Source organism: Lepisosteus platostomus, chromosome 8 (assembly GCF_059453375.1).
Source record: "Lepisosteus platostomus isolate fLepPlt1 chromosome 8, fLepPlt1.hap1, whole genome shotgun sequence".
NCBI lineage: Eukaryota > Metazoa > Chordata > Actinopteri > Semionotiformes > Lepisosteidae > Lepisosteus > Lepisosteus platostomus.
Genome location: NC_142618.1, coordinates 59,378,731 through 59,450,819, shown reverse-complemented (window position 1 = coordinate 59,450,819; position 72,089 = coordinate 59,378,731). Strand labels below are relative to the sequence as shown.

Below are 72,089 nucleotides of genomic sequence, written 5' to 3'. Positions count from 1 at the left end.
CTTTTAAACCACAGACATTTTATCTCTGATGTGTATGTTCTTATTGAAAGCTGCTGAACTTCAGTGTTAAGCAAAGGTTCGGGAAACTGTTTTGAGTGTATAATTTAAAATAATTATTACTCAAGCCAAACTTAATATAAATAGATCAATGTGCAGATCAATATAAACTAGTGAGAAGAGTAGCATATTTTTTTCATAAAAATCATGTGCATTTGATATTTGTCAGAGCAATTGAAAAATCCAAAGTCTCATGCTGAGGCTCTGGGTGTAGGACAACCGTATGGATGAGCCCAGGAAAAAAGGGTGTGAGGTCAGTTTCGTCACGGAAATAAAGCTACTGTCCCTCTTGGCAGGAACTGTGACATCGGGCATCCAGCACGAAGCATCCCTCTCTCCATCTCACATCCACCCCTTCAAACTGGTTTAGCTAAGGAGGAACTCCCGTGTGGACTTTCTTGTCGGAAACTGGAGATGCTAGGGCCAAGTGGGGTCACATTCTGTTCATCAGACCTGTCTATCCTTCTGTCTTGGAAAATCCAAGGACTTAGGTTATCGACCATCAGCTCTGCTGACTCCAACATCTTAGAACTCAGTGACTTCCCTGAATGCGTGGTCAACAAGGTGGTCTAGCTGCAGTCCATGTGACCCATACCACATACAGCTTTTGTGCTTTGTTGCCTGAAGCCCATTTGCACTATCTCCTGAATATAGAGTGTGTTTCCGAAGCGGTGCTGTTTACATTACTGTTAAATGTGTACTGTGTTCTTGGCAACTTTTTTTTTTTCTGCACGTTTCTTCACAGTTTCGCTTGCGCAGCAAGGAGACCTGAGTTGCTCAGGGAGATTGAGGGAGGGCAGATGCCACTCACCCACTCTACCCCACTCGTACCCACTCGCCCACTGAGCCGACGCACTGCAGGCACCACAGTGCACAGCGGGAGGGCTGGTTCTGACTGGAGGAGTGGCGCGTCTCTCGCTGATGCCTGCAGAAGCCCAGGATGTCGCCAAACTTGGAGTTTGCTCTGTCGTTTCACAGCCACTAGCCTGTGTGAAGACTTGTAAATATGTACTTTTGTGAAGGAAACTGCAACAAAAACATAAAATAGTCATATCGTATTCCTCTCGTTTATGTTGCTTTTCAGGAGCATTGTAAGTGTTTTATCTTCAAGTACTGACACAACTCTAGAATATACAGTACATATATATGAAGCTGGAGTAAAGCTGGAAAAACTGTCAAAATAGTTCACATAGTTATGGTGCGTTCACAACTGAAGAACCAGTGATTTAGTGTCTGAAATTCTGAATGAAACTACGCCTTTCTGCCAGAGCAGGGTGATGGAGTACCTCAGAGGAAGAATAGTGCTTTGCCCCGCTGGCTTGTGAAATGTGTGATTACAGTTTGTTATGTTTACCCTTAGATGAACCAAAGCCACTCACCCAGCGGCACGCTTGGAGTGAGACACAGGGTGGGAAGAAAGCAGGTGTTCCAACTGCTTCTCCAGCTGGGAGACTGGAGTCATGTTAGATCCAGGAGCCTTGCTGTTTAGTTATTTCTATTGCTGGATTTGAACCCGGACAGTAAAAGGAGACCGTTCATGAATGCTGGTTGACTCCTAATAGATTTTCTTATGTGCAACATGTCACTGTTTCCCCCCACGCTATTGTAATTTATCTATTATTAGTTGTTCAAGTTGTCATGGGTCACAAGCATGTAGGCTTTCCCGACAACCATCTCCAACTCTCACTGTGTTTATGCAGGATGGGTCTGTCCTGATATCAGATATCAGATTAAACCTAAGATTTTTACAGATGAGTCTTTAGTTCATCAAGGAAGAACAACAGATACGGATAAAAACAGTGACATTTCCATCTTATTAGTCCCTAAATCTTTTTCAAGGAAACAGAGTAATGTGTTTATTGAAACTTGGGCTTAGGTTTAATCGCATTGTGCTTTGTTTTGCGTTCACTATTCTTGGAAGACGAGGGAAACACTGCGTCTTTCATCACACAATCAGCTTTTGCGTTTCTTGGTAATGTAAAATATGACTGATATAAAACGTGCTACTAAGCTTGGCTAGTTCTCAGGCCCACAGACTTGTTTATTTATGACATGATTTGAAGTGCTGACAGCTAGCAAGTCTTGCATTTGCTGTGGCAGTACAGCAATACTAAGATTGAAGATCGGTTTTTGCCATGTGGCTGCCTAGTTCTTTCTGAACTTTTTGTTATTGAGGTGCTGTTAGTTTGATGTTAATTCATAGGGAGGTGTTTTAAATATATTTTGACTTAATTTACTTTATGTTTCAGGTAACTCAGAATGTTTGCGTGAAAAGTTGTTGCATTAACAAGTAAAGTGAAATCGCAGAAATTAGTAATACAATCACAGCAAGTCAGGGAAATAAACTCCTCAGATCAAACTTTATCCCAAAACTAACAAGGAAATGTAAGCTACAAGCTTTTGATAGCCAACAATGGATCATAACCTCTGACCATGTTAATGCAATTGACAGGAATGACCAATCTCATTAAAATACATATAAATATAAAAGATAGGTATAATTTCACGCTGTTGGGGTGGACATAAGCATAACATACCAAGATATAATTTACAATATAATACTGATACATTTCATCCACACATAGAAGATTGTCAGTTGGTATATCTTCAGTTTAAGACATTGCTGTCAATGTACTGAGTTACTGAATAAATATGACAACATGAATTTGCAACATGGTCTGTCTGTTTGAATTTGAATTGTTAACTTATTCATGCACCAAAAGGCTGGGAACTACCTACTTACTTACAATTCCATCTGATATCCAAGTATCGGATCAGAAAGGAACAAAGCCAACAAAGATGTACAGCACTGTCAGCCCCTGAAAGCTGCCAGGATCTTACTATGACAAACTGCAGGGCTGTCTAACAAGGGCATGTGGTGTTGATGGCCACTGTAACATTTCCAGGCACAGGGAGTTCGAGGGATGCAGTGGATTGCCCATCCCTGATAACCATCTGAAGTTAACATCAGCCCCGGGATCACAACTGCCTGGTTTGGGATTCTCAGTTTTAATGAAGCTGCTGCATCTACTGTACGATGAAAGAGCTCGTTTGATTGGCATCAGAAACATGTTGTCGGTCTGCTGCGGTCCCTCAAGCTGATTCTCCATTCTCATTCTGAGCAATGCAAAGTGCCTGTCAGCCTGCGAGTGCAATGGCACGAGCTGTGGCAGGAGCTGCAGGACAGCGCTGATTCATCCTTTGGCCAAGGTGCTGATCAGAAGAGGTCCGGCTCTCTCCGTAACGCCACTGATTTTATCTTCAAGCTAACTGTTACTCGAAACCGTAAACCAACCTCTGCCACCGCTGATAGTGTTGGAAGTGTACTTTTAAAAAAGGTTGTGATATGTATTTAGGTTTGGTGGACAATCCGTATAAGAGACATACGGCATAGTGTCTGGCAAAGCTGGGGTAGTGTTCTGTCTGTCTCAGAAAGTAGTGGCCACAAGGTATAAAAAAAAGTAAGGAATCAATCCTAAATCAGTAAAGTCACGAAGGGTGAGCTAGCCACGGTCAGGAAGCAGGGCTGCTGCCCACTTCTTTGTTTCAGTTCCATCGCTCCTTCTCTTCTCTTCCACAGTTCTCTGGTCAGAGACGCCAAGGGCCGGATGTCCTTCAGAGTGAGTTCGCAGCTGCAAAGTGTGAGATTGAAGGTGAAAAGAGCGGTACCTTTTGCCTTCCGGATCAGAGAGAGAGAGGGGTTGCAGAGCCAGTAAGGTGTTCGTGTTTCCTTTCTCTGTGGCAAATCGCATGTGGCTCGTTGGGTGGGATACTGTACATCATAAGGGGATTTCCTGTTATATACCACTTTACCAATATTGTGACGCAGCAAATAGCAGTTCAAACAACGGGAAAACTGCTCCGTTGTATGATTTGCAGTTTCGTTCCTTTTTTACTTTAAAGCTTCTAACTTGTTCTCCTTAACATGACGAAACTTCATCTTGTGAAAACAAACAAAATAAATTTGAATAGTCCAGGACTCTCTGTCTACATTAAGGGATTGACGCGCCTCACGGACAGCCCAGAAGAAAAGCAGTAAACCAGGAACCCACATGCACTTGGGAAAACTGTGAGCACTTCCTCCACTTGTTTTCTAAAAATGACATCAATTTAATATTAATTGCACATATTTCAAGCAAATCTAATCTTTCAAAAGGAGACTTATTTGAGGGGACAATCAATTGGTCTGAATATTTATCCATTTTTACATTTTTATATGTAAAATCTGTTTATTGCATAGCTCCACTTTATTACAATATTCCATACATTTACTAACAAAAAACATTTTTTGTTAATTTGTTATTGTCCTCAAACTTCCCATCATTTCATACATTGGAGTATTATTATTATTATTAGATATTTGTAAGCGTAGTTCAGGACCCTATGCAGACGGTATAATCCGGAAGTCAGTGGTTTATGAATCAAAGTGCGCGCTTATCAGTGGATACATGAAAAGAGCTACAGCTCATCCTCGATGGGGCGGTCCATAGCCGCGGTGTAACGGGAGCGTAGTTCAGGACCCTATGCAGATGGTATAATCCGGAAGTCAGCGGGGAAGGACGTGTTGACAGACAGGGGGGCGTGATGGCGGTGATCGGCGCTCGAGGGGCGTGGCAAGGGCAGACAGATCCAGACAGTGCAAAGTCCAAAACCGGGTGATCCATCACAGACGAGACAAACACAGTTTAAATCCGGAACGGGGACAGGGAATAAAACAAAGGTAACGAGACCAGGCGCTCTGAGCCCCGGACTCAGATGGTCAGGACGCCGTGTGGAAACCTATGCCGTCAGAAACCTCTCCTGGACCCGCTGGTAGGCAGGCTTGCGGGTTTGCGGGCTTCCCTCTCCCAATGCTAAGTGAGACATGGATGGTGCGCCTGCCTTAAATAAAGACGGGCGAACAGGGGGCAGGTGCACAGAATGGACTAAAATACGAAAGGGTCGGAGCGCCCTTAAGAGGAGGGATTGCAATCGTGACAGTATTAATATCAGAGCGTATTTTTATGAAGTGATGAATTCTCACCTGTTAAAAATGTCTTTGGTTTCAACGAAATATCTAACTTTCTTTTTGTATAGTACACGAACAGAAATGTTTGGTGTCTTCAATTCTCTAATGTATTCAGAAACGTGTTGATACTGTTTTGAGGAAACCTGCACAACAACATCACTGACACAGTACCCTTTTAATACAAAAGCATCTTTGTCTATCTGGTTTTATGTTTTCTGTCTGTTCCAGCACAATAAAATACTTCACCCAAGAAGGAAAAATACAGTAAGTATATTTTACTTCAGCACGGATACAAAAGAATTTCTGTAATCTGAGGTCTGATATTAGTCCTGTACCTTCACAATCTCAATTTCAGATGTTATCAGCTAGAATAAATAAATAATATTCATGAATACTACTTAAGAATAAATACTGTATATTTAACAGCAGTTTGGTGAAACATTTCTGTTTTAATTGTCTTGTTCTGGAGGTTTGTGTCTGACCTGTGTTTTTGCTATTTGTAAGAGTTAGATTTATGTAACTGCAGACATGTGAGGTGGATACAATTTTCTTTCTCTAGAATTGAACACCTTTGTAATAAATCAGTTACGTCGCACTGTGTGATAAAATGTTCTTTTTAAAAAGTATGATAAATACATTCATGTACTCAGTGTCAGATTTCACACTTTATTAACTTAATTTTAAACTCCTTCCTCCTCACTGTCATAATAATCATAAGCATTATAAACTATCAAAATAATCTTGGCACAAACGACTGCCTGTAGCTGTGTTGATAATTATACTTCATAAAAAGCCCGTTAAAATGTTTGTTGTTAACAAACCTCCAGTTATCTGGTCACCAGTGTGAATGGCTCATAGATACAGTTTAAATAAAGTTGATTTTGAAAAGAACTTGTGTGATTATTGCTGATGCTGCTGCAGTTAAAGAAGATCAGCAGTCTGTCATCACCATTTATTACCTGTTTTTTCCCTGCTTTGGTTCCCCCGATGACAGAGAAAGCTCAGGAACGAAAGATACCTCAGTAGGACAGAAGGATAAATACCGGTGCTGTTTGTGTGAAGGGGAAAAAAATGGCAGACGCGCTCCCTCGCTGAATTTATCGACGTTGTGCAGTGTCTGTTTTGGCTGCATGCAGTGGAGGTTACTGGGAGAGTGGGGGGAGGGTGTTGAGTGCTGGGAGGGGGCAGTAGGTGTTTCTTCCTTTCCTGTTCTGCTAGCCCTCTGGCTCAGCCAGCTGGAGCTCTCCAAATGAGTCAAGTGCTTGATGATCATCCCCTTATCCCCTCAGCACCCCCCCCCCACCCACCCCAACACCACTTTTCTCTTTCCCCTCCTATATAGATTTTGCTGCAGGTAAAACACTGAGCAGGCCTTCTGTTACATTGTCTGTGAAGCGCTTGTCCTTTTTTTTCCACTGTGTTATGGCCTGGTAGTGCATAACATCACAGTGTTACGGATAGGGAAGGCCCTCCTTTTCATCTGTTGCCTGTGGTGTTGTACAGAACCTCCCCTCGGTGCAGTTGCTAGCCCGCGTGTAGCGGGTGATCGCGAAGCCGGTTTTTTTCAGCGCCTTGAGCCTGGGGAGGTTTGGGATTTCTCTTCACAGTGGGCCTGAGGGAGGGCCAGTAACTGAGCCACTAGCCGAGGGAGCTGGACCAATTACATTGTTGGGATAAATGTAGCGCTATGCATGGATTGTGGTACTTAACAGGCTGTGTGATAGAAGCTTTCACCAGGGTATTTTAAATGGAAGGGAATTTAAAAACAGATTTATGGGTCAGTTAAATATAGTAGACAACTGATTTTTTCTCACTTTTTTTTTTAGTCTTTCATAAAACAGCATTTCTTCTTAAAGTGGGATGACGTATTTGCTTGTGAAACAGTAGTTTTTAAACCCTAGCTGGAAATGGTGCTCACGTACGATGTTAGATTGTTTTATTTTAAATATCCTGTCAACGAGGCTCACGGACGAAATATTCACGGTACAGATTCACCAGGTTTTTTCAGAGTTAAATGTTTTAACACGTTTTCCCATACCATCTGCTTCATGCAATAACAACAGCAGTATTTTTAGTGTGAGATGAAATAAAAAGCAGAGAAAAAATCTTCTATTTGTAACTATCGTCACTGTTACTCAATTAATATCTGTACAAATAACCAATGTAGGCATATAGCAGCAATACTTCCCAATACTTGTGAGTAATGATTGTACCGTTTTTTACTCTCTGTTTTTCAACCAAATGGTGAATTGCAATTAATAAAACTATAAAAGTGATTTTGTTTTATTTTTATTCTGTCCAAACAGAGATTCCATTTGATTTGACGCATTTACTCAGACCCTTTTGAGATATGCAATTAATCTGATTCCAGTGATCTTCTTTAGTATTTGCAATCAAGGAAGCAGGAAGCACTCAGATGTGTTGGTCCTTGACTAGTGTCAGGTATCCTAACAGCCAGGCGGTCTACATCATTCAATTTTAACTTTATACCTTTCCATGATATCCTGGTGTTTTAATGAAATCATGACCTGAGCTCATTAAATCTGCTAATTAATTAAAATGTAAATAACATGGTGTTATTTTAGACAGTTTGAAATATTTAGAAATATCTTAGAACTATTGTATATACAGTACAGTGTGTGGTGACACTAAATATATTGAGTACAAACTCCTGAAAAAGATTTGAAAAGAACAAAAGAACAGATACATTTTTGTCTTCAGTATTGAATCTTGCAATGGAGGCTTTCTTTTTGTCCAGATGGTATTACTGAGTGTTGAGTGTTGTTATTGTTCAGATTTCATGGGGAGACTAAAAAAGGTTGAGTATTTCCTGTTCCTCAGAAGTCATCTACACAGCGATCCAAAAGTGCCTCAAATGTGCAAGTGCAGCTAAATCTGCCTGAGGAAACGGGTGTTTGAAGATCATAACTTCAGATCCAAAACCAAACTAATGGTCTATTGAGCAGTCATGCTCCCCAGCCTACTCTATGGAGTTGAGCTTTACAGGAGACACCTCAAGGCGCTGGAGCAGCATCATCAATGCTGCCTGCAGAATACCTTTCTAACACAGCCAGAAGAAAAAAGAACCAAAACTAGCATCATCTTGCAAGCAAGCAAACAAATCGAGCATCGAGGCAATGATCAACTGGCTTCCACTTATCTAGGACAGCCAAATCATCTGCACATCCAACTCTAGCTATGAAATGCACCCAAGAGGAGGGAAGGGAAAGAGATTCAAAGGCATCCTCTAGGACTACATGTAAAAACACTATTAGTCTCTTGTGTGTTATTTTGTCTCTCATTCTCCCGTAGCAGCTGATATCTATGAGTTATTCAGTCAAGACATTATTTATTCCTCTTCGACATTGCATTTGGTTTCTGCTGCCCATAATTTGTGAGAATGTATGCAAGCTATTTTCTCCCTTTCTCCTACTAAACAGATATGTGCAGTTTTTCAAATATGTATTTCTATATGGCTGCCTCCTCTTCTGCACATTAGAAAACTAAGTATTCCTTAATTCTATTACGATAGAATTTTAGATTTCTAAATTGAGCTCACGGGGTTATGACTAAGGAAACAAAATTTGAACATTAATATTTCCAGTGCAATTTAACTTGATGATGCTTGGGCCAGCTTCTCTTTAGTCTGGCTAAATCACTGCCATAACCCACTTAGTTTGATGTGATTCTAGATATAGGCAAGTTACGAGTCATGTACTCTACCTGACTGATCGAAGATAAAAGACAGAAATCTACAATATTAAGCACTAGTGACAGTACTTTTGTTTTGGCATGGTATAAATAATGAATATACTGTATTGAACACCTCTGCCAAAGACTTTATGTTTTCGTTAATGTTTGTTTTATGTTTATGTGATATAAATCGCACCCTAGGTATGGTTTTATATATTTGTGCTAACTGATTTATCTTCACATGCAGTGATGTTTTAATACTTCAGCATTACAAAGTGAGATACAGTATATTGGACACAGTTTCAAGCTACATTTAAGGAAATTCTTAATTTTCTCAATGATTTGGTTTATGAACACTGCATTCAAGAGCATCTTTAGGATGGAGACAGGCTTCATAAGACAGTCTTTCTATATTTTGCCTAATTTTGACATAAACAAACATCCTCTTAGTGAAATTACTAGTGAACTCAGTAAGTTACTGAAAGTAAGTGAAATGACTAATTACTTAAATTCCTCTTAGTTAAATGAATTGGACACCATGTGGGCTTTTCTAGAGCGTACACAACATCTCATGTTTTGTGATTCACATTTTAGCACATATTTGTAATGAGTAGGATCTGTGCTGACACAGGACATACAAACTCAGTAGGAGCTGCCTGGCTCATCTTTCTTTTTTTATTTACATTTCTGTTATTCAATGTGTTGCCGCAGTGTTCACAGAGGGATGAGGATGTCTCTACACCCAGTTCATAATCTACTGACTTTCATGGACAGATCAAAGGAACTGGCTTTTTTTGTTGTTGTTGTTGTTTTTCCCATTTGAAGCTTCATATTCAATTTTTTGGTAGATTATTGCCTGGGACTGCCTTGTTCATGAAACACATGGCCAAAACAGATCCTGTCTGTCCAACCTGGCCCCATCAGCCATCTTTGAACCCACATATAAGACTAGAAGAAATGGAAGACCTGTGATGAAGGGATGCAAAGGGAGAAAGATTACTGAATGACTGAAAGGTGTTTAAATCTGTAGCAGAGCAATCAGAGGACATGCTTTTGACCCTTACTGTAAAAAAAACAGCTATGATAAAATCATCTGTTATAATAACAGCTTTTGCTTTGATTTCCCCGCTACTAGGCATAAAATATGAATTTACTAAAAACAATTTAATTTTTTTTTTAACTAGGTCATAAACAGAGTTGTCAAATGTCCAAACTTTTTCTTAAGCAGTCACCAGTTCTTATGCACTGCAACCTGTTCTAACTACTGCAGTGCAAAAAGGCAATCCAGTTTTAAAGTAAACCGTTTAAACATGTGGCACAGTTTGGTGAATTTTCAAGACATCATTTTCAACCATATTCAAATCTTTTCTCTCAGTAACATGCAAGAATACAGTAAATGCTTTCATCTGACAGCACAAAAGCAGATAATTACAAAGAGATTTATGGTTTTGAGTTCATATGTTGGGCCAAATGTTTTATCCTGCTGCCAATATCTAAGCAAGAATTCTGTGTGCTCAGATTCAAACTACATAAGGAGATTCAGGCTTGCTTAATCCAGTTTTGCAGATGAATTCACAGAGCAGAGGTAAATATTTTATGTTACACTTACAATGGGGACTGTAACCTTTAATAAGATGAAGCCAATTCAATCCCTAATCACAAGGCAGGAGACCTGTTCTTATAAAATTTGGTAGACAGTTTTAGCTTTGTTTCACCTCCACAGACATCTTGCATTTTGTTGGCTCCAGCTCTTCTCGTGATCCTTATGAAGATCTATCTATCACATAGGTTGAAATTAAAAATACAGACTCATACAGAGTGTAATGGAGTGTTGACACAAATGAAGAAAAAAAAGAAAAGAAATGACTGTGACCTTAGAAACATTTCCCGCTAACAAATTTATTGAGAGCTCCTCCAGAGAAATGGCTGACAAGTGAACTTGTCCTTGGGGGCATCTTTCTTTCTTCTTTTGTACAGTTGAACAGGTTTCCATGGAAACAAGGTCATAGTTAAAAAATAAGTCATGTTTCCAAAGGGTTACAAAACACAAATGAACAGTTGCCCATCACTGCCCAGACCTTCTTTTTTAAAATGACAAAGAAAATTAATGCAGGTTAATATTTCAGAGGGTCATTTACTGTACCTGAACAGAAATTTAAAATTATACTGTAGAGCAATTCCAAATTGTGTCTTTATAAGAAGACAGCTAATTTTATTTCAATATTCCAGCTAAAATCTAAACACCCCATATTGTATATTTTTTACCATGTTAATTGCTTACACCTTTAAGCACAACATATATATTTCAATCTAAAAGCTGGGATAAGATAAGGAGGCAGGAAAAACTGTGGCAGTGAAAGCAGTCATTAACAGTGAGTGTTGTACCATTAAGTTGTGTGTCTTTTAGAAGACTAAGATAAGTGAGTAGCAGTCTTTTCAACTTCCGTTTGGATAAATGGTATCCAAATGGTATGGTTTTTCTGTTATCACCTTGTTATTAAAACTCTGACATATTGCAGTTTATTTTCCAACATTGTAATAAAATACTATGAAATGTGATCCTTATTTTCGACTTCCGTCTGTCCTCTGCGACTTCAAGGTAACAGCCAAGGGAAGCTAAGATCAGAAAATCTAAAGCTGACCTCTGAACCTATATTCAGTTTGAACCCTGCCTCAAGCAAGATCAAGAAAACATTGATGAAAATTCTATTAATTGGTCATGCAAACCTCTACCAATTGCCCAGAGGTGTTCCATTTTAAATTTCAATGGAAATTCTTGAGAGAAAGATGTGTAATTGAAAATACAACCACAAATACATTTGTACATCAGACCTTTATGTTTAGTTTTGCTCCTGTCAGGTTTTATATATGCAATTTATACAGCTACTGTATGTGCACACTTTTATATACAGTATGAGTGCTTGTGTGTATAAATATGAGTTCTAGTGCCCAGAACTGTGGAACAGAGTTTAATAAATATATGAAAAATGAGGAAGTTATCTATCTGTATTTCATAATAAATTGTATATTGGTTACTTAATAAATACAGTGACACTGCTTTATTGACAATGATCTTTGTATTAAAGACAAGATATATTGTTATCTTTTCATCTTCTTTCTCATGATAAACCCTTTCCATAATATTTCCATCATTGATGTGATAAAACTATAATACATTCCACAAAATAATAGCCATATCCTGAATATAGGTCAATCTCTTACACTACACTCAATACAGTATCTGGGTTCCTGGTCTACAATCTTCTTCAATGAGATTTAAGTGGATCTGGCTTTATGTTGCTCGTATGCAAGTGATAAATTCACATGTGCAGTATGTGCATTTTTGTAATGAGGAGAAATCAGTGGTTACCCACCGAATATTATGGGTAATTACTATGACTTTCTGAGAATTTATGTATGGGAAACAAAGAGGTATACGCAAAATATCAGTGTAAACCCGAGACACAATAATTGTGATTATATGCTGTATAGTATGCTGTATTTTTAGCTTTTTTGTAATGAAGAGCTCAGTGGAACAGTTTATTAACTTCCTACAAATGTCAGTTTTCAGTCAGGTCACAATGTTAGGTATATTTTCATATCAGTCAGATTTTGTGGCTGTTTGTAGTTTTGAAAGACGTATAAACACGCAGAGCTACAGTATAAAACTGGACAATCATAATGAAGTCTACCGATTTTTTTATTTTTCCAATATTTTAGCAGGTAAGTTAATGAAGAACACATTTTTGGTTATAATGGTGACCCAGAGCCTCATTTATCCAGCAGCATGTTCAGTGAAGAACTCTGAGCTGCTGGCCCACAAGTGAAACAGCGTTGTCACAGCTGGGATTTGAACCTGCAGTCCCCAGAGCCTCAAGCACTGCAATACTCTGCTGCCTGATACTGAGAGACATACGACATAATCAGACACCTTCACTGACACAGCACAAGCAAGAGCAGAGAGGGCATACGAATGAATGCAGTTCAGTTAATTGTAGTAGAGGTAATTCAGATTATTAATTATTCAAACAATTGCAATGACCTCAAACTCATTCCTGCAATTCTGTCCACAGAGAAAATGAAGTTGCTCAAAAACCTAGTATCCTTTTACTTTAAATACGTGTATGTTCTATTCATTCTCTTTCTTTCTTTCTTTAGCTCAGTCTATAGTTCCTTCCTGCTTTAAGAAAACCACTGTTGTCCCTGTTCCTAAGAAGCCCAGATTCAGATGCCTGAATGACTACCGCCCCATTGCACTCACATCACTTATCAGTTGACACCCTAGACCCACTGCAATTTGCATATTGCCAGAACAGGTCAACAGAGGATGCTATTGCCACTGCCCTCCATACTGCCCTCTCACACCTGGATAAGAAAGGAACATATGTGAGAATGCTGTTTGTTGATTACAGATCATCATTCAATACCATAGTGCCCTCAAAGCTTGTCATCAAGCTCCAGGACCTGAGACTGAAAACTTCCCTTTGTAACTGGATCCTAGACTTATCGGAATGTCCGCAGGTGGTGAGGGTGGGCACCAACATATCCTCTACCCTGACTCTAAACACTGGAGCCCCCCAAGGCTGTGTGCCTAGCCTTCTCCTCTACTCCTTATTTACCAGTGATTGTGTTGCCAAGCATAACTCACACTCCATCATTAAATTTGATACAGCAGTCATCGGGACACCTACTTACATCAACGTGACTGTAGTGGAGAGGGTCAGCAGTTTTAAGTTCCTGGGAGTTAACATCACAGAGGACTTAGCCTGGACCCACCACACCAACATCGTGGTAAAAACAGCACGGCAGTGTCTATTCTTTCTCCGTAGGCTAAAGAAGTTCGGCATGCCGTCACATATCCAGGCCAGCTTCTACAGGTGCACTGTTCAGAGTATCCCGACTGGTTGCATCACTGCCTGGTATGGGAGCTGCTCCGCCCGGGATCGCAGAGTACTGCAGAGGGTGGTGAAGTCAGCGCAGCTCATTACCAGCTGTGAGCTACCAAACATCCAGGGTACCTACTCAGCTAGATGTCTTAGGAAGGCCATGTCCATTCTCAAGGACCCCAGTCATCCCAATCACAAACTGTTTTCCCTCCTACTGTCTGGTAAACGGTAGCAAATCATTCGGTCCAAGTCCAACAGACTACGGAACAGCTTCTACCTCCAAGGATTAAGACTGCTAAATAGCCAAGCTCTAGTTCCTTCAGCAAATCACCGTAATGGCTACATGGACACACAGTTTTCATTGTATTCAGCATACTGCACTACTTGGACATAATGTGTTGCATACACCCTGGACACATTGCAGCTCTATTTACATTGAGTTTTGTCTGAGTTTATCTTATTCAATTTCTATTGCACTATTATTATGTAACCTTATTTTGTTACTTTAATTTTGTGATTTTTATCCCCAACTCCCCTCCCGGTGAGCTCGTAGAAAAGACATTTCATTGCCAGTGATTAAAACTGAGCATTGATAATAAAAACGTTGATTGATGGATGGATTCTAGCATTGCTATTATAGAACAGAAAATTTAAAAAATCCATGCTTGGGCATAATAGCCTTTAGGAGTACAATGCCTAACATATTAACTACTGTTTCCAGCTGCAATTATCTTCCACAAAAATATGTAGTTCATTAAATTGTTACGATTGGTGTTATCTTCCAACAGAGAACAAAACAAAAGCACATTTGTTGTAAAATCAGGTTGCCAGATGTACTGTTTGTTTGTTTTTTCTAAATCCTTTTGTCCACAGGATATAATTGCAAAGCAGCATCACACTGATATCTAAACCCTTGTCTTGGGAGATCAAAACAACAAGAAGAAATCAAAATCTGAGATCACCCATAACCTGTTAACAAAGCTGCTGCTCAATTAAGCTGATTTATTTTTGATTATTGATACCCCACTGTTCAGAGCCCGAAACAACATACAAGACACATCACTCATTTATAAATAATTCACCAACAGTTGTTTTGGCAGTAGTGTCTTCCATTAATCAACTGATAAATGTACTGCAGATAAGGAGGCTAATTTTATAGCCCCCTGACATTTACCTTTGACATGATTTTCATATTTAATATTGTCAGGCGCTAATGAAATATTTTGACAACCCGATCAATATACCTGAGAAAATAACACACACAGTGGCAAAAAGCTCTGGACTTAAACTGACAGCTGTTACTGATTATTTCAGGAGCCAACTCTAAATTGATTATTTGGATGGTAGATCTGCATTTTGACGAATGGAACAATAAGTACAAATGTGGTTTGTGATACAGGTCCTTCGGCTTTCCTGATTAATCAACACCGCTGCAGTGGAGAATGAGGTCTGACATGCAGAAAAGGTGTTGCGTCCTGCTTTTGTGCTGGAACATGTTGTGATTCCGGGAGAAAAGGATAAAATAAAAGCATTTGGGGGGTTCAGCAACTTTAATCATTCTCTGCATTGCCCTGATAAGAGCGTTAATCTTTTGGTAAAGCAAAACAAAATGTTATAAACAAAAAGGCTCTTAAACTAATTCCTATCAAAGCTGTAGGTGCCAATTGCACAAGAGAGAAATTGTATGCATGTTTTCATAAGCCTGTCTTAATATTTTATTATTGCCTAATTATAACCATACTTGTTTCACACGTGATTTTTTTAAGCAACTGTAGTTTTAATGCAGTAGCTTTAAAATTTGCTAAGTTCAAAGAACCCAGTTTCTGGTAGAGCCCAGGACAAAGACGTTTATGTCTTGCAAAGAAGAAAAGGGTGAGGTTTACTTTATCTTCACCAAAACGCCAATTAGAGTGACTATTTTGAACTACAAGCGCAAAGCTTCTACTGATGCTTTTATTTTCGATCAGGTCACTTTCTTCTCTTCATGGGTCCAGTTTCTCCATCCTTGCCAACATTAGATTTTGCCTGTTATTGTGTAAAAGGTTATCTGAGAAGCAATTTTAAACCTATTTTTGCGTTAAAAGTTCTCATTCTGCCTGCGCTGAGACACCACCATGTCTTTTATCATTAGCCCATGAGTCACTGTTTCTCCCCCTGAGAAGGGGTACGAGCAGCTATTTTTGGAAGGGTGCAGCACCCTGATGCTCCATTCTCCAGTGCGTGGGTAAAAACTGGAGAAATGTGAACACCACTGCAAATGTTGCTGAGGAGCTATTTAAAGTTGGCCTACTTACCCCCTACATGGAGGGGCATTAATTGAGACTGATGAGGAAGATCAGCTCCCCCTCCTCATCAATGACAGGGTGGTGTTGACTCAGTCCCCCCGGACCATGAACTTTAAATGTCACCCATCCGACGAAAATGAAAAGCTTAAAAACATGTCTTTCCCTGAATATGAAGCTCAGCAGGCTTTCGGGAAGTAGAGATACAGAGGTTTCCTCATGTGTCCATGTATCAGATCTATCAAGTGAAGTTTTATAAGCTTTCGGGTGAGGTGGTAAATGGATGCACAGATCTCCCATACAAAGCCATGAAGGCAAAAGGAGATTTATTTAAATATACCTTTGATAAGAATGACTTAGTTGGGGAATGCATGCCTTCAGGTACAGCTCTGAAGGTGCATGAATGTGAGGACCTCCACCTTGCTGGGCGGTCAGTGGGTCCTGCAGAGGACGTAGTGAGCACAGCTGCAATACAAGGGGTCTAGTGGTTCAGTCAATGGCTCAACACAATTCCAAAGTGCTCCTGTTAGGACTGAGGTCCATCTGGACAGTTCAAAGGGCTGTGATGAGGTGGGGAGGCACCACTGCTGAAGGACCTGGGAAATCACATAACTCTCACTGCTCCATTAGAGGAGGAGAACTACTGTAGATAATGAAGCTGACTGCAGGCTTGAGAAAAGTGTGCCATTATCGACAAACATGATGGACACTTATTAGGTCAGTGATTGGAGTTCTTTGAATAGACATTGTACCGCAAGGCTAGAATTGGCATCTTTACAGTTTTCAAGTAGCTTTAAGTGAGAAGATTTTTTGCCCGAACTCATATTGCAAAAGAAGGGGCTGCTAACAGAATTAATTGGGCGATTTGACATAACCGAATCCAAATGGGTGTGGTGTTTTTTTTTTCTTTTGATGATATGTGTATGTGTATGTGTCTCTAATGCACAAAGCACGACTTCTTGCGAATGAAATAGAAACTCAGTCCCAAACTAAAAGTTTGTCTTTGAGGATTTATCATTTGGAGCACTGGTGCTTGTCTGTAAGGCAGGCAGCAAGTCCAAATCTACCCCCTCTTTTTGTCAAACCAGATATGCTTCATAGAAACTTTATTCATTCCGTTCTGTGATTGCCTTTAATTAAGGCACACCTGGAGTTCATTCATGCCCCGAAACAGAATTAACACAGGAAATGCAGTTAAACATTTTTAGTGGTTTGGAATGAAGTGCCCGGTGACTCATCTGTGGCTGTGGCACTCAGAGTGCAGTAAAACCAGCCCCTCTAAAGCTCATCCTAAACAAATCCAGCCCTTAAAATAGAAAAACACAGGGCTTGCCAAACTCCTAAATGTGGAACAACATGAATGCCCGCTGCACACTCTTTTATACACGTGTTTCATGCAGAAGACCCGCTGGTAATTCTGCTGGTTAGGGCACCTGTCGTCATCAAAGGCCAGAGTTCAATACCTGTGAGCACAAGCAAGAGCTCCGAAAATACCCCAGACTCGCATACACATTGATCAACAGTTCCCAGCATTTAGTGGGAACTTGTGTTATTCCTCGGTGGATTTGCTGCGGAAATCAACAGATATCTGCCAGATACAGACCCGTAACCAGAGCTGGCCGCTCAGGAGCGGAGCACCCCAGCCACCCTACCCATGAGCACGCAGCCGGGAGGAGAGGCCAGCCGGCTCAGCCGTCGAGCTGGAGGACAGAAGCAAGGTGGAGGGGGCCTGGCTCTCACAAGACCAGCGCTGGTCCGGGGGGGTGTGTGAACGCATCGCCAGTCTGGGGAGGAGGCCTGTGCTTGCTGCCAGTGCAGTTGCAGGGGGGCATGAGCTCATTGCGAGTCCCCCAGGGGGGGTGTGAACTCATCTCCAGTCAGAGAGGGGAGGGGGCGTTAACTCATTAGTGGTCCCAGGATGGCGGCTTCTCAGACGGAAAGTGTTTTTTTTTTAAAGGGGAAGAATAAAATATGCTGATTTGGAAACGGGGTTGCGTTTTGGAAAAAGAGGAAAACGTGATTGTGCGTCTTTTAACAAACAGCCACCTCCTGCCCCCGTTCCTCCTCAGTTTGAGTTCTGGATACACTGGACTGAAAACCAGTGTTTCCAACTCTTCCTGTACCGTGGTGGGGCAGTAGAAATCCATTAAAAAGCATATGCAGCCACCAACAAAAACTATTTGAATGTGCTTGACGTGCCCTGTAAAAGAAGACGTGTAAGTGTAATTAAGAAGTGTAAAAGATTAATATTCGGCAAAAAGATATCCCCCAAACAAAGAAATAACTCTGACGAACACTTAAGAGGGCACCGTGGAAAAGCATACAAAAATGCATTGTTTTCAACATGACCACCGTGAATAACCTATTCTTTGCAAATACAGCTGCTGACCTTCTCCACAGTAATATGTAGTATTTTATCATAACCCTGCAAAATGTTTTTTAATCACATGTATGATATCTGGTGATGGCGCAGTGCTTGTTCTGGGGTGTCTTAAGGAGAATGCTGAGCAATGTTGTCAACAAATGAGTGCCTGGAGTGTTATTGCCATGAAAACTGTGTACTTATGACAGAAACACTGATGTACAGTACCGAATAGAAACTTAGTCCCTGGATCCTAGAACCAGGTCCATAGTCAAATGTTGTGCATCTCCGAAAACACATTGGTATTAAAATTTGAATGCATCATGAGGTTTCAGAGAATGCTCCAATAAAGGTTTAACAAGCATTCTCTAATATTATAGAAAAAAATAACCTGCCATTCTGAGACACCTTAGGACAAATCAGATCTAGATGTGCACTTATGTTTTCACCGACCACTGATGGAAGAAAGAAAGAGCAAGCAGTATTATTAATTACAAGTATGTTATTACATGTGCTTCTGTTACAAACTGTCAATGAATCACAGCTGGATGGCAGATATGTTGTTTCATAACAACAGCTAATGAAGCCACAGGATGCAATGTGCTGTTTCAAGCTCAAAGGTTACAAGTTCAATAGTATTTGGCAAATAAATAACAGGCGATGGTTTCTATTAGATGGTTTTTATCATCAACATTATCCCAAGATTAAACTTATTTGTTGAATGTTTATTGAAAATCTGCACCATGGAACTAATCTTTTTTTTTTCTTTCTGCTGAGATCTGAACTTACGGCAAAAAAATTCTATTGTTGTTAGGTCAGATAAAAATCAAACCCGAACGGACATTTTAGAGAAAAAATAGACAAAATTAGGGGAGGAAGTGTATCGGTGACACACACACTACAGTAAGAGAGAACATTTTACTTCACCAAAACCTAACATATAGGTAAACAAGAAAAATTCTACATAAAATAAGTAACAAATAAGAAACAAAATAGAGAGATGTGTGGCTGAGTATGGACTATTTATTAACTGTTTCTCCAGGATTCACTTCGTGAACCAATATACAAATAGATTAGAAGAGGTGTATTTATTTTAGAAGAGGTGTATTTATTTTTTGCTTTATATTGAGTTAGATAGTCACCTAAATTAAATAAACATTCACCAATGGTCACCTACTACTGGTGATAGAAAGCATTAAAGTAGAATTTCCAAATTGTATCATTCCATCTAAAAGTAGTTTACTTCTCACTGCCATAAAATAAAACATCAGTATCGAAGTGTACTAATTATGTTCAGAATGATGGCACAACAGAGATAACATGCATTCAAACACACAAAGACTAATTGAGTTTCAAAGACATGCATTAAAGTTTGTGTGTTTCTCCCCCCCCACACACACACACCAGTAACTAGATTGGGTGATTTCATCCAGGCCCTCACAAAGGAAATCCAGAGCTGAACTCAACCATGAACTCAACACAGACGATAAGTCAGTGTTTGAAAAAAAAAAGCTGCAGCATGAGTTACTCTTTGACAAGCCGTACACATAAGCTGAAGCTAAAGCCCATCATTGCCGCTGTGAGGTGTTCTGGAGTGTAAACGCATTGCAGGTGATCCATTTTCAGCCATGGGATAACCATTTCCCATCTCAGCGAAAGAACTGCAAAATTACCTCCAACTTTCAATGCCAATTTCACAGCTGGCTGCTGATTAGTGGCAAGGCTTGGCAGGAAGTTGTCACAGGGGAACGAAAGAGCATTCAGCATCTCTGTAGCAGGCGGCAATCTCTCTGGCGTTAGTAATTTCGGACATCCAATCATAAACTCCTGCTTAACACCGGGAAAAAATAAAGGCTAGGACTGTTAAACAAACGTTTCCACAAACTGTCTTCATCCGTATTCCTGTGGTAAACATTCCATGTGTTTGCAATTAGTCCTAACACGTGGCATAACCAAGAATCTCTGCAAAAGAGAGTGGTGTCTAAACGTGGACAGACATGCTACACGCGCAGGATACCTAGCTGCACTAAAATGGTCGATTTTTCAAAGGTAGTGTGTAGGGTTTATTCCAAACAACAGCGTCGTTTATTTTCTCAGCTACTTAGAAACACAGCGATCCACTGGATAAACGCACTTCGGCAACCGGAGAAAAATCAAAAGGAAGATCCGAGATGAAATAAAACAGGTAGAATAAAGATACTTTTAGGCCCTGAAGCTGTAGTTAAATTGTGATTTGTGCTAGTTAAACAACAGCTGTTCGTGATTTCAGGGGAAATTATGATAAAGATTCCCCTAAGATGCAACCTCTTGAGGTTCTTCTGTTTATCTAAATGCAGCTTTTGGCAAACAATCCAACCAAAGAATCTAGTACAACGTTTTATCACCTGTGTTTTTTGTCTATATAATATTTCAAGTGTATCTCAAGTGTTTTTTTTGCATTCCACGAAGTGTTTGGGAAGCAGCTCATCGCTGCCATGCATTGGAATAATTAGGGCTGTTTTACAATGCCCGTCTGTGAAAGAGCTCCGGATGTTAAAAGAATGCTTGCCGAGATGTATCGGAGAGGCACTTGGGCCCCTGCAGCCACAGAAATGCTAAACTATAAATTGCACAAAATGATGCAATTGAGCAAATTAAAAAGGTTGAAATAATCAAGAAAATTGACATTTAGCAGAGCTGTAAATTCCGTTTAATTTAGATTTTCCAATCCATTTTTCAAATACCAGCTACCATATGCCTACTTCAAGACATCAATGTGTGTCACGTGCTGGATCTGTGCCTGCTAGGGCCGCTGTCAGCAGACTGGGGGGGGGTCACACTGAGGTTTCATTCTTTTTTAAAAAAAGTTTTTTTATCAACAGTACAGCACAAGATGCGGATGTAATGTCTTATAAACCAGGAGAGAGTGACTTGTAAAATAAATGTAAAGTCATTGCAAATAAAAATGTGATGCCTCATGAAAGCGTTTTAAAAATATGTCTTTTGGTGATTCTTATTAAATTAATCTACAGTACATGCTCGTGCATGAGTGCTACAATGGTTGAAATCAATGAAAAGTGATGCAATTTGGTTTTCCATCAAGCACTTGGGACTGATACTATTTTTCTATGCAAGAATACTAAGTAAATTAAAACTAAAAACCAGCAGGCCCAGCATGTGCAGAAGGAAAATGAACTTGAAGAACAGAAAAGCACCAAACTCTGACAGCGTGTATGTGGCTGACATACAATCACTTTGTATAATATTAGTCTTTAAACAGCTGGTTTAATGTGAATCAGTTTACGGAAACTGAGGGCTGAACAGGGCATCATTGCTGCTTCAGAACTACAAAGTGTAGAGCTTGCGTTTCTTGTCTCGTCTGCAGGAAGACACAACAGGATATTCAGTCACTCACTCAAGGTGACACACGGTGAGTCAGTGGTTCAGTCAGGGCCCGGATATCAAGCTTCTCAGTTAAGACCTTCTCCTGAACCACTGAGTAAACTAGGATCTTGGGATCTCAGTCAATTTATCTTTATAGAGTTTGCTTTCATAATGCCATGTAGAGGGACAGGCCAGCTCTGACAGCGCTGATAAATGACGACTGAGAAGGTCCTTCCCGAAGATAAAGCCCCGGCCATCTATTGGTTTGTGATACATTTTGATCACAGTGATCTTTACCGGCTTGTAAAATGAACACTTAGCCTTTCACATCACGCTTCAGTATTCTGTCAACGGCAAAGAGACAAACCATCTTTCCAGGAGAGAGTACCTGGACTGTTTCATTTAACTTAAGAGCCACAATCAATCAAGATGTGGCCATCTGCTTGCTGAAGAGTCTGGTATTGGCTATGTCTATGTACAGTCATCAATTAACACTAGAGATGTAGAGGTCAGCTAGCATGGAAACTAGTAAACAGTGTTCCTCCAGCACAAGTGTGGGGAATCACTGATCTACAACACCCAGTGGCCACAATATGAGGAACACTGCCATCAACTAGATGGACTCTCTCAGTGGCATGCCATGAGTAAGTGTCACTCATTGTATAGAGCCCACTGTGAAGTAGAATGAGAAGGCTTGAAGCAGATGAAGTGCTGGGCTAGAAGGCAGTACATGGCTGAAGTAACCTGGAGCTGGACACATGAGCAGGAAGACCTCTAGTTACATTTCCATTCTTAATTTCTGTCCTTCTGAACATAAGCCATCTCTTTCTGGACTTGCACCTTGTTTTTACAGTTTCTTTACAAAAGTGGAAAGCAAGCTTAGCTTTGGTGCACATTCCTTTGGGAACCACTCTGTGTCCAAGACTTCCTTATTGGTTTAATAGGAGAACATCGGATTATGACAACAAATAAGTCATCCACTCCCATTGTATAGCCTGACTATGAGTAACAACGTCTAATTGATTTTGTAAAGTACCTTTATAGGATCCAATGGTATGAATCAGCAAATGTCTTTGAGTATGAGTCACATTCTGTTTTGAAGTGTGTTCTTTTGTTTATCACTGGCCTTCCTATGCAACTATGTAACATGTGGGGCAATTAGTGTGACAAAGGTCAGAATCACAGATCTTCACTTTAAAAATAAAGTATATTAGGTAGGTATTTGTGAGTTCTTCATGTCTCACTGCAACTTTTCACAACCTCAGATTCTCAATAACTTGTTTCTACTCCTGGAAAATTTCAGGTTGACTCCCCAGTCCTTCATCAGCTTCAGAAATGTTGTCTGAAGGCCTGAATTCTGTAGTAAGTGATTGAATGTACCGACTGTTTCTTGTGCTCTTCTTCTGTTGTCATGTTTTCATACCTATGGGTTTATTTTTTTCTCCCAAAAAGAACCCACTAGATGTACAGTAACTAGATGACACTTAGGAACTCTTCTCCTCCTCCAAAAGAAGACATTTTTCCACCTTACCTGCAAGACATGCACATGCAAAGAGACATCATGTCTGTTGGTCTCTGGCTGAGACACACAGGGGTCGTCTTGGGAATGAGCAACATCAGAATGGGAAAGACTCATGAGCCAAGTGACTTGGAAAGAAGTACCGCTGTGGAGGCTCGATTAGCAGGGCCATTGCTAGAGAACAGAGGTGAAGAGATATCTTGAGAGTGGCTTTGAACCCTGAGAAGGGACACTATGAGGGAACTGTGTGAGTATAGGGGACTAATAGGGGAAACAGGTTCATACAAGTTGGCAAAGCACATGCAAACAAAATAACTAGATAATAAATGACTGACAATATACTGTGAACCTACACTTGCACTTAGCTTGAGCATGACCTGACAAATGTCGATGTGAAAAACATGAATTATTAAAATTGTATTTAACCATTTCTTTTTCAGGATGTCAAAACTGAGTCTTCATGTCTTAATTTTTGTCTAAACCCACCGAGGAAAGAAAAGCAGCAGTGATATGCTGGAAGCCTGCAATTTGAATACTGTGATTTATTTACCACTTACTGTATTGCTGCCTATTTAGTGTGTTTTTCAGAAAATGTCTTACCCTTCCACAGCTTTGTGAGGGAAGTGCATGAAACAGGATGCACTAGCATCCAATTCCGGGCTACCACAAAGACTTGCCTAAAACTTTTATAATCCACTAAACTCCGGTTTGAAAGTTTTACAACCCTATATTTGCACCTGCTGTTTACACTACACACGTTATCAAATTACAGCAGTGAAACTGCAAGTTAGCTATGGTCCCATGTGCACTAACCACATGGTATTAAAGTTTTATATTGAGTGCATTTTGCTTTGCTTAATCTGTGGAGTGCCCAAGCCGCTAACCATAACTGGGAATTAAATATCTAGATATTAAGCACTGAAACTGGTTGCACGTTCAGTCTTGGAAATAGAAGTTGTATTGCCTTTTGTGCATTTCACATTGCTCATTTTGTCTTACTTTCTGGATACTGTACTTGATGTGATTTTCAGCAGAACAATTCTACATATGTTACAGTGGCATTTATGCAAGAGGCTAAAAATGACGATTATGAATCAGATGTCCTACTTGCTAGACCTGAGCTCCACTGCACACCTGGTCGATGACCGGGGATGAGAAGTGGCATTTAGGGCACAGAAAGCAGGGAACAAAATGTGCATTTCCGGGTATTGAGGAGGAATGGGACAAAATCCCAAAACCCTTCATCTGCAACGTGATGCAAAGCATATGTCACAGCTTGTATAACTTTCCACATGGGCCACACATCTTACATCTGTGACTTTCACTGTAGATGCCTGTTGATCAGTTTGAAGAGAAATCTTGAGCAGTGTAATGAATTTGCCCTGTGTCAAATGTGTTCCATAAACCTCAGTTCACCTGCAGAAATGTATCGGTTTGCTAATAATAAGTGTTGTGTTATTATCCAACTTTGTTGCCTCATAAGCCTGAAGGCTTATTTCTAATAAATACTATCCTGAAGATCCTGTGGTATTTTTAACTCTATTGTTTTCCTTTCAGTACTTTAGCATAGTGTTTCGTTATCACCTTTCAAAATTCCAGATTCGTGCTCTGTTTCAAAGATGGATGAAACACAGAGGTTAAAGGCTTATCGATAATTTGGCTTTATCATCTTTAAGTTCAGGAGAAAATGTCTTCAAGCTGAAGAGATTTATGTCTTTTAAGAACATGTCATCTTTTTTGTGCAATAGTATCCAGAATATGAGTTTCACATCTCTTCATTACAAGTGTTATCAAAAAGGATAGTCATAGGTTTTGGAGTATCAGTATATTAAACTTCTGTAAAGTTATATTTCATTGTAACAACGCTTTCCCTATTATTATTCACAAGAACTTGTCTTACGATTGAGTATTGATATACTCCTGACCCCATTCTTAACAAATGTTGAAATACTGAGAAGAGGAAAAAATTGGGGGGAGGGTTCTTTCACTTTTTCAGCGACACCAGCTTCTTTATGAATTTGTAATCACATTGCTTATTGAAGGCGAGAGCCACAACCAATCCAGAGGGGAGATTTTACAATCCCGATGGAAATTAAAATAATAACTACAAATCACTTCACCAGGTCAGTCAAGGGGGACCTCTGGAGAGGTCAGACTGTACAAGCCCAGGCCCTGAGTGACGTGTTGCCAGGACGCCAGTTTCAACTTCTCTGCTCTTTTGAACAGCATTGTGGGACCTTTAATGATCAGTCATCAGGACCCTAGTTCAATGTGTTATCCGAACGGCAACACTTCCTGTGATTCAGTACGCCTGGTCACTATACTGGGGCATTGGCTTGGACAAGAGGAGGGAAGAGCACCACCTACTGATCCACCAACACTTTTTAGAAACCATATCCTTAGAGGTCTCCCATCCCAGTACAGATCAGGTCCAGACTTCTTCAGTTTCTGATATCCAATGAGATCAGGCTATAAGGTAAAAACACTGCTGTGGTATGATAGACTATAATGCAATATTTAAAACATTTTTGAACAAAGAAAAGGTTTAAAACAGTAAGTGCAGAATAATTACAAAGTGATGTTAGTAGTCACATTGAATCATATTAAGTCATATTAAGTATAGATTGCCTAAGCTTCAACCAAACCAAGAAAGTTTGAAGAGATATGAACACAGACTGCAAGCAGATATATTGATACTTGACTGATCACATATGAGAATATAAAACCAGAGACTGGCAATCTTACCACATCTGATCAGTTGTATAAAAGAATAGCCACTAACAAAGAATGAAGAGCATGATATTTATCATAATCACTCGTGCTACCACCTGTATCTGTAAATTTATTCACCTTTCTGAGGAAAGGAAAGGTACCTAAGCCTATGACAATTTCTATCATATTTCATTTGTTATTGCAGTCTCACTCGTATTTACTAGGATTTTTTTTAGCTTTAGCGATAAACAACGCTTGTATCATCAGCACTTTTCATCCCAGAAGATCCCACCATTTTCCACGCATAGAAGAGGGAAGTTAAGTTCTGGCAGAGAAGTGGGGCATTATTGTACCTCTTGAACCAAGCAGGCAAGAGCAGATTTAATCCAAGACACTGGAGTTAACACTCCTACTCTTATTATTATTATTATTATTATTATTATTATTATTACGAGCAATGCCCTGGGATCTTTAATGAGCAAAACTCATTGTGACCTTCGTTTAAACTCCCAGCCCAAGGACATTACCCCCAACAGCCCCGTGTCACCATTCTGGGGCATCGCCTTGAAGGTTCTGGGCCTGGCAGAAGTGCGCCACCTACTGGTCCACCAGCCCCACTTAAAAACAGCCACCTGCTTTTCCCTGGATGTCTCCCACCCCGGCAGTGGCCAGGCCCAGCCCAGCCTTGGAGAGCTTCTGAGACCAGAGGAGGCCAGCCCGTGAGGGGGTGCTTCTGCATGCACGTTTATATGTGTCAGTCTGGGGCTCTTCTTCTTATCCTTATCCAGTGCAGTTGTAGGAATAAGACTGGTCGCGTCGGCAGTGGCAGTATGTACAGCAGCAGATATACCAGGCCCGGCTGTTTCTTTCACATTCGAAGGGCTAGTTTCCAACGCCACGCGGGGGTCGGGGTGGCACTGAAATTCCAGGCAAGGATTCTGGGATGCGAATGGCGGCCCTGAGACACCGCGCAGGTGTTCCTTCTTCCCAGGCTGACAGTTTCCTCCGGCAGGGGCCAGCCAGCAGGTGTGCGAAGACAGAACACCTGCACGCACTCGACACCTTTCGGGGGGCACGTTGTGCTGCTCCCGAGAGATAACGTCAATCCATCATCCCAAGCCGCATTAAATTTTTACTCTGGTTACTGAGTGTGGCCATTCAAACTTTTATCTAAAACCTTCTTTATCATCTTTTCATTAAGTTCTCAAGCGCTAATAGCTTCTGAGTTCCCCGGGTAAGGATGATGTTCTGAATAATGAAAGCTCATTATTTCTCCACAGAATGCTTGTTAATTCAAATGATGATATTAAAACTATAGTAGCCTTTAGCAGTAGGGTGATTTCTAGCATACTTTATCATGTATCAATATATACTCTGTTTGTCAAAACTGCCCAAGGCTTGGACTGACATTCTCTCCAGAGGAGCCTAGTGCTTCAAGAGACACAGAATACTCCGAGGTGACAACTTGCAGAGTTTGCACCCCTAGGAAATGGGTAGATGAAACTTGAAGTGCCATTTCCCCACCCCTTACCCCCAGCCCCTACAGCCCCCCCCCATACCAGCACTAGACACAAAGACGCTCTCTCAGACCCAAACAGGCATTCTTCATCTCCCCGATTCGCAAAGAGGGAGGAAGTCCTTCGCTACAGGCACAGCAGGTCTTCGCAGTCCTACATCTGCCGGAAGATCACCTTTCCTTGCTGTGCGCTCCTGGCCTCTACAACACCACTTACATTTTTGCTGTGTTGATATGTACCAGCTTATAATATGAATGAAAAATCATGAAATGTTTTTTTTTTGTTTGTTTTTTTTAAGCCGGTTCAAAAACACAAAGCCACATTCAGCCACGACAAACCAGTATCATCCTGCAGTTTGCAGCCCAGGTCAGAAGGACAATTGTTGTGTTGTTGCTAAACATTTTGGCTGCTCATGTATTTGTGAGGTTCACCAAAGCAGTGGAAGAATTTTCTTCACAGGTACACATAGTATTATATGTCATAACACTTTACGTCTGTATACACAGATTCAAAAATTCCCTTTTTGTCATTTATATTGTTTATTTTTTCAATGTTTTCAATGTTATCCTCTGCATATTAAAGTAGATCCATGATTTGTGGGCACCTGAGATTTAAAAATGTGTTTCACCAAATTCTGTCTGCAGCAACTGCAGTTTCTGAGCTCTCGTGGTGCTAAGAATTAATGTCTCTGAAATTAAATGATGTTCATCTGTTCCATATTTTTCAAAGAAAAAAAACCTTGTAAAAGATGTGCAACAGGCCGCTATTTTATTAAATGTAGTTTGAAATTCTGAATTACTATAAAAACAGCTGTACAACCTTGTGTGTATGAATGTCCTCATAAAGTCTCCCTTAGCGTTAATCAAAATAATCGTAGTTCCTTGTAAAGACAGAACTTTACTTTGAAGGGAATATACAAGAGTATATACTGTAAATTGTATGAATAATACCTTTAACTCTGGTAAAAAAAACCTAATGTAGTTAAGAAGGGTGTCCTACATCTTGATAGAGATGACACAGTTTGATAGGGTTGTTATCCACGCCTTGCTGACAAAAAACAGTTTCATGGAGGTGTGGATACGTCACTGATCTCTTCTGAGCGCCAGGCTTCGGCTTTCTAACACGATGTTCCAGCGGAACTGGTTTTACACACCCAGAGAGCTTCCCGTTTCAAAGCTGCTCCACTCGTAAAGAGAAGTGGGACTTTGCAGGCCCCAACCTGTCTCTCTGAAAATGCCTGTGCAGTCAGTATGGCCGGGATCACTGGGAAACATTATCAGCTTTTAAAGCAGCTCGCTGTAAAGTGGCTTAACAGTGTTTATAATCCAAACAGGTCACAGGTGGCGATTTAAGGTTCCCTCTATTTAAAAGTTAATGAGCGCTCTGCCCTGTTTTCCTTTTGTTTATTCTCTCTTCTCCCCTTATTTTCTTTAAAAGCTTTCAAAAAATAGGCTGAATAATCTGAAAATGGCATGAGGCCAGCTGATTGTGCCTTGGGGCACAGCAGCTCACTATATTGGCTGGAAGTGGCATTTGAAATTGCACCCAGTGCATGCTAACTAAGCATGTTGAAAACTGAACACTACTGGAGCGGTAGTTAAACAGCAATGCCCTCATGAATCTACATGTTTCACATCCACAACAGGGACAGAGAGATGTATTTTTCTACCACTTTACTGTGTGGGAAAAAGAGCATGTTTCGTCTGACTAAGAAATTGCTGCCTCCGCATGTTCCGCAGATCAAACATGTCACTTTTATTACAACTCAGGTGGGTTTTGTTTGTTAGATTAAAAATGCTGTTATTTTATTGCTCAATCAACTTAGACTTGTAGATTTCTGGAGCTTCCTCCTCAGGTAAATGAATCAGCAAGTAAAATAGATCGAGTAATAAAACCTGTGAGAAACGCACCGAATTAACTAAGCATTGCTTTTAAGGGATCACTGCTAGGCTCTTCGAAGAGAGGCAGATCAAAAGAATGTTTTCAAGAAGAACGTTCCCAATATGTTTTGTTATTAGTCGCTGGAATAGTTCTTACTATAATGAGTGCAATTTTATTATAGTTTTTCAACATAATCAAAAACTTAAAGCCCTAATCAGATAGCAAAACATTCAGGGCCCTAAATTCAAAAAACGTACTTGTTTGAATCCGTCAAGGAAGAGATTTAAGTACCCAGCATTTTGAATACTTGGTAAGCATAATGCTTATGGTTAGCCAAGTAGAAAGATTCCATTTTGTCTTCCTTACATTCATGATGAATAACAATATTTGCTTTCAATAAAGGGATAAAGGAAACCAAATGACAGCTTAATTAACAATTAACAGTTAATTAACAATTTTAACATGTACACTGGACTCAATTAATAAAGACATATCTTTTCTGAGTTTTATTCCAAAAGAGTTTTAAGGCTTTTTTCCAAGGAGCTTCTTGATTTTAACAAAAGAAAGGTAAGGCCATATCAAAATCTGACACATCCTGTTCCAACTCATTTTTGAGGTCAAGTAATGATATAGAAGATCAATTGCTAAAACAAGGCTTAATATTCACTGAAAAGAGTGGAAATATTTCCTTACTGACATTATTAAAGACTACATGCAGATTTGTAAGTATTAATTGTCTTAGTTTCCTTTAAGTGATTGAAGCCAAAATGCCAGTAGTGTTCCATTTGCTTGTAATAAATTAAAAGATGTAACCAATGTGTTTCATGTGTGAAATCATGTTATATTTGTACGAGTTTAACTAATGAAAGTGAAGACAGTGCATAAGCTTCAGTTTAAAAACTGCCCTGAAACTATGTAGGTGAAAGAACAGAAAAGGTTACCTTTGGTCTATGTTGTAGAGGACACTGTTGAAAATTCATTTTAAAGACACATTTCTACATTTCTTTTTGGATGTTTTGCATACCTCCTACAAAAATACACATTTTATGCCTGTGATGCAGAGCGTATCCTTTGAACACTGCAGAAAAGGAAATGGCATGATACATTCCACCTATCATACAGAACCAATGATCAGGTAGAATAAGAAATAACATTGTTTTGTTGTTAGTATTGTACGTATACATATATATACTGTACATCTGTTTAAGAGGGTGATATTTGAAAAGAGGAAAGATCAAACAAACTGTGATGACTAAATTCTGAGGGATCACTTTACAGATTCACACGGTTGGAGAAACAGGTTATGGCATTAAGGGGTGTGGAAGCATGGTGGTGATTCATTGTGGGGATTCAATAGATTTCTGGACACAGCAGGAAATTAGTTTTACTGGTTAGGTTCTTACTTTGGCAGAGATTCCACAGGCCTTGCTTACTGAGCAGCACAAAAACAGTTTCTTCTTTGAAACTGTTAGTATGACGATCCTTTTTGCTGTTTAGCTCCTGAGCCACAACTAAGTGAATGAGAGCCCCCCAGATTCAGTGCAGATGCAGCGCTGCAGTCATTGTTGTACCTGGTGTTGGATTTGAGGGATGCCCTCAAGGCATTTTCATTGGCGGATACTGAATAAGATTTGGAAGGATCAATGGAGGGAGAAAGAAAGAATCCTGTGGCATCTCTCATTTGTGAGCCACGAAGTACGGAGCTCCCAAAGTAATCTCTTGTTAAAATACAAGGCTCTGGTAATGTTTCCCCGTCAGAAAGTGGATTAGGAAAAGGAACTGCAATTTACGTCGGCCTCACTGTTATGTGTCACTCAGCTTAAAAGTTAATAGCATTTACTGAACAATATCCAGTCACATCATTTCAATCTGGGTCTCTCAGATCCACAAGTGAAGTGCGGTATAATGGAACAGATCTGGTGAAACAATGGGAGGCTTGCTATGTACTTGGTGAGATAATTAGAATCTTCCTTCCTATCTCCCTACCACACATGTCCATGATGGCTCTTACTATACACGTCAAGGTCCTTTTATAGAAGCAAACCACCAGCGTCTTGTGAAGTATCGCCAATAATCCTATATTACGCACGTATCTTTGTGAAGGGCGCTTTAATCTGGTCCCCTGAGTGACATGACCAGACTAACGTTTTGTTCAATATTGGTTTTACATCTCTTTGGTTCCCAGACTGCAGAAGCAAACCTCCATTCACCATTCTCGAAAAAAAAATGTCTGGAGATTAAAACTCATGTTTTAGATCAAGAGATGAGAAAGACACGGTATTTTCAAAATACAGAAAAGTACAGCTTTCATTTTGTCGGGGCAAAGGCAGAGAACGAAAGGTGAAATTAACACGACAGTAATACGAATTGCGCTGAAGATGCATTTCGTTTCAGTTCCTCTTAAAAGTCACGGAGTTCGTGAAAGCAACCCGATCTGTTACCGTAATACCACCTGATTTGCGTTTGATACTTTGAAGACATCAAAAACAAATTTTTGTGGACAGACGTGGGCACAATAGACAGATTTGTGATCTCAACGTCTCAACATTTTATCAAAAGGGGAAAGATATCCTCGGTATTGTTTAATAGAAACTAATATAGTCGATAGTTTCCTTTTACCTGGAGAGAAAAAAAAAAGGGAGAAAAAGTTTGCATTACTTTCAGAGAGCTGTGTGGGAAAGTAGTGTTCAGGCACGTCTGGTTGCGAAAGAACCTGACGCGATTTTCCTGTACGAAGGATGAGAGATGGTATCCTTACACCTGGTTAACCCGATGACGAAAGAGTTCTGTTCTCTGCTATAAAGCAGAAAAAAAACATCTGCTTTCTGCACCTATTCCCTGGAAAATCAGCCTTGACGTTTCTTGAATCATCAAGGAGGTGTTTTCAGAATGGGGCGTTACTGACACCCCAAATCAGGTTGTTTATTGCAACTGAAGGTTGTTTTTCAGTGTCTGTGTATATCTATAAAGATTTTTTTTGTGATGGGTTTAATAAACCCTCTATTTGCATATTGTAGCTTCTGACATGTCTGAGAGTCTGGGAACTAATAATAATCTTAGTAGGTATTGCAAAAGTAAGATCTCCCCTGAATAAGTAAAACTCTATTTCACAGCTGTCAAGACTCCGGCGCTACATTATATATACATACGAGTTTCATTTTTTATTAAGTTGCTTAAGTTTTCTTCCTGAGCCCATTTTGATTAACGCTCGCTGATGTGTCTTTAAAGTCAGGGTGCCACTTTTTTGTTCTGTCGGAGAAGGAGAAAAAAAGAATTCTGCTTAGCAGCCCTCTGGATCCGAATCGTATTTCTTGACGTTATCTACTGTGCATGCTGTAGTACAAAAATAAAATTTGGAAATTAATAAAACTGGACAAAATTAATCAAGGATGCGATCAGACATAAAATGCCTTTTTAGTGGTCACCAAAATAAAGTAGTCCAGGAGATAAACAGAAAATCAACTTAACAATTATTACAGAAATAGTCACCGTGGAAATAGGAGTGGCACAGCACACAGAACTGCTTTGCATAGTAATATTTTAAACGTTATCATGGTCTTCCCGGAAAATACCAAGAGAGCATATTCACCAGAAATACAATAAGAAAACAATGTACGTCGTTCATGGTTTATGTGCTCCTGTGCTGTAGCGTTGTGCCAATATTTACAGCAGGATACGGGTTGAAGACAAAAAGGAGTCCGTTTTGGTGTAATGACTGAATAGAGAAAAGAAGACAAAAGCCTAAAACCTGGGTTAGTGTCGCTCCCGGGATTGTCCCAGACTGAATTAGCACTTGTGTCACTTCTTTTGGATGAAGTCTTACTGTACATGGTAGATGTAAACAAGGCACACTAAAGAAAAATACTTACAGTGTATTTTAGAAAGTTCTGGAGTAATTGAATTTGTCAGGTTTGAAAGTTTCAGGTATCAATATATTATACTGAAACATAATATGACGATATATGAAATCTGTGATACTGTCGATATGCTAGTGTTTTTAGTGAATCTAGACTTTTATCAGTCCTGTTGCTATTGTTAAACGATATTCTTGCTGTTATTGAATTTATTTGGATTGTAAATTTAACAGCAAATTCTTTATAGAATGTTACTTTCAGGTGACTTGTGTGTGTTTCACCTTGGATTAACATTTTTATTAAATTGATCATAAATACTCTCACAAAGTAAACATGTGGTCATGCTGGTTAAATCACCTTAACAAATCTTACATAAATAGTCACTGTGGGAAGAATAGGACTGTCACGTATAATTTAAAATAAAAACAGACTATTTTTTTTCCATTTTAGACTGATCTACATAACATTTGCCTTTTTAAGTCTGTACTTATATTGCGAGTGTAAATATCTATTACTAGTTGTGAAGAGTTTAATATCTCTTTTGATTTAATTTAAAATTTATATTATGATTTTGTTATTGCATCGGGAAATATAAGTTCATATTATATTTTTTTTTTCCATCAAGAAAATATTTTTTTTAAATGTCCAGTATTGAGGAAGAACATCTCTGTATCTGTCATCAAAGTACAGTGAAATTGTGTTTTATCATATTATATAACGTCTGTATCATAAAAGGCAGCTCACTGTTAATATGTGAGGTAGATTATGGTTTTAAAAAATACCTAAGCAGCGTGTAAATATTTTCATTCCTACCAATAAAAGAGTGTTTCAAGCTTCCAGTAACAGGTTGTAACAAGCTTTGTTCTCAATGGGGAGAGAAATCCTTCAGAAAGTGTAGCATTCCAAGACAGCACATTCTTAACCCTTATACCAAGAGCTCTGCTCTTTCCCTCTGTTCTTTATTTCAATGACAGCGTTGGAAACTAGCCAAGTTAAAGCCCTTCCATCCCAACACTGTGAATTACTACCCACATTATTAAAGCTTAACAGCTTTAGTCCACTATTGCTTAAGAGGACAACCTCTCAAAAAGTGTGTTTGGTTTTATAATAGAAAAAAATAAATACATGTGCGTATGAGTTATCCTTAATATGGTTGCATTTTTTACCTGTAACTTGCAACGGATGATGGTACCATGCCTTTGTTACAAACTGTGGCAACAGTGGTGCAAAAGATGAGTTTTTCAGCCAGTCTTTTATTTCTATCCCACTAACACTCGGATCATAATCACAAGCCACCTACTAATCCATGTACTAATCATATACATGTACTGATTTCTATTCCACGAGCCAACAGGTAAAGATTTTTCACAAAACACCCTGCTGTGTTTGTGACCAATTGTTATAATTATAATTGTTTTATATCCTTGACCAAATAATGATCAAGAAACCTATATACAAACTTTATTTGGAATAGTACCTGTCATGGTAAAATGTCTCAATTATTTCAGGCCTTAAATAAACAGAACGATCAGTAGCCTTCTGAATACGTTTCAGCAGCCCTGCATAATTTGTCCATATACAATGGACACAACTAAAATGCGATAGCACCATTTTTCCATTTTTTAAAATCCAGATTTTTTTGTTCCATGTTAGTTAGAGCTATGAAAAATGGTAAAAGTTCAGTCCAAAGGTAACAAACTGCCCTGACCTGATCATTCCTGGATTGGGAAGCAGCAAGTACCTGGTTAAAGCTCTACTACAGACAGGCGCAACAGGGAGATCACTTCAATCTGCTGCCCGGATATCCAACAGCACTGTGGAGTGCGATATCTAGCAACAAACATCTGTTTTAACCCGAGGATGTGGACCTCACAAAAAATCTCTGCCGTAGGGAGGCCATCATTGGCTCACATTGTCAAGTCAAACAAGACTGCCAACACCACCACCAATATTTAAAGATTGGCCCAGCGATCCAGTCTTGTTCCAGTATCGTTAAAAATGCATATCGGGGAAAATGTTGGCCAATGTTGACCTGAATCCATTCTATATTGATGAAATAGTTTTGAATACCATCTCATTTGCCCCACAGCTGCGTTGTTTGACACGGAGAAAGAGTACAGGGAAATACTAATAATTTGATTCGTGCTTCAGTGCTGAATGCTACACATGACCTAAGTTGAAAACCTTCTCACCAACTAGTTTCTTGTCATTCCCAGTGACATGATGGTGAACCAAGTTATGACTCCACGCATTGCACAAAAGTGCTGATGGAGGACGATGTTATTCCAAAGAGAAACAAAAGGATTAGGTCGTTGGACCTTGGTTGCTTTGCAAGATATTTCAGTTTAGGTACGCAATGCAAACTCGATGCAAAGAGAATTTCCATCCAGTTAGTGTGATGAGTGCACCGAGTGAAATGTGAATAAATTATGAACTAATTGTGTAAATACATATATTAATCAATCAGTAGGGTAAAAAAAACCTGTGTTCTGAAATGTATTTTTACTGTATTAGACAATATAAAACCTGGCTCTATATCTTAAACTAATCCCAGGGAGACGGATCACTTCTGTTTATTTTTACAAGCAGCAAATCCCACAACAACTAGATTGCTAAGCATACAATTTAAATAAAGTATTTCACAGCTGTTATAGCTTTCAGTGATGTCCCAAGTGGGCTTTGTGTTGTGATAGGCAAGAAACACGGGCAGAGGAAAAAAAAGCCAGATACCTTAAAGTGAATGGCACATTGTTCATCAAAAACTTAACACTGATTGCTTTGCACATGACATTTTTATTTATTGACAACAATACAATAGCAAATAATGACGCATTTTCTCCAGAGTACAGGACTTCAGATTTGTTTTTCTCAACAGAACAGTTTATACACACAGTCACAGTACATGTAAGGGAATGGGTGCTATTTTTTTACAAAACACGGTATGAATTTAAAACCCTGTTAAACAATTAAACAATTAAAATATTTTATGCAAAAAAAAGAGCAAAATATGAGTATTACACAAGATACTACCCTCTGAACTGCTGCTGGGGGAGACGAAAGACTAGTCGTTTTCAAGCATCGCTGCTTGTAGACGGAGCTGCAAGCAGCTGGGACCTCACGCCTAAGACTCATTGTGCTTTAGCGAGCTTGAAGCCGTGCTCCGGGGAGCCCAGCTAGCAGCTGTATTAACCTGCCGGCAGGAATCTCTAATCTAGGACAAATTCAGCGCAACCAAGTTCACGGATAGGAGCGGGACTGTCTAGACTTGGCACGATTACCTTAGCCACCGTGAACAGGAGGTGAGAGCTTTCACTGGTCCTGTGGCATGCGCAGGAACAAACCCAAGACAACGAGGAGCGATTAAAGACGTACCTTTCGTTGCTAGTGGGTATGTGCTGGCTGCCAGGAGACTTGTGCAAGGTTCACAACAGCCAGAGGCTACCAAATATCACCCGCCTTCAGCACTTAAGTTTCATTTTGGCAGCTGCCAATGGAACCCCAACTGCACTAATCAGCTTCTTTTTGGATTGGGTTTCAGGGAACACAGGGGAAGACAGAAGCCAACCAGAAAACTAACATGGTACAGTATTTGTTTCTTTCACTTTTTTTTGTATTGTTTTTTTTTACTATACCTAACATATCAATTACCTTGCTGGGTGTGCTCTGTTTAGTTTCCCCCTCGCTGCTATGAAGGCTGTGTCTTCACTGCGTTTGTTTCTGAATTTCACTTACAGGTGCAGTTTTTCAGACAACCTTGTTTCCCCTCCCCCACACAGATGCTGCTTCTGCCCATTTTTACACTCAGGTTCAGCAATTTTGGGTGGAGCATAGTAATATAAGCAGAACCGTAATCCAAGAATCATCTAAATGTAATGCCTTTGGCTTTGTGACAGGTTAGCACTTCAAAAACAGAGAACACCCCCCCCCCCCCCCTTAGAAAAAAAAATGTTTTCAACTGAGTTGTGCGTTTCACAGCAAAAAGTCAAACTTCTTCAGAAACAAGTCTCACCACCTCTGGAAATCAGGCTTTTATTACAAAACCATGTGCTAGTACCATCACGTGATTAAGGTATTATTATTAGCCATTCTCATAAGAAAATGTGATTAATTTATAGACTGAAACCCAGTGGCACCCATTTCCACTTCCTGTCGGTAGCTTATATTTCATTTGGGTTAATTATTCTTTTTCCAAACTTTTCTTAAATGCTTTCATTTAGGGATTGATGGTTCTCTTTCCTTGAATGAGCTGCAAAATAAATGACCTTGTCGTGTCCATGCTTGTTCAACGATGGGTGTTAGAGATAGTTGTCAGTAAGCCTGAAGGAAATGATTTTACCTCCTATGAGCCCCAGATGCAGCTAGTAAGTGTTAGTGTGTTCAACTCACATATTGGAACTGGTGACTTAGGAATAGATTTTTATCCAGTCGTCTATAGAAATAAATATGGTTTTAAGAGAGATCAGAATCACATCTGTAAAAACAGAATCCTTAAGGATTTCTGCATTTCTCGAGAGTTTTAAAAGCTGCGTCGTTAAAAAACATCAACTTCCAGATGAACATAGTCAGTTTGCCCTTTGAATTCTGTCTATGCTGCTGAGCGGCCGGATTTATTGAATTCTACACCGACCTGGTGGTAAAATAGAGGCGACGAAAACAGAAGCTCCTTCTTACACAAACTCCTTTCTCCTTTTTTGGTTCCAAAAGACAAGCAGCGATACAAAGAGTATCTTACACATGTTTTTTGCACTTTTTGCTGTTTGGCAGAGAAACTTTGCAAACATATGCCTTTTTCTTAACATGGTTGTCTTATTTTGAATGTCACCTTACAAGCAAAGTGAGCTGCTTACTGAACCTTACTGACCATAGTTAAAGATCAAAGCAGAACTGACAGACATTTTTAAATCAAGTGTATCTGTTTTGTTAAAAACAAGGAAACATCTGCCAAGGCTGTGTGCGAGATATTTCAGTATCAAACTGTAATGATGTTTTGCTGTACATTAGATATGTAATGCATTTAAAACAAAACACTGGAAGTACATCTTTACCCAGAAGTTGTGTGAATATGGAACAAGCTACCCAACTTGTTGTTGAAGATTGTATCTTGACTTATTTCAAGAAACAGCTGGATGAGATCATAAAATCAGTAACTACCAAACACGCTATAAGAGCCAAATGGCCTCTTCTGTTTTGTAACGTTTCTTATCTATATTTACACAACTACTAGTCTGTTTATCCATCTATATCTGTCTACCTATTAAAGTGCAATTTAAAGAACATAGCAAAAATAAACTGGTGAATTCAAATGTTGAATGTCAATAGCAATCAATAGATCATTTTGATTATGTCTTTAATTAAAAATAGGATCACACATTCACAAATGGCAACACATTTGTGTGGATATTAAATATAAGAATGCATTTTTTTTCCTTCAACATGGATTACTTAATCGTGAAGCAGCGAACCCTAAATGCCCATCCACCAAGTTGCTTTTGGACAGTTTCGTATGTCTCTGGTGAGGTCTGACACAGACCATGTGAAAATCCTCTTCAGGTTTTTCAAGATTGCTGTAATAGTTCGGGAGACTGAGGGTGAAACATTTTTAGCAGATCGTAATCTGTTTAGTGCTTTCATATTCAGTATAATAAACTGTCACAGATGTCAGAACATCCATCCCCTGGGGCCTATTCAGGGAGGAACAGGGTATTGTCAAGTAGTGTTAAATGCCCTTTGAAATGAAGGCCATCATTATTTGTTCGGTGTTTATTAACTTCAAATAACTTACATGCCTAGTTCGAAAATGAAGAGAGCTGGGCTTTTAAACTAAACTAACACCAGAAACAGGCCTAAAAACAATGTTGATGCACATAAATTACATTTTAATACTTTAAGTGTGTACTTAGTAAATCAGAAGCAATTGTAAGTACAAAATTGTAAAGTTTGAGTACATCAATAAGAATATATATCCATCAAAGGTGACTTGTTTTTTTTTTAAACAATCTATTTGGTTTCACTTATGTACTCAAATGTGTTTAAATTAATTAGACAGTTACTTGTTATGTGAGGCAAAGCTAACATTATGATAAAATCAAATTCTCATGGTTGATATTTCACAATTATAATGATTCTCATGTTCTGTTTGCAATACATCTGTAAATCAGTGACATTAAAAGATATGATGCGCATTGAAAGAACAGCAGCTCCATTTGAATCTTTTTTTTTTTCATCTGGATTTGTGAAAGGAGAGGACACTTGCTTAACAAATAGCATTCCAGAAAATGGCTGTGAAATCCCGGTCTACTTTCCATAAACTTTATTTCACCATTTCACAGTTGAGTTGTTCTGTCGGATCCTAATTAATGCAACATAGAGAAGGAAGTCCTGGAGGTTTGTTTGGCCGAACTCCTCGTGCTGAGGGAACATGGGGGCAAGGCTGACAGAAACCCTCCTCACCTTCATGAGGAATGAGCCAGGGAGCTGCTGCATGGGTGAAGTTGAGGCGGTGGGTGAGCTGGGAGATAGACGAGGAATAGGTATGGGGGGGGAGGGAGCTGAGCTGCGAGATATTGATACGCAGAAGAGTGAAAGTGGGCGAGATAAGAATTGAACTGCCTCCCGAACTTCTGTTTGAACAAATCTCCATTTGTGTACATCTGCAACATTGACCTGAACCCCACAAGAGTATGTTCACAGTCAGGAATTCTATTGCATTCTTTTGTTCCAGAACCTTAAGAAGAAGCAAAACAAAAACAAAAAATTAAAAAAGGGTAAATAAAACATCTATTAAATAAAAGCGAAACGACATGTTTTATGATAGTGATAGTGCTATATATAGGTATTCTGGGACTCAGAAGCTGTTAATTACAGGTAAGGGTGATTGTTATGTGTAAATGCAGATTGCTAGTTCCTGATATTCTTATTAGTGGTTCTTCTCAGACAGCCATCTTTACTTGGGTATCTTTTTTTATGTTATTTTTTTTTGTAAAAGTCCATTAATTTGATTGATTAAAGTTGAATATTTGATGAAGGCTGTGGAGAGATATTTGTGTAGCTCACGGAGAGGAGTGTGGACATGCAAGGTGAGAAGCAAGCTCTGCTTAACTGAGGGGAAAAGAGTCAATGGTTTATCCTATCAAAAAACATAAGCTCTCCACCAGTCTCAGTGTGGAAACAGATCTTACTGTTTTGTACAATGGTGAATGCTTTCACCTGAGACCCCTGAGGCTGCAAGCTACCACACAGCCCACGTCAGTTAGACTCACTCCGCACTACAATGAAATCATATTAGGGCCATCTATAAATTCACAAACACACATTAAACCGAACCACCAGTCAGCTTAAAATCACAATTATAACAAAATACATTTCTGGAAGATTGAAGTTTGTGGAAAGCTGCATTTGTTGATCTTTCGGAGAGAAAAGAAAAATCAAGAAAAAAGGCAAATCTGTATTTACAGCCAGCCAGATATCCTTGACTTGACAGGTATACAGTCATTATCTGCTTGTCATGTGTCCCCTGCAGCAGCTGCAGAGTAAAAACCTTACGCTCCCATGTATTATAGCAAACCTATTAGCTTACCTGTTTCAAATTCAAAGGCGATCCTGAACCTCAAGACATCAAGAGGACAAAACAAGGTGTCATATTTATGGATCTGTCAGCAGCCCTGAAACCTACCATATACAGTGCTTGGGAAAGGCCTGACAATTTCACTTTGGGGTTAAAGCAAGAGTAGAGCAAAGCGTCATAAAATCAAAAAGTCATGTTACATGAAATCAGATCTCGGCGAGCATTCATGATGATGCATAGCTCGGAGATGCTTTAAACCATAATTATGAGAAACACGACCTGTTGCTTGCAGAGGATCTAAAGTTCACTGCGAGTGTCACTCTCCTGAGGTAGTGCTGGCGACTCACGCTTCTCGGATCACAGAGAGGTGCAGCTTGTGAGCCGCACTGGGGCTCCTGCTCTCCTGGCTGGGCAGCAGGAAAGGCGAGCGTCTTGGCACTGAAATTGTTCGCATGTCTGTTGCTTTTATAAGCACCAGGGGTGTTTGAAAATCAGCACCCATTCCCTGATTGCCTGACTGGTCAATTACTGGTAAAACAAAACAAAACTATCGTTTAAATATTCCTGCTGGCTAATAAGTCTTAATATCACTCTTTTCAATTTCTCCACTTGATGGAACGCGCAACTCCTTGTTCTTGTTTATTCCAGCACAGATATGCCCGATTGCTGCCAAGGCTTCTCATACTGCAGGAGGAGACAGACCCCTTAACAGCAAAGTGCAACACGATGAGAGACCTGCTGGAACTCCTGCAGGTCTGGGGGAGGTCACACATGGGATGAAAACGGTACAACTTCTTACTCTGAACAGTCAATTTGATCTTTATAAGAACCTTTTTCATCCCACTTTACCTTTTTCCTTTTTGTAATAGTTAGGTTGTTGCCCAGGAGACAGAGGAAACAACAAAACTACTGAAAAAGAACTTCCCATACATGGCCCTGAAGGCAGCCTTTAACTTGGGAATCAGTATATAAAACACAGGCAGAAGGAATGATTAATTGACAAAGTTAGCAGAACCCAACACTGATCACATGCGTGTTCTGTATCTCTCTGGCTTTGAAATTTAACTATTATTTAATGAGATTTCACACTTATCCAAAGCAAACAGAACTACAGCTGTGGTATTGTAAATGCATGCCACAAGTTTCAGATTTTTTTATGAATTGCTTTGCAAACATTAAGCTTTTCCAAAGCATTTGTCTTGAGTTTCATGGTGTTAATGACAGCTCAGATAAGCAAACATATGCATCTACTAGCTGGAGTGTCACAGCACTGGTCTCACAGGTTTGGAACCAAATGCGACTAATACTGCCCTCTGCTCAGTGACATTCCTTCTTTACTGTTACTGACTCTTCACATGCTGCTCACAGCTCCTTGCACAGACATTGCCTGCTTACTGATTTATTTTCTCATGATTTGCATTTTTACATTTTGTCTTTGTTCTGTCTGTATTTGAACGATTTTGTTTTTGTATACACTTTATGTCTTATTCTATATTGTGCAACTTGTGATGGGTGGGTGATGTTGGGTGGGTGATGATGCAACCTGGCTGCGACGACCCTCGAGGATGAAATGGTTTTTAGATAATTGTTCAAATTAAAATGAATACTTTTGAGGACATTCATCTATAAAACCTTAAGAAGCAATGAGAAAGTGTCCTTCAGTGCTCCCAGTGAATTTGCCCAAACAAATTCAGACTGTCTTTGGCTAACCAGTTAAAAAATACAGAAGCAGTCACTAAATAAACAGTTTACAGACATTTCATTGAACTGACTATTCTTGAAGAACAGAGAAAAGACGATTTTGACCTGGTGAGAAAGATGAGACCTTTCACTATTCTCTCTTTACGGTCATATTGTATTAACACCTCTGTTAAGAAACTCAGACATGTGTACACTAACTTTTATTCTAATATGTTAATAGGTGAACAAACATTTGCTCACCATGAAAATTCAAATAGAATAAAAGTTTGTGTCAGAGAAAAAAATAATAATAAACCTTATTCTATATTTCATATTATCAAAAGTAATTCAAGACTAAAGTTAACAAAGAGAAGAGGTAATACAATTTTTGTACAATTAAAACCAAGGGTTTGGAATACAGAAGATACAGGGGGCAGAGACAGAGCTGATTCAATAAAAGCCTCTCTGAAGAAGGTTGGAAGGTCACAATCCTCATATTTTGCTTGTTTTTTGCAAACAAAGTGCAACTGGTTTTCCAACAATGTCTTTACAAGTACAGCAAAAATTAAAAGACACAACACAAGCTGAATAATACCCTCTAACACCGGGCCACCCTGTTAAATCCCTCTAGGCTTTTACATGCCTAATTAATGTCATGTATTAAGGAATGTTTGCAAGATACGACAAAAAGAAAGAAGAACATACTAAGATTGTGTTCACATGGTCTGTCACCTCAGATCTTTTTTTTTTAACTTCACTTTGCCTGTTGTGAAATCTTTTCAGTGAGCCATTTTAAAAGTGAAAGCAGAAAAAAAAATCAGTCTCTCCCTCGATGGGCACGCTCAGAAGGTTAGATATTTTACAAAAGTACAAAGCTAATCAGCCCTGCTGCACCCTGAGAGCCGGGAGACTTTCCCCTGGCAGGAAGCAGCCCGGGCCAGTGAGCCGTGTCTCTTTAAGCCCGTGTGAGGCGGCTCGCTGCGTGCTGACCACATGCCGGGGATTGTGGGAGACAGGCAGGTGCCGCGCCGGAGTGGCCACTGTGGCAGAGCGCGCACTGAAAGACAGGCAGCTGGCCTGAGCCGAGCCCAGCTGGAAAGGAGGAGGATGCAGCCGAGCAAGGGGAGGAAATGATGTATGAATGGTGGGAATTAAGGCGCCCCGTACCCAAAAAAAAAAAAGCAGTGCAGGTTGGTTTGTAACATATAATCTTCATCTATCAGGCAGAAGTAGGGTATGAAATATTGTGTGCCACCCTCAGCATCTCCGTCTAAGGCAGGCTAATGACCACTGTGGTCCTGCTAGCAAAACAGGTGATAGAATTTGTGGCTCTTTCCACAGGACTTGGACCCGATCAATACATCAGACATGGACGGCGCTTGCCTTGATTTGACTGCTGCGCATTTAAAGAACATTTATCTTTGCCATGACCTCATTCTCAGTGACAGCACGCCCAGGTGATCTTCAGATCTGATGGACAGATAGACTTTGATATCAATGTTTTTTTTTTTCTACTTGATCTTATTAGTTTTATAGCAAATCCTTTCTTTCCAAACAAAAACAGGATCATAGGAGCTAAAGTGTGCCAGGACATCACCAATTACCCATTTTGTACATGTTGCTGTGTCTAGATCTGGTTTCTGTATTTAAATAAATGCTACTTTGGTGTTTGCACGTAGACTGCAATACTGTTATTTATTTTGAAAGGTGGGTACATTGTATATATATTTTACAAAGGGGGATTTGGGTGGGGTCAGCAGAATCTTTGAGAATCTTATTCCTCATAACAATACCTTGACCTGCACTTAAAGATTGCTTGTTTTCTAAATAAATTGGCAGGGGGAAACGTGGTTATACGGGAATTCTGAATTCTGCGTCGTTCATGGGTCAGGGAGTCAGCTTTGACGTTATCGTCTGTGACCTTCACCTGTGCCAAACAGCACTACAAACGTCTAGAATAAAAGACTTTCCCGCTACACGAAAAGAAAAATATTTTGGGGGGGACCGAAAAAGAGGGTTATTTTTAACGTAATGCTTACGGCTTATTAAACCAGCATCCCGTTACAACACCAATATAGCAACTCGGGATTTACTTTCTAAGATTTTCCTTACGTACAAAAAGATAATTTTCTGGGTCAGCATCATTATATATATATATAATTCTGGTTTTGATTTTTTTTTTTTAAACTGACGGTTGTGAGGAGGATTCTGGGGGGCTCTCAGATCTACCTGTTCAGATTTTTGTGACCTCATCGTTAATGCCGAGTGAGACTCCGCGGTCTGCTGGGCCTGGATCCGGACCCGTGCGCTTGGATACCTTGCTCAGCGCTGAAGCAGGAGTCCCCCAGGGGACGGTACTGCGGGGAGCCTCGCGTCTTTACGCGGGGCGCACAGCGCGCCGTGCCGGGCGGAGAGAGCTCGGCGGGTCCTCCCAGCCCCGGTCCTGCAACAGATGCGGGTGTTCCCATGCGCTGCTTCCACTGGGCGAGCGGCGCAACGGAGCCGGAGCCGAATAAATCACTCGAAACTCGCTGTCATTCCTCTGCCATCCCCTCGGTGAGACACCGCCGGCCGGCCGGCCGACTGACTGACGGGAGCCGGGCTGCCATAATTTTTAAATGAAGGCAGAAGAAGGGAGAGGAGCAGGAGGAGGGGGTGGAAACCGCCATCCACAGCACTTGCCTAATTTTTAGATAACACCTTGGTGGGCTCGGCGCTAGCATCTGGCCAAAGTGTGCTCTCACGCTGGGCACGTTTCTAATAGGCTGCTGCTCTTTCCTGAGCGGCGGAGCAGGGCTGGAGGAGGGGGGGGGAGGAGGAGAGGAAACCGCGTTTGAGACTTGACTGTACGGAGCGGCGATCCGAGAAAATGGAGCCCACTTTCCCAGCTCTTCCGACGGCCGTGGGGACTTTCCTGCCCGGGCGCCGCGCTGGTTGAGGGAAGGAGGGGAGGCGGCAGGGAGAAACGTGTTAACAGGGCCAAGTAATATGCTCCCGTTAACAATTTAATCACCTGCATGTGCAAAACAAGTGCAAAGCAATCATGGTGTAATTAGCACGGCAATTAACACCTCCCCTTGAATAGCACATACACCCCAGAAAGTGTCTTCCGATGCCGGTGCCAGTGAATACTTTTTTTTTCTTGAATGCTATTTCAGTCAAAATATGTGTGTGCGAGTGCGTTGTGCTGTTGTGACTAAGCATGTTCTGAATAAGTAATGTGGGTTTTAGCGGTTACATTAGAGTATTACTAGAGATACTATTTATTATACATATTCCACATGAGCTCGATGCTGTGTTTCTAAATTGACACCTCTCTTTGCTTATAAAGTATTCAGATGTATACAGTTTCAGATGAGTTTGTATAGGTGTTTTGAAAAGGCACATTTTATTGAGCTGAGAAATTACTATATTAATATAGTCAGATATATGCATCTGTATGTGTGGAAATCACTAAGTTTTATTTAGTTTAATTGTAATCAAGATTATTGCTGTTGCATTAGAGGTCCTTAGAGCTGCTGAAATGCAAACAAGAGCTAAAATTCACTTGTATTTTATACAGTAGTTAATAGCATTTAGTGCTGCTTTTTTCCTTCCTTTCCTGTATCTCTCCCTCTGTGGTACTACTATATTATTACAATAAGGATGACTGATTTTAGTAAGTTGTTTGTCATCAGTGCAGTAATGCATACAGAACGCAGACTGATTTCAGTAAAAACAATGCAATTAACCCTGTATGGATATCAGTATGTGCACATGCATGTTTTTGGTACTGTTCTTTTTACCTTTCTTTTCAAAAGGCTAGCTGCAATTAAGTGATTAAAGAAATGCTTCACTAAGCTAATTTGAGGGGGGAAAAACATTAGGCACAAAACAAGCTTTGCGGTATAGAGACCATTCCTAATTAGGAGCACATCCAAAAGTAACTAGTTCTTGACATAATGAATGGCATTACAATTGTCAACATCAGGATATTATTCCAGAAATTGCTTGGAATTATAGTAGTTACCTGTTTTCGAAATCTAATTCCCATTGTCTTTATGACCCTTGTAAATCAATTCTAAGGATTATATAGTCCATTGTTACTTGCTATTAAATATATAACACATGGAAATATGAGTGATCCACTGAATTTCACATACAAAATGTGTTAACTGATAGGGATTATGGATAATACTTTACGATTGGCATATGTGGTAATTGATTAATGACCCGGGAAAATAATTGATTGCAATATTTTGACAGGCTGACAATTTTGTCTAGAAATGCAGGCTCTGCAGTCAGAAATGGATGCTTTCATAATGGCAGAACACTACAAAACAGAGGCAGTCTATTCAGTTCATGCATCAAGGAATTCGGTCAAATCATCTTCACGTCTTATAACCAATTACTATTGATCAGTCTGCTCACTCAGGGTTATGGGTTATTCTCTTTCTAAAGGGATAAAGGGGTGAGTCTGTTTTCATAGTCTGCTTTCCACATGCTGTCTTTCTTGGAGAAAACTGGGTGATGTAACATGTTTATGGAGTGAACTGCACAACCATGCATTTGCTTTCTCAAAGAATAAATAAAGCCGGGCCGTGCTTTATTGTAAATGTGAGAGCCTGTGGTAGCATCTGTTTCAGTTGTTTTCCTTTGTTTTTTCCTCACCTGCTGCACTGTGCTCCTCTACGTAAAAGAACAGAGACTCCAGCTCTGCCCATGTTCAGACGCGGCAGAGACATTGTGATGATGCCTTAGAAGCGTTTTTGTTTTTCTAGAAATTTTCCTTTTGCGTTAAATATTCCGCTGTCAGACCACAGGAAACTTTCATATGTGGTATCTTGCGCTGATATTGGTAACAGCAAATACTTGTGAGCTGCCGGGCACATGCAATTTAATTCATCCCAACTAGCCACATGGTGGCAGCTTTAGAGAACCTCTGGTAACCAGGGCACAGGCAAGTCAGAAGACGGCACAGAATCTCAGAAATGGTGCAATCGACTTCATATGGGCATTGCACTTCGACAGCCAAAGCTGCTTTCTTTTATTCTAACAATTATAATATATATATATATATCGCAAATTCATTGAAGCTGGTGATTTAATTACAAGCCAATGTCTAAATGACAAGCCTCACAACAGAAACAAACAAAATACCGTACCTGCGACAACAGCCACACAATTTCCTGCGTCACTTCAAATCTAAAATCAAGGCATCTGCAGCAGAATTTCTTTTCAGTGCTTTCAACGAGCATTAGATCGTCTTTATTATATTTTGGTATTTGCATGTCTGTTTGACTGAGCAGCAGAACCACTTCCTCCAGAGTGCATACTTTGAAGGACGCATCATAGTTATTTTCAGAACAGAAGATATACTGTGGTCAATCATGTAAATGGGATATTGAAATAGACTACATTCAATAGATAATCATTATGTTAACACCTATTAAAGGTTAAACATGTTGTATGTTTTCTGTGGGCTGAAATGTGCTGCTTCTTCTCCTATATTTGCCTTGCATATTCAGAGGATTTACATGTCATTTTAAGCACAGCTGATAAGAAGCTTTCCTATTTTCATTTTTAGATGCATGTGTTTCTTCTTGGACAAAACCTATTGTAATCATGAGCATAAAAAGAAACAAAACAGATGTAAGAACTTGCACTTCAGCCTGTCTGAGAATCCTCCTATAGGCATCCTCTATAGGTGTTGTAGATATGCTTATGCCTACTGTGAAAAAGGCCTCCAAATACACCCTTAGAGGGAATTTTTACTGTATAATGTTCCAAACAAATATTGTAAAAAACTGTTTTGACTCTGAACTTTGGGTATCTTAAGTTCAGGGGCCCTGTGATCAGATTAAACATTGCAGTATCGTGAACACTGAATGAAAACAGTACTTTGTTTTGAATATGTTATTTAAGCCCCAGATGGTCGAATACCAGTTCGACCACCAAACTTCCCAGAGTAGCATTTTCTGAAGAGGAAAACAAGTGAGTAAGTGTGTTTGTGCCTGTGGACTGTGTATAGATTGAGGTCATGGAGGCAACAACATTTTTGAATCTTTGTGCGAGGCCATTTTATCGGCAGACCCCTGAGAAGACCACAGATTTGCACACTTCTGCGTGAGCAGATTTGGTCTCATGCCCCCTGGCCATGCGTACACACATCAAAGGGCAAGGCTTGTAAATTAAGTATTGCGTAATTTCTGTTTTCAAAGAAAGTTTAGTAGACCTTTATTATCACATGCAAAATGTGTAGTATATGTGGCCCTCTGCAATTAATAAACTTCCTATTCCACATTCATGAGTCTTTTTCATTTGCTGTCACTTAACTTGCATAACACCTCCAGTAGCTGAACAAAGCTGGATGTGTTTTCTGTCCATGGCGTTTAGGTATTTAGTTTAATTTCTATTTATGTGTCTCAATGTTCTTCTAATTTGTTTAGCTACTAAGAAATAAACAAGGGTTTCAAAGAAAAGGGCCGAGCCATAGATAAAAGCAATTGACACGCAGTGTTAGCAGCATTAAATGAAAACAGTGAACATTTCAGGGTGAACGCTGAGTTCTGGAGCTCTTTATTATGGCTTTTTGATATATTGTATCTCTTTTTTAAAACAGTGTTTTTACTTGCACTGTATTGAATTTAGAGCAATTACACATGGGACCATTTTTTTCTTTAATTTGGAGCAAATTTGCACAAGGGAAATTAAACTCTGTGCTGTCGTAACGACAGAAGAGTAAAACTAAAGGCAATTAGTTTACTAGCATCTCGACCAAACAGAGCCTAAGAAATGTGGCTTCAGGAATCAAATATAGGAGTCCCTTTTAGGATTTCAAAAATAAAAACCTTCCCTTTATCATGTCCCAGCACGCCCACACACCTTAATTGCATAACTGAAATTGCAGAGTCAACCTTCAATACTTTACAATGGTAAATTAAATTGGGGCTTTCTTGGATTAACACTCCCTGAATGCAGAATTATGTGGTGCAGTACATGTTGTATATTACATATGGCACCATGTTGGTCACTGTGTTATGTATGGCATTCATTTATGAGGGCAGAAAAAAAGATTTTTTTTCAAATTATAATTATACAGTTGCCATTATGTATTGTCACCATTTAAGAAATTACAAAACTGAGCTTTACTTCAGTATGACTAAACCTTTATGAAAACAAGGTCTGTTTTTATCTCTTGGTTTTCATACAGCAGGACAACATTTCAGGTGGTTCGGCATTCGTAGTGGCAAATACTATTAACTAGAAAATTAATGTATTTTCCTTATAATATCCTGACCTTTTTAGCATGAATGTAGGACAGTACAGCATGTAGATAGTACATTAACTAATGCATTGATTGATTGACTAATCAATCTTACACTTTTAGACAAGGTGACATGCATTCAAATAATGTGGCGTGGATTGTAAATTAAGGATTGCGTAATGAATTAATTGTATAAACCTAACATTGCAAACATAAACAGCATATGGTGGTACATGAAAAGCAAAAAGAAATCTGGTAATACAAAAACTTAATACAATAAAAGTAACAATGCACAAATATATTGATTACCTCTATGTCTAATGCTTTAATTCAAAGGGAACTTTTTCCTGTACTCATATCACAGAAATGTTTCACGAGGAATAATGACACCAAAGATTTAGTGGTGATTTAGGATGTTTACTAAGTGCTTTAGCAATAATGAGAACTGGCTTAACCCGCTTGGCTGAAGGCCAGCCCCTGGCTATAGGACGAGGAGGCAGGGACCCCAAACCAGAATCAGAACTTATAGAAGGGGAAAAGAGAGTTTTACTTATGGAATATAAGCATTAAAAGCAATAGAACTAAGAACCCTTGGGAGAGTATGACGTGGTTGTTGTCATCCCTCTAGAACTTCAGTTATGAACTCATTTTATATTTAAGTGTTTAGACTAAAACAAACTACTGCAGATACAAAAACTTATCTTAAAAAGTAGGACACACTTAAAAACTGTTACACTAGCATGACTGTTACACTTTCATGGTTTAGTAGCACTTTGAGGCTGTGCTATGCATGCAGAATGTGTAAAAATAATGAAAAGTTTGACGATACTGGTGTAAAAAATAAATGTTTCTGAGTCAAATGTCCTGTAGAGAAAAAACTTCCCAGCCAAGGAATTTGATTGAGAGACCGCTTCCAGTCACTACAGTACACATACTGCGTTATTACTCTCACCAAAAAATGTACTTTAAATATCTTTGACCCATTTTTTAATAAGTCTAACGCTGGATAAATGAAAGATTATTTACTGATCTGTTCCTTTGGTCGGCATCTATTTTCCAGTAAGTCCTAATACCCTCAATTCCATTTTTCACAGGCACAATTCACAAAGGCTCTCTCCCACTGACTACGTGCGATAGATGTAGGTTTTAAAATATGAGAAAGGAAAAGTGAACACGTTTTGTTTAGAACTCTTGCTTTATTGCCCATCTTATTCTTTTTTTCACGGTGGTGAATGGTAATTAGAGTCAATAATCTTTTGCTGAGAGAGCACCTTGTCCTCTCAGCATTTATAACATCATCAAAGATCTGCCTTTAGGCTTCAGCTTGTTAATAATTTAAGGTGTGCACAGCCTAGTTATAGCAGGAAGCCTACTTATTGAGTTTGTAAACCAGCTGATGATTTATGGGAACACCTTGCGTGAGTCATGCTCATTAAATAAAATACTTCAGTTTAATCAAGAACATGGAGGTAAACAGCTCTCACTTTTACAGGGTGACCAAGAGGGTGGAAAATTGTTCTGCAACAGAATAGCCTCAGTGCCACTCTGCTTACGCTGTTTAAGATAGCTGGTGACCACTGAACACTCAGGTGGAAAGAAATAGAGGTCTATGTCCCCCAGTACACCACTTTCAAACAAGCTGATAATTTTGCTAGGAGGTGCCAAAAGGTGATTATAATGGCTGTATTTTGGGATAAATGAAAATAGGTTAGTAAGTGAAATGGGTGTCAGGAGAAAAAATGCCAAGTTATTTTTTGATAGTTCTCATGAAGCTCTCAGCAGATGACTTTTCTGTTTTCGTACACAACCTTTCTGTTGTTGCGCACAAAACAGAGAAAAATCTTAAACAATTAAAGTAAGGGCATGTTTAAGAGTAAAGAGGAAACATTTTACTTTAGATTTTGTCCTTTTCCAGCATTCTGAGGGATGTTAACATGTATCAAAGGCATCTTGTAAAGAATTTAAGGCCAGCTAAGATACTGTAAATAAACAGACATAAGGACTGGTCACAAAAGTGTCTTTTCTCCATTTGTCCCAAAACGTTTTGCTCCCTACATCAACCTGTGTCCAACAGAACTACAGGCAATGATGCGTATATTGTAGCTACAGGGGTGTTAAAATACTCCTGAGTCTGAAAGCACCTATGAGGTGCACCATGGATTTTGTAGATGAAAGATATTGCCTTTTTTTTTACTATAATGCATTCGGGAAAACAGTTAATGTTTCAGGGTTTCACAAAGGTGTCTGGGAAGATTAAAATTCCTCTACGGTTACAGGTTCTAGGCATCGTTATACAGTACATGGCTTCAGCATACTGCTGTTATTGTTATTCAGAGGCAGTGCCTAAACTGCTCCAAAATGGAGAGTTGACACTTCAAAAAGAGAAAACAGTAATGACTCAGAAAGAGGCTTAGGTTAGTGCCTGCAGATTCTGTAGGTAAATCACTGACAACACAGGTGATCACAGGCATTACTAAAAATGGGACTCCTGAACACATTTTCAGCCATTTAGACAGATATGAATCCAAATATTAAGTCTGGGTTCAACAGTCATAATTGACTGGGAATTTTTAAAGAGGCTAAACTCTTACTAAAATACAGTTTTGGTCATGTTTGTAAATAAAGAGAAAATGTAATATCTGTCTCAAATAATAATTCACTAAATCAATTTGGACAATCACTATGCAAACATTCAATGAATGATCAGCACACGTTCAAAAAACACTCTGGATCTGATTGCTGAATTACAGCGCTATGTGTTCAGCTGTACTGAAAAGAAAAATACGGAATGCTCCACAGGAAACTGCTACTGGGAAACAAAGAGAGTGGTAATGCAATGTCATCTTCAATCAGTGATATTTCACATTGTTGGTAACACCAGGCTGCAGAAATAAGTAAATCAATAATGTCATTCACAACTGCAGGATCACTCTTTCCTGCAATGACATTGTAAATGTTGATGCAGCACAAAAGAAAAGAAAAACATGCAATTGATCTACTTGAACATACGAACAAAAGAGCTACATAACACAAAAGAATTAAGCTTAAGACTGGAAACAGCTCTACAGGAATCAAATGATATGTTTTAAAGATGTGCAACAGAATGAAATTATGGGATATTTTCAGAACTGTGATGGGTGTGTGCCCATGCACGATGACAAATTTTAGCCTGTAATATCTGGGTTATATTAATTTTTGCCCTTACTCATATGTCTTTCCATTTTGTACACATAGGCACCGACCACAGTAATTTTGTGCTGTAACATCCGTTTGACTGTTTCATAGCTGTGACCTTAGGCCTGTATTTCCCCAATAATGCAACAACATGGGGGTGACCCCATTAGAAAGGAAATGCTGAGCTCTTCAGACCTCTGCATACTTGAAGGGATAGCCATTGTGGGTGCCAGGTATTTAAAACAGTGATAATACAGTGATCATAGCAGCAACATGTAGCAACAGCTAATTGAAGCCATGCAGGCTTGATAATCAGGCTCTTCCAGGAAGCTTCTCATTCATACAGGTAAATACTACAGGGCAGGAAGGAGCTCCTTACCCAACCTGTTTCAGTATCTGGAAGCAGTAGGGGCAGCTGGATATGAATGGCTCTCTGAGGATGGGCCTTAACCCGGTTCAATGTCTCCAGCTTTCCTTTCTCCAGTCGTTTTTCGGGACCGGCTCAGACTGCGTCAATGTTTTCAGCTTGTTTGTGCGGACGCTCCCAGGCGCGGGCTCATTTCGCCCCTGCCGGAGTGGTGGAGGAGACAGAGGCTCTCCGCGCTGCAGGCCCAGGTTTCGGAGAGGGGAGCTGGAAGGAGTCGGGAGGAGGGAAGACGGACAGACTCACAGGAACTCATCCAGACGCGGGGGTCACTCTTGCACAGAAACACCAGGAAACTCCGAGACCTCCCAGCCCCGAGGGCACTGGGCCAGTTGTGCGCCGCCCCCCGGGGACAGTGGCTCACATTCAGCTAATGACACAGCCCAGATTCAAACCAGAGATACCTGGGCTGTAGGGTTCAATCTGCCTCCTGACTTAATGCAATTACTGGCTCATCCATTCAGAGGCCCTTTTAACTCCCCTGATGTTAACAAGTTACAGACTGTTTTTATTAGCTCCAGTTAAAGAAGTAATAATTCCTAAAATAGGCAAAAACTGAGCATTGTGGAACAACCGAGGACTCTAGAACTGTCATCCAAAACATTGAAAATGAGTCAAAAGTGAAGTAAATAAGACAGTGGTTTCATTTCACTAGTAGATCAATCATTCTCAAAGCGATTGCAAGACACACCGAGGTCAGAAATGACAAAATAAAGGAATGTAACTGTCTTATATAAGAGGCAGCTTTTTTTAACCAGAAACTAATAATATATAACTAAAGATTTGAAATAAGTTGGATACTGATTAGGAAGTGTATCAGCTTTCAGCTAATCTTATAACATTAGAATACATAGTGATCACTCCCTTTTGCCTTAAATTGATGTTAATCCACCAACAGTAACCCAGAATAAGAAGGATCCAGATGGGAGGAGACCGTTCAGCCCATGTGTTCTGTTTGATAGTCCGCAGTGACATCCCATGATCTCATACAGCCATTTCTTGAAAGAAGTCAGAGCATCAGCTTTAGCTGCATGGCCGAGTAGCTTGTTCCACAATCTCTTAACGTTTCGGATAAAGAAGTGTCTCCTGTTCTTAGTTTTAAACATACTTTCACATAGTTTCCACTTTTTTTTTCTCTGTGACCCCTCTTGCTCTTGTTTCATGGTTCATTCTCGAGAAGTCCTTTGGGCTGACTCTGTCGATGCCTTTGAGGCTTTTGAGCATTTGTATCGAGTCTCCTCATTGTCTTTTCTGTTCAAGACTAAAAAGGTTAAGTTCCTGCAGCCTACTGGAGCAGGACACTTATTTAAACCCTGGAATGTCTCTCATTGCCTTTCTCCGGATTCATTATAGAGCAACAAGATCTTTTCTATAAATGCGATGGATAAATAAGCTTTTTACAGCTGATTTCATTGCAGTCACCTTCACCAGTCTGCTTCCTAACGTCTGCTCCAGGAATGTCTAACGATCATGGGATTTGAGAAGAACAGAACACTACTGAATAACAGCATCATCTGTTTAGTTAAAGAGCATCAAGTGACCACATATCTCTGATCTTGTGTACTAATGAGCTTCTTTACACTGTAGAAATCACGACACACCACTACATTCCCAATGGCATACCTCGATTTTTGTTTTATTCTATACACTATATGACACAATGCGAGACAAATATTAATGCTGCATACTTCAAGCATTTTGTATTTTTATTTGAAAAGTGTGGTCACTATTTAATCACTTTTTAGTCTCTTCTTTCAGATGTCAAGTAGCACTGATGTACTGTAAGCAATATGAACAGCTTCAGGCCGTGTGGTTGCAATGATGTTTGTCACTTCTGGGTGGGCAGAAGTACGTGTGTGTATTTGAGAATAGACATGGCTATATACTATATGTGTATAAAGTAACAAGTATGAATTAATTCCACAATGGAAATAGCTCATATTAAGCCTATGTAAGGTTGCGACAAATCAAATGCAAATCATTTCTTTTTTCTTAAGCCTATGATTAAAATAGTTGAAGAGAATTTAACCTTGCATTTCTTTTCAAGCTTCCAACAAAAAATGTATGTAAATCACAATAACCGAGTAGCGCAGAGAAATGTTTATTGTCATCATGCCCAACACACCTGTCTGATAACATCTTATTTCATCGTACCATCTTTTGCCTTGAAGGCAACTTGATTTAAATGAGAATAATAATTTTAAAGCAGATTTTAGCGTTACTAAAGGAGAATTCATGCAAATCATGAGAAGGTTTGCTACCTCAATGTGTTTACTGGCACCTTTTCTGTCTTCCTTTTTTCATTGAAGCCAAACCTGTTCTTTCCAGAACTATTTAAAAAGAAAACATCCTCGCTCTGAGTACATGCTCGTGCCCACATGGGACTTCAGAGTATCTCCTGCTACCTGACACCTAGATATTTTAATTAATGTTTGTAATGTTGGGCAAAAGTGTCTAAAATTAGATAACTAATTTTAATATGCATTGCAGTGAGATGGTTACCCTAATTTAATTGATAGCTAAGTAACATACTGGATTGTATAAGAATCAGAGTAACAGGCACTACCGTAGACTTCTAATCTGTTTTGGATTGGTGGGAGAAGCCAGTTTTGGCTTCTCTGATTCCCAGCTATTCAGACTATTTTGTTTTTAGGGTCAATAACATGCATATACAGTATATCACAGTGTGGTTCACACCTGGCCCTGAAGGTCCACACCCGGGTTCATCGGTGATTTATAATCCTCAGTGAGTGAAGACCTGGAAGCCGTGCTGATGCAGACCACTTAAGTGAAAAACTGATTGAGATCAAAAGTCATTAAGAGTGCAAAGTGGAATGAAAACCAGGAGTCACGGTGGACCTTCATGAACCGGAGTGAATATCAATGCCTTATGCAACATTGAAAATTGACTTACATTGTGATTTATGTGCCATAAAATTCAGAGCAACACTCTTTAAGACTTTCTGTAAAACTAAAATTATTTACATGTCACACCGCCACCCTGAATATCTTTGTTTTCTGTATTCAAGCTGCAATTGTTAACTTTTGTTAACTAAATGTGATGACACGTAAAAACATATTTTGCCAAGTATTTTCCCAGGCCACTCCTTGAAAACAGGCGTATTTTTAAAGTACAATATGATCTGTGTTTTTCAGTATATTTTCATTTGCCTCCATTCTATAAAAGGATAATAAAAAGAAAGCCTGACAGATTATGTCAGTGTTTTTCCTTTAATAATTTTACACACTTGTATTAATAGACCGATGGCAGTTTACTTAAGCTATGGTACCATGTCTTGAAGAAATATCTGCTTTTACAGAGGGAACCAAAGGATTTAGGATTATTTCTGCTTGACCCATCCTAAATCTGCCACCAAATATAAGCAAGCATGGTAGTTAATAAAGATTAACAGTGCTAAATCTCTTGAATATGATTTTTTAACTTTAATTGTGCGTCACAACTAATTGCAAAAAAGATTGCTTCCTTTCCTATTATCGAATGTGCTGCAGCACCACATGCCTGGAGGCCAAAGGCGATTTCTTTACTGTGCGTGCAATCAGCTCTGACCAATCAGTAATGAGGGTTAATCAGCTGATCGATTGGCCGCTGAACAGTGCAGGCCTGGCTCCTCTCTGACTGGCTCTAGCCTGGCCCCAGGGCAAGGGGTTGGGAACTTTTAATTATCAGCAGCTACTCCAGTGACTGAATGGTCAATGGGTTTACTACTGAGGCTTCACTGCTTGAATAATAATAGAAAACAATGTGAGCACACAAGAGTGCGAACAGGGCTCCATGACACTGGGATTCGTGTATCATTAGATAAGGAGCAAGTTAATTACTTTACAGGAATAGAATGCCAAGCTTGCCGAGAATAATGGCCATCAGGCTTTCATTGCGGATGCTTTTATGGTTTACTCTTGTAAATTGACTGCTCAGATTGCTTAGCAATTGGCGGCGTGGTAACCATATGGGCTGCAGCACAAAAACACACACCCCAGCCGACACAAACAGAGCGGTTTTGTGTTTCAGAGTGAGGTGGCTAAAGAAAGGCAGCGGGCTTTCTGTGCTTCTGAGGAAAAGGGTGTTTTCTCTAAAAACACACACAACGAGGGAAAGGTAGCCGAAACAGAAGGTTCTCCAGCCGCTGATGGAGTTTAATGGACAGATTTGTTCTAATCCTGCTGAACAATTCTGCGTGTAATAGGAAAGGCTGAAGCACAACACTGATTGTATTAAAATAGACTGCTGTCTATGGCAAATTGCTTTTCTCAGTTTTGCAAGGTGTGATTGAATTAGATCTCAGATGCTGTATTCATAAGCTATTCATTATTACCAATGATCGATATTTATAAATGGAAAGCATGGGTCTTGGACCAGATATTTTAATAAGGTATTTGCTCTGTTATTTCAAATTGTTAACGGACGGCCAAATGTTTAGACAGAATATGCTTTTGCATACTCAATACAACCACACACTCTCCTGAGCTGCCTGTACTACACCCTGCATGCATTATATTTCTAACGAGTGGTTGATTGTCTGTATAATGAAGGGCTGATTGTGGGATAAAATTAAACCTTGCTTAAACCGAACTGTTTTGTTTCTTTGTGAGCTATCAATGAAGCCTAAGATCAGGGGGTGAAGAAAAAAAAAAGGCAAACCAAAAATAGTGATCAATATATTTATAAAATGCCTGGAACCAGAGATCCAGGAAAGTGTCAAGGAGCAGAAATGATGTTATTTAAACCGACACCAACCGAGTCTCATAGACTTTCCTATGATCTCACACACAATATACACTGTGTGCATCATCTTGTGCTGGCTTCATTTACTATTTATATTACCCTATACTGGCTTTGTGCAGTCAATTCATAATTGTCCAGTTTTTCTAATTAATCACAAAAGATTTTTGTTTTGCCTGCAGCTACTTCTGGGGTGACTCACAATGGCAAGCCAGAGCTCATACATCAAACACAGGCCTTCTCTTTCTGCTCCAGTCTTCTGCTGGGGAATGCTGCTCTGCTGCTCCCCGCTGCCGGAGCCCAGGCTGGGCATGCGCAGGCCTCAGGGCAGAGGAGAAGCGCTGAGATCTGTCCTCTGCCGTGTGACTTGTTATTTTTATCTGAAGCGACTTTCCAGGCCCAGACCAGCTCCTGGATTCTTCTTCTTCTTCTTCTGGTTTTTTTTTTTCCATCTCTCTCTCTTTTTTTTTTTTGGCAAAGTTCCTTTAACTCCCTCTGCTCTGAATTAAATTTGTATTTACATCTAACAGCCAGCTGTAAGGAAGAAAGGCTGGAATAAGTTCAGCAGAGGTGAATCTTTGCCTTTTTTCTTTTTTTTTTGCTCATCTTTCAGACGCCTCCTTGATTTTAAAACAATCGATCGAATGCTTTTAAATGGCTCCCTGAAAAGGTGTTTTTATTTCAGAATGAATAGTTTGCTCAGTACAAAGTGTGAAAGATCTCTGACAAAAGCAAAATTGGGCTGATGGTCTAATATTACAATGCAGGACAGTGCCTTCTCTTTCTTTGCTTCATTTTGTCGTACTGTAGGGTTAAATTGTTAATTCTGGTTTGTCTGTGGAAATTTTGAATTGAATTCCATCGCACTTTTGGGAGATTTGACGTGATTCTGTACAACTGTACATCCTTACTACATAATTGTCTGATGCAAAGCAGACTTTGCATTGAATGGTTTTCAGCAAAACTATACATCTGAAGTTGATTTACTCTAAGGACAAAAAATAAGGTGTAGAGAGTCAAACCGAATGGAAGAAATTCAAGGATCTTCAAGTAACTGAATGACAACAGTAAACAGTGCATTAAAAAATGTGGAAGATTATGGAATCTTTGGAATGGAACCATACATGAGGTTACTAATTATGATTCAAATATTCATTTTTAAAGCATGTTTTTTTTAAAGCACTCTGTTAAAATAGACAGTGACCATCGGTTCTGCACAAAACACTCGGCTCACCAATGACTTATTGTTCTTCAGGAACAAATCTCTGTTTTAAGGAATGAGGACAAATGATTTTTTTTTCTCCTCAGGAAGTTGGCCTCCTCTCTTGAAGATAGATGGGAAGGTCACAGGATGTCAAAGGAGAAATACGTATGGAATCAAGAGGAGTTTTTTTTTATGTGGGAAAAGACAGCTTTTCATGCCAACTGATTGAGTGTATAAAAAAGCAATATTTTAAAGCCAGTATAAAAAGCTAAGAAGAAATAGTTTGAAGGAGCAGTTAACCAATGAGCACCTGTTTTAAAATAGGTAACTTTAGTAGAGCAGGAGGAATGACTCATGTCTCTGTAGGCCCTTGTTAATTGTTCAAATTAATAAACAACTTTTAGCATTATAATAAGACCAGCCTCTTCACAAATATTACACGTCTACAGAGACCACGAGAGGAATTTATCATTCTCAGGATCAAATTAGAACAGCATATAAAGCTAAATTTATTTAGACAGAAACACCTCTTGACATTATTATTATTAGTAGTAGCAGCAGTAGCAGCAGGAGTAGTAGGATTTTGCTGCTGTTTTGTTGTTGCTGCTGCTGCTGTTCTGAACACATAGAGGAGGAAGGGTGACCAACTAATATGCTAAACAAGATTAAAAAACAGAACAACAACAGCAAAGGAAAGGCTTTTAACGACTGCATTACCTTTTTAACCATAAACCTGCATTCGTTTGTACAGTTTTATTGAATTTAATTAACTTCGTAATGAAGCCGTTAAATCACCCCTGGGGAAATGGTGCCTGCAGGAACAATCAAGAGAAAAGGTGCTCGGATCCGCCAGTGTCCAGTTCATTGAATTAGGCACCAGAGTTTCCTCTTGTCCAGTCTGCAGGGCTGCAACACATGCAAGGGGCACTGGGTCAGAGAAGCAGGCGATGACACGATCTGAAAAACACTGTTGTTTGTAAAGAATAACGAAAAAGAAAGAGAACAACAACAGGAGGAATTCACATACTGTATACATGCACGGGTTTATCAGACTAGCACCTAGCAGCTCTCTCTTCAGACGCTAACTTTACAGGTCGTGACTTAAATTTTCTGGTGCTTCGTGTTACTTGTCTTCTTGGAAATCAAAGTGACCTGCGGCAGAGAGTGCTGAGGATGGAGAGACAGTTATTCTTCTAATCGTAGATCGAGGCTCTCTCTCTGCTCAGAGAGGGAAGCTGTGTTATGCTAGCCCTGGCTACCGAACAGCCACTTTGGACCTGTGGAAAAGCACCCTGACAGACCGCAATCTGTGACCTTGGGAAAGTGATCCTGTTTTCTCCTGAAGGCTCTGGGATAGCGGCTGCATCTTCACTGGTAGACGGCACTGACAGTGCTAGCTGCTAGCCATTCCACAGGTATCGGACAGCCTGCAGCTCCTGATCACATGTCCTTGAAGGCCAATCCAACAACCAAAGTTTCTGGATTTACTATGTGCACGTTAACGTCACTCTTGTATATCAAGTAGGTATACTGTAGCTGCATCAGCATGTGTAGCTGCTTTTTTCCAGGCTGATGAAAGAAGCAAAGAAACACACCGTTTCGGCTGTGGAGCCTTTTTCGGGTGTGATCTGAAGAAGGCTGTAGGCTCCACAGCCGAAACATTGTGTTTCTTTGCTTCTCTTTTCGGCCTGGAATAAACCTTTATGTGTTCCCATGTCACTCTTGTACTGATACGTTCGGCATTACGGCAGACTTCAGAAGGTGAAGGAACATCTGCAGCTTGAGCTCCGCAACTCTAAGATCCACTGCGTGGGCGTCCTGGTGCCTCACAATGGGCAGTCTCCCCACCACGTCACCCTTGTTCAGCCGATCCAGGCACGTCGCTGAATCAAACACGAGCAGGAGGCACTGCGTTTTCATTTTCGTCGATGAAATCGATCCCCCTGCCTCGAGACGGGGAACAAGAACAGGTCTCAGCAACTCTGGAAAGAATTCAGCGTTTCCATAGAAGGGGACATCTGGTATCTAATTGCTGTGGGGGTCAAGATCTGATGTTTTTTATGATAAATGGCTGGTCACTGCTGCGGTTCCTGCACTCTTATTCTATGTCTGTGGGCAGTTTGCGCCTACACTATGCCCATTTTGTAATTCAGCCAGTGGCCATGTTTTTTTTAAAACCATCCCGTTAGAGACTCAAATCCAGATTTGCTCGGCTTGCTGCTCAACATACTGTGTTACTGAGAACTAAGCAGCTTCACTATCGTACAACCAGCAATGGGGCGCATGGTGGTCATCAACTATACAACAACCAGCAATTTGGTGTTCTGTTTTTAAAGGACCCAACAAGAAGTTGAGTCAAGTACAGTACAGCAGTGGAATATTCCATTCCACTGACACCCAGTACATCTGCCCTGTCAGGCTGTGTCAAGCAAAACACACAAATTCAATTAATTGTCACTTGCTTTTCTCACCTTGCTGCTTCAGATGAAAATGTTTCAGCTATGCCACGTACATCCCTCTGTAAGGGTTGTGTATATTAAGGGTGCACGTTGGATGAAAATGATTATAATCAGGTTTCAGCAAAAGCACAAAAAAAAAGAAGCAGGTGGTTTACGCTTTAATGACAAACATATGTTTAAGAACATTTGCCAAAGGATTACATAAGAACGTCTCTGTAAAGGGGAGGGGGCCAGACTCCAATATTTGAAATTATTTCAGTATCTAGAAGTATGGTTGAGCTGGGAGCAAATAGATCTGTGCAACTGAGATTCGACTGCGTTTAGGAAGCACATTCTTTAAAGTGGAAAAGGAAAAACTAAGGGATTCTGACATCATGAAAGGCGTCATTTCAAAGCCTGCTCGCATGGGGACAACTTTAAAGACGTCCGTTTCCGAATGTGAACGACAAGACATTTACCAGTTGCCACAACTTTATTTTTTTTTGTATGAAGAGGGGAAAGACAGGCAGGGGGGGCAATTCTGTGGTGCTTGTCCCATCGCTCCTCTTCGACAGGCTGTCCTCAACAGTGCTCTGCCAAGCAATATACTGTTACATGAGCAGCAGATCGGTGCGATATACAACGCCAATGACCGAGGAAAGAAGCCTTCTTCTGGGGTATCTAGGCCATGATTTAAAGTGACCACCTATCCGTCACAGGGAAACAAACAATGCATTGTATCTGCCCAGTGGGATGCTGCCCCCTATTAAGGACCCTGATACCCAGCTGCTTGGACATGTCGTCCAGACTATGGCCCATTGTTTTACAGATGCCGGTTTCAGTCACATCACAGCCAGATGTGTCCTCAGCCCTGATGTATGGTTTCTACTTAATCTGCCTACCTCTTCCATCAGCAGTTCTGAGGCTGGTCTCTTTAGAGGGGTGCTCTATCATTGCTTGGCTCACACATTGCTTTTCACTGGGGGTCCCACTAAGCCTAATACAAATGGCTTTTTTTTATTATTTTGCGGTATGTCTAAAGAGTCTGTCATTTTTTGTTTCTGGACAGTTCATAATCACATCTAAGAAAAGCTGGTTCCATAAAGAAACCTCATGTTTAGCATTCCGCTGCAACAGACTGCTTTATGGGAATAAACTGGGTGTTTATAATAGAGCTCAGGATAACTACATATTAACTTTCTGGTCTTCACACAGTGAATGTCCTCATAAGAATTAGAACACCCCACTTTATTTGAAATTCTGTTCAGGTCACTGCTAATTTGTCTGGGTAATGATAGTACTTTGCTCTAGTTTGTTCATCCTTGCGAATTAAATGTGATTTACATCACAGTGTAATCATGAATGTTGGTCCAGCAAAAGTAATACTATAAGAAAAACCTTGTTGTTTTTTTTCAGTTGAGAGACTGTAAATAGGGAGAGTATTACCCAACTACGTCACTGAACGTGTTAGTAGCTAAAGCTCTCTTAAAAAGGGATCGGGCTCATCACATCTGCAGTAGAAGTGGTCACACAATGCTGTAGTTTATCTTTCATGTCAAGCACTCAATAATAATGCCTTCAATAATATCAAAAGACCTTATGCACAAAGGATTTGCCCTGGGGATAGATTTAAACTCCCTTTGTTTTCTCAATATAAAATAAATAGTTTGTATTTGCATATCCTCCTAAAATTGTTCATAATGCTACTTCAGTTCTGCACAAACACAAACAGAGCATACTATGCAATTGTCAAAGCATTGAAAGAGTGACCTTGCTGGTGGTAATACTGCTAACACCCAGCCTTTCCATAACTGAAGATAAAATAATATTTTTTTAATTTTATTTTTGTTAAAGACCAGGCCAGATTTTTCACCACATGATAAACTAAACTTTAAAAAGAAAACATTCCTAACATCTGTGCGCAAGTGAATTTTTTTTTTCTTGTAACAGTATTATTAACAATAACAGTGGGAGATCATATTTATTAATAAGACACATGCACTTACATAGATTCACAGACATGTTTTTTCTTCTATTTATTTTAAATAAAGATATATTTTAGGGTGCCCATTAAGATAAAGTATAAGTCCTGGGTTACACCCCTCCAATCCTAGGGTTCAGGAACAGATACCACACTTGTGCCTCAATTATTGCTTATAAGTAACTTATTTAGTGCTTTCATGAAAGGAAATAGCATCACTTGAAACATGGCTGCCTCAGGGTATTCTCTCTCTCTTTGTCTTGTCATCCTGAATCTTGAAACCTTGAAATATATCTGCTGCTAAACAGAAAACACAGACAACAGGGCAAACAGAAATACAAATAGCAGTACTTAATACAATTGTACTTTACTTGCTATTTTTTGCTATTATTTCAACGAAACCACAGTTTCTTTCTTCTGTCATTGGCAATTACCAGAATATAACTAACAAATGGTCATCAGATCTGAAGAAATGGAAAGAGATTCTGTTGGTACCGACTTACACAGCCTGTTTTGACCTCAGAATAACTTTCACACTTTGATGTGATCGGTTATGCAAAACTTCCATATTGCATACAAAGTGAGAAACACACAACTGTGATCTCTACTGAATTAGCAGATCGAAGCGCAAGCTTATCCAAAACAATTCACGCTACAAATATGATGTTGAAAAGTTCAGCTACAAAAAAAGTTGCTTGATATGTTACTCTTTTGATGTTTTGAAACAATCAATTTGCATTGATATGTGTTACAATAACCATATTTTTCAGAAGAATGACAATATGGTTAAAAGATATATTTTAATACTTTTTAACAATTCAAATTCTAAAATCATTGGCCATTATTCAGAACTGATTATATTCTTCCCTAAACTAAGTTACCTGACCACATACATGTCTCCATCTGTTATCCATCGTCATGCAACTGGATTCTCATACGTTGCTGATTTTGCTGTGAGGCCCTGAGAGGAAAATGTAGGCGATTTCAAATTGATTTTAACTTGCTTCCAGTGTGAGACAGAATTAAGGCATAAATGTATCAAACAGGTCAGCAAATCTTTATTAAACGGGCTGACAATGTAGAAAACAAATCCTGAAACCCATCAACAAACTGTCCCAAAACTTGCATGTCTGTGTAGCTAACGTGTGTGTTCCTTAACCTCAACATTTGTTTATTTCCAAAAAGAAATAATCTTCAGAGAGTCTGCCTTAGCCAGCCCGTTTACACAGTACACTGCATACTTCATAGAGAATCAGCCTTGCCTTATAAAAGGAAAGCAGCAATGAACTAATAATGTATCCCCCTCAGAACGGCTTTAACTTGGTCCATCAATTAATTAAAATATTTCTCAAATATGAGATATTTATTATGACCGTGGATAAACAACCTTTTAAACAAACGTTTTTTTCTACTTTTTATTATTTATTACGTTATACATTTAGTGTATAGTAGTATGTAGCATGTTAAGGTTTTTGTGAAAAACAACTACTCATCTTCAGAATTAATTATTTGCTGATTCATTTAATTTCCAATGTTAATAATTGCAAATAAAAAAGTACATTGTGCTTGTGCAGTTTTAATGCAATGTTTAGCCTACTAATACTACAAACAGAAGATGCTATATTCCATACACCCATTTTGTAACAATTTAGGGTTGTGGGGGAGCCTGAGCCTATCACAGCAAGAGTAAACATTTTTATAGTTTCTAATTCATTTTTTTCTTTCCCAGGAAAGATCCTCTAATTATATTCTCCATATTTCCAAAAGAAAAAAAAAACTTTCCATTTTGTTGTCCCAGAATTGGCACATGATGGCTTAACAAACATTTGTATTGTTGTTTAAAATGTTGTTTTTTTTTATTTCAGGAAAGTGTGACAGTTTAAAACTGCCTGATATCTGACAATTTATAAACTTATACATTTTAACCAAAACATTAATTTCCTAATGTTACTTTTTTACTAAGAACTTGTATTTTATTGAGCCTTAATATTATTTTGATTTTATAGCTGATTGACTTAACACTGAAAATATTTTTTGTGCTTCAATCTAGTAATAAAGACTATAGTATCACAGCAAACTGTGTTATTTCTAAAATTTTTCTTCCAAACAGTATGTTTGGTTTCTTCACACTTAGGTCTGTAATTTAGATGTAGATACTTGCTTTTTATTGAGTTTATATTTCACACAATTCTCTTTTTGAATTATGCTAACATATATTAAGAAAAGGTTTCTCCTTCCAGACCATTGTATGAAATATAGTGTTCAGGGTTAAATGTCCTTCCATGGACAAAGGCGGAATATAATCCGATGATTTTCAGCTTTGCAAAGTCTACAATAACCAGATGCACAGCAATCCCTCTACAGAATAACAATGCAAGTTCCTGCACGTGCAGATAGAAAATATTACCCAGAAATAAAACCTAAATTCGTTCAGAGAGCAGTTTTAGGATTTGCTTCACGCGACCTCTACTGAGACATATAAAGGACTTTACTTAGCCCTTTCTAGGTGACTACAGTCTTCAGTTCTTTCCAGTGTTGGAATGGAGAACCTGTGGACCAGCTGAGCCCTGTTTACTGGAGAGAAGGCAGTTCTGCAGTTGTGCACAGGGTCATGTGGATACAAACACACCTCAGAGCGTCACACTTGACTGATCATCATGGCCACAACTTCTGGCAGGAAATGAAATGGAAGCCAGGAAATCTTACAGTACAATGTCCAGATCCCCGTATTTTTCTTTTTCATTGTATTATTTCAAAACCGTCCCGTCAGGTATAAAGTGTGTCTTTACTGTCACAGTCTGATGGCAACAAACGTTAGTGAAACACCACATAAAGATGAAGAGTTCTCTTGTAGGATCGGTTAAAAAAGTGATCAACTGTGAATTTGTTTATTTAAATTTACAGGACATGTTATACAATGTTGCATGATTCTTTGTAAAATATTAAGGGATTTTCCCGAATTGAGAGTGAAAGACAAACTAAAGGATCCTAAGAAGAGTCGATTTTAAAACTGAGAACAGGAGGCACACTAGGAGACTTGTGGGAGATTAGCCAGCCATGTTGTGGAAACTGATAACCCCGGCTTTATTCAGGAAACAGCCGATTCACTGAAGTGAGGAATTGCTTTTCCAGTTGAACTAAATGGAGAACTTTAGGGAGGTCACATTCTGTGAGCCCAGGGTGGAATTTAGCCTGGACATTGGCGTTACATCATACCCTTCTGAGCAGCTCCATGTGATCAAACAGTCTGAACTTTGATTTAAAGCTTCATCCAAAAAAAACAGCTCCTGGTCCAGAATTCTGGTCCAGAGGGAAGATCACCACCTGCTGGTCCACACACACAACTTACCAGAAGCGACCTGATTTTCCTTAGATATTTTCTTCCCCAGTAGTAACTTCGCCTCATCTTTCTTAAACTTGGACTTTTAGCAAGACCAGGCTAGAACGTGGTTATGTTGCTTTCAAATGAATCTTGAGACCCGTCAATATCAAAAAGTTAAAAACAAAAAAACTGTGAATAAACATCCATCTATTTTCAAAAACATGTTTATTTTTAACAAGGCCACAGCAACCCAGCCTACCTGGAAGTATAAAGCAGGTGGGAGGACTATGTGCTGCATGGGACACTAGGACACACAGAGACACCCATTTTGGAAGGTGAGAGGAAACCAGAGCACCCAGGAAAAACCCATGTGATCACAGCGAGCTCAAGCAAGCTCCATACAGAAGGTACCCATTAGGAGATAAGAGACAGGACCGAAGAGCTGTGAGTCACCAGCACACCTTTTAAGATGTCTGTCTGCTAAACAGTTTCAAAGGAACAATTACAAAAATCAGTATGCGTTTGACATCCCTGCCATTCCTGTGGTAAGCAAAGCCTACGTGTGTAAATCACTGATCAATGAAGAAAAATGACATCTGAATGTAACAGCCCACGCTTCCTGCAGCTTCACAGCAATGGCTGCCCCTGAGTGTTTCCTTTTTCACCATGAGCAGCATTCAGGTAAGAGGACAGTGATCTGGATCTTGTTTAAGGGGGTTTAGGACTGGACACCGTAAAGCTCCCAGGGATTCTAACTTGCTTGAGAAAAAACAAGTCAAAACATAAACCACCAGTTCTGGTGGTAGTGAACTAGGCTGTTACACTACTGTCAAAGCTATATTAGAACTGACTGCTGAAACAACGCAGTTGCAGAATACATTTTAATGACTAATCAGGTGTTGCTTTTCACCTTCAGGGAAGAAAGAGTGAAGGAGAGGTTCAGAAGTATTATAATGTTTTAAAATTACAACTCACCATTCCTTACATTATTTGGAGGGATTACAAGACTGACAACACGTATACCTTTTTCTATTTCTTATTTTATTTTTCCTTCCTTTTTTTTCCTGAAATTGATTTCTGCTTGTTTGGTTTGGCAGTAATAAGATCAGCAGAAGGATTACATTTCAATGGCATAACACCCTCATCCTCAGGCAAATGATTTGTCCAAACTTAATAATAAAATACTTAGGATGTATTGTTTGATGTAAACAGTAGTTCTAATAAAATGGTGCCTGAGGTGGAGTTCTTTAACTTGTAAAACCCTATTTGTGTTGGCCTGTACATGCTGGTTTCGAAACCATTATGATAAAATATATCCTATTTAGCCTGACAAAAAGTCACAATAAAAACCATGCACTAAAAGGGTAAGTACTGAGGAGAGCATGTTTACTCTCTAGAGGGTTAGACAAACACCAACAAAGCCAGTTCATGTAAACAGAGGGAAATTCACGATCAGTTTTAGATGGCAGACACTATCCACACCAGCCGAGCGGGTGGATTTGACTGAAAGTGATTCGATTAGCATCACTACACATCCTTCTGACACGGCAGTGGTACTTTCCCTGCTCCAGCTTTTCCTGTGCCCTGTCCTCCGGCCTCCTGCTGACACGCCGGTGTGCTGTCTCTGCCCACAGTGCCACAGCGCTGGCGCTGGCCTGCTGCCCACTCACTGCAATAATGTGATGACCGCCCAGTGGTCAGGGTCGGCCTACCGCCACCTGCCTTCTTCACCCACAGGAGAGCACAGAGCGGAGGGAAGCTCAGCGGGAGTTTGCGAAGAGCATCAGGTCCAGATTGGTCCAATCGCGTGCCAGCATAATCGTTCAGCACAACTATTTCATCGTTTTCAGCATTTCTGCATCTATGGCTAATCGATTCCAACAGGCCTCTGAGTACAAGACAATATTAAGTGCTTCGCTTTTTGCATCGTTGTCTTTTGCTTGTCTGCATGGGTTTTTTTTCTTATTTCCTCACATGTTTGTTCCTCACTGCAACAAGGGCATTACCTTCAGAGATTTAGGAAAAGGTGTTCCTGATACTGTAAAATAAATGTGAAATACTCATCCTGTTGTAATATACTCGTGGCAGGAAAAATAATAGAGCACAGTGCATCTGCTCTGAGATGTATCACCAGTATTAGCTATATTCGTGTTTGAATCACATTCTTGTCCAGAATAGATGCTGTAAAACAGGAAGCCTTCTAAGCAGTGTTTGTTTTTCCAGAACTGAATGTTCAAATGATTTAACCTACAAGTCTTTCCATGAACAACTGGTTCCATGAGAAAACGCCATTACAGGTGCCCCACTAACCACAACTGTGGTGTGACTGCAACACAGAAAGCACCATTAAAGATGGTGAAGACTTAAAGATTAAAGACTTAGGAGCAATTATGGACAGTCCAGTCTAGTAACATCTTTACAAGGTACACAAAGACAATTTTTTTTCCAACAGTCATGATCTACATCCATCCATTTTCTAACCATTTCTTCTAATTTGGGCTCGCAAAGGAGCTGAAGCCTAACCAAGCAAAAGGCAGGGTACACTCTGCACAGGATGCCAGTCCATCGCAGGGCACACAGACACTGACATAAACACAGAGATGTACACACTCACACCAGGGCCAATTTTCCTAGAACCCAGTTAACCTCCACGTATGTCTTTGTGCTGTGGGAGGAAATAGGAGCACCTGGTGAAAACCTACACGAACCATGTAGAGAACATATGAAGTTCTAATTAGGTAGAATTAGCTTACCTTTGGTCCAGAGGCTTTACCATGGAAAGGCAGTTACAACTACAACTAGACTTCTGTGTGTCCAGGCCACACGATGTTCTTTTACACTGCTGATGAGTCTGCTGGTGACCCAGCATCACTAGTGCACCAGGAAGTGTTTAAGATGGTTAGGGTGACACTAAAATGCTGAAACAAGACAATCCCAAAAGGCCTACATCAACAGAATACAATAAAAAGTTTATGGCATGGTTCAAAATTATCTGTACAACTAGGAGCAGATAGGTATATCTCAGAAATGGATTTTACACATCTCATCTGGATCAACAGAATTCAATTGATATTTTTATTTATTATTTTTAGAAGAAAAACAACAGAATCCAAAACAAAAGGTACATGCTGGAATAAAGCTTCTGCTGTTTGCAAAAGCTTTGGTCGCGCCTACAATTTCCAAGCGTTTGCGTGTAGAAAATGTTGCACTGCTGTCCTGTGCAACCTGGTTCCTGGAACACCTGTTTCCAGTGGCTGAAAGCAATAGTCTTTAACAGCCTGTCATAAATTGCTCACTCCATTGTTCTGTCATCAGCTTGCAGGTCCACATTCTTGTGAAATGCTTAATGTGAAAGTTTGTTCAAAGTAATAGTGCCAATGTTACTGTTTTCAATCATTTTTTGCTCTGCTGGTTAAAGACGGAGCATTACATTTTTAAAACAGTTTAGCAAAGCCATCAAATGTAGGACAAGTGGGTTGCTTAAAATCATCTAAAGTTATCTAAACCCATGCAAATTGTTCTTTAAATTGCCTTTCTTGTGTGTATAACCCTGCTGCAGTCCCACATAAAAGCAGTAATTCAAAGCTATTTCTCTTTGAAAATGAAGGTATTTTCTTCAAAGAACTACAAATAGCATTTTAAAAATTACAAACTTTCCATGCCGTCTACACTGCCTGCTTTTTAACCTCTTCCAAATCATGGCCTTTTAAAAGCCAGATTTCTCATACCGCTATACTTTGTTGGGTTTTACATGAAGAATTAATCGCACAGAACAAACAGAATTTTTATCGGAATTAAACTTCTGCTGCTCCTCTTGTGATTCATTAAAACAGAATTCCATTAAAAGAAGTAGGCTCTTTATTGATCACTCTTTTGAAAACAAACAAAATCTATTTGGTCCAGGAAGCTTGGGAGAAGAAAAAGGGGGGAGATGAACTGAAAACAGCAACAAATTCCTGGGCGTCTTGGAAATAGACCAGAGGCTTTATCTTTCCTTTTCAACTGGGTGCATGTCTGGGTAACAAAGGGGGGAAAGAATATTCCCTAAACAAGCTGATAAAAAGTGTTTCATCTGTAAGGCAGGTGGGAGTGAGCCTCTTAAAATGGCCCCGGCTATAAATTCGGGGTTTGGTTCTCTGGTGCTGTGCGGAGCCAAGTGTTTTGAAACCCTATTTAAAAAAAAATATTAATACTGGAAGTAGAAGTACAGGCATTCCCCCCCACCTTCTCCAAAAAAAAAAATGGACCATTTTAAAAATGCATGTACATCTAAACGTAAAAAGCATCACCATATATACAGTATATATATATATTGCGCATTCTCAATCAGAGAGCCAGCTAGTTATTGTTGGCCTATAATAAAAAGCCACCATGTGCCAATTGAGGGCCTACAATTAACAGATTAGGGTGATAAAGAGGTTGAACGGCTGGAAGGCAGGCAGCGCCTCCCCAGGGTCCGATGGTAAGACGTGGGATGCGCCTTGATGGGGCGGCCCGATAATCTCGCCTCTCCTGCGCGCCGTGCCCTGGAGCACCTTAGCAAATACCTGCTCAGTATTCTAGCGGGGAGGGAGGGGGTCTCCGCCGCGTCTGCACAGAAGAGATACAAAAGCTGCCGAAACAAAACCCGGAACAGCTGCTAAAGCGATTGCGAGTAAATATGTTTGACAATTATTGTTTACAGTGACAGTGGTAACTGTTAAAGGAATCAAACCACATTTATATTTGCTGCGAAACAGATGGGCCTACAGCTATCCATTAAAAACCTGTCAAAAGCTTAATTTTGGAGTTACTTTTATGTCTTTGCTTGCAATTTTTATGAATCGCTATTGGAGATAATGATTGTTATAAATTCGCAGGGAAGAAATCAGTTTGATACCCTCTATTGTCCTGTTTTATTTTTTTTTAAAGAAAATTAACAACACATAACGCAGATGTTTTGATTTTGAGAAATGTTTCCCTGGAATTGTAGGTGCATGTGTACGCACGATGCTGACGGAGATCGCATTTTGTTTTTTCAAAGAATACGCAACCTGTTTTTAACCTGGGAATTTCACAGAATCCGAGAGAATCTCGATACAGAAGGCCTACGTTGATTAAGAAGGCAAATCACCCACTATAAATTCATCTAGTAGTATATCCACAACTTGCCTAGTGGTCATAAAATAAAATAAATAAAAG

At 39.6% G+C, this 72,089-nt stretch overlaps 1 long non-coding RNA gene across 5 annotated transcripts; it reads left to right on the top strand.

The window, feature by feature from the left end:
• Window positions 1-28,977: 28,977 nt before the first annotated feature.
• Window positions 28,978-46,978, top strand: LOC148657621 (uncharacterized). 5 transcript variants are annotated; one of them, XR_015941016.1, is made up of 4 exons: window positions 28,978-29,168; window positions 36,673-36,714; window positions 41,347-41,483; window positions 43,720-46,978. It is a non-coding gene; the product is annotated as an uncharacterized LOC148657621 (long non-coding RNA). The 5 variants fall into 5 exon arrangements; XR_015941018.1 differs by lacking the exon at window positions 28,978-29,168 and adding an exon at window positions 32,876-33,032; XR_015941017.1 differs by lacking the exon at window positions 28,978-29,168 and adding an exon at window positions 35,946-36,433.
• The last annotated feature ends 25,111 nt before the right edge of the window (window positions 46,979-72,089 follow it).